This window comes from Lichenostomus cassidix, unplaced genomic scaffold, assembly GCF_008360975.1.
Source record: "Lichenostomus cassidix isolate B80296 unplaced genomic scaffold, HeHo_3.0 HiC_scaffold_533, whole genome shotgun sequence".
In the NCBI taxonomy this organism is placed as follows: domain Eukaryota; kingdom Metazoa; phylum Chordata; class Aves; order Passeriformes; family Meliphagidae; genus Lichenostomus; species Lichenostomus cassidix.
This window is the reverse complement of record NW_028148008.1, coordinates 1-70,826: the sequence shown is the minus strand read 5'-3', so window position 1 is coordinate 70,826 and position 70,826 is coordinate 1. Positions and strand designations below refer to the sequence as shown.

Here is a 70,826-nt window from a genome sequence, read left to right as displayed (position 1 = left end):
TTTCCTCTGGGGTAAATAGAATTCCTAAAATAGATTGCATTTCCTCCCAGGTATAAATATTTGGGCCTAGGAATTGATCCAGTTGTTCTGCTAGCCCCAAGGGGTCCTCTAATGTATTACTTATTTCCCTTTTAAATTCCCTTACTTCAATACAGTTCAAGGGTACATTTTCAAACCCTACCCCTGCTTGTGCTCCATGCATAGGTACCTCCTTCAGGGGAAACATGGACATATTTGTGTTAGCATCCAAGGTGGTACTTGAAAGGAGAAAGGGGAAATTTTGGATGTTCCTCTTTCATTGTGCTGGTTCTGTAGTTCTACTCCTCTGAGACAGCTGGCCTGTCCTGCTTGGAGATTTTATTGTGTCATTAAAACCGGCCCCACTACATGGGCCTGCCATCTGTGGGGATGAGCCCCACCACACAAATCTGCCATTTTATGGGAACCAGCCCTGCCATTGTCATACCCTTGCTGCTCTGCTGCTTCTGCCTCTGAATTTAAACCATTTAGTCCCCTGTCAGGCACGTAGGGAGGGGGTAGGTGGTTTATGGGATCCCATTTTCCCCCTCTTTCTCTTCCCTTTTAGCTCCCTTAAGCTCTTGGTCATGAATATGGATGAGTATTTTCCCCAGCATGCAGCATAATCCCCTTCTTCTATCTTAAGAGGTTCTTTCATATTCACATAAACATTTAGTGCCTGACATATCCATTTGTCCAATGACCCATACCTTGGCCAGTACGATGAGTCTGGCCCAATAGGTTCGTTTGTCCATTTGAACATACAACAATGGATCATTTTTCCCTGATCCTTCCCCTGGGCACAAGCCAACTCCTCTTGTCCGCAGTTCCTGAGCATCCTCCCTAAAGGACTGTTTGGAGGTATGCGCAGAATGGAGCTCTTCCCTCTCCACTCCTTTGGGCCTTCCTAGTGCAGCTGTTGCCCATTTCGTAACACTCCTCGCAGGACACCTTTCTCTCAAAAACCACTCACTTCATCCCTTTGCTGGCCACACCCCTCGTGGGATAACAGAACTGCAGTTAGAAGGACTCCACGCTCACTTCACAGGCAGTTCTGCGTCTTAAACACACTCACTCAGTGCTGCCTCTCCCAGCCACCCAGATAGTACTTAACAGCCAATTTTCGCACCTGGCTCCTGTGCACAGGTGTTACAGGCTGGCAGGCGTGAACTCTGTCCTTTCTCTGCCTTTTCTCTCCCCTCCTTTGCTTCGAGAGTCCCCTGTCCGGGTCTCACCTGCAGGCCTCATGGGGCAAGGCAGCAGGTCGGGGCTGCTGAAATCAGCAGGGCTCGTCTTCACCTCCTCCCATTGTCCTACCTCACAGGGTCAGAGGTCAAGTATCCAGGATGAGTCTTGGAGCTTGTCCTCATTAAAATTGTATCAAAAAAGTTAGTCCATTTCTAACAAAGTCATGGAAGCAAAAGCAAACTGTTTATTAGTTACGAGTCAGCTGAGTCTGGTGTGTGTCTCCCTCCCCAAGAGCCAAGCACACACACACACCCTTCGACCAAATGGCTATATTTTATACCCTGTCCTGGCCAGGGCAGTCCCTGTCCCCTTTCCCATTGGCTGGGTACTTGGGAACTTAACATTCTCTCCCAACCGCCTGCTTTTTGTCACCCCCCATCATCCCACCTCCCTCTCAGTCAAGTCTTCAACCCTGCCCCTCTCCCAGCTCACAGCAAGAGCCAACAAACCCACCAAGTCAAATCCAAACCAAGCCCAACAACAACTGGTACCTTTCATTATTTAGCTTAGTAACCTTTTGGCTTCAGCAAAATATCACCCATCTCTCATACTGCCCATGCAGGCAGTTGGAACAACATGACATTTAAGGTCCCTCCCAGCCCAAACCCTTCTGTGATTCTATGATCATAACTGAAACCATCTAATTTCATATTGTCCTGTTTTAAAGATGTTTATTGTAATTTTCATTGTGCTTTGTTTCTCTGAAAAATGCAAGTGTAAAGTACATAGTGTGAATTCTTTTTTCCTAGCCATTGCTCCTTCATACTCCTCTTACACATTACAGACTAGGAAGCAGAGAGATTTGCAGAATAAAGTTTCCCTGTTTGTTATTTTCAGACTAAAAGTACTAAATTCTCAATATAAAGAATGGATTCCTTAAAATGCACTTAGTATCTCTTGAAAACTTCAGGAAATGTGTTATCTTAAATGGGGTGATATACCTGCTGCTCCAGCGTTTCCCCAGTTCTGAAATAAGGAACTGGTGAAGAATTAGTGAGACACTAATTAAGGATATTAGTGAACCTTAGATTAGTATTGTGCATAGTACAAGTTGCTCAGCAATTTTCTGTTTTATTAAACTGTCTCTTTCAGTAAGCAGAAACTTCTGGAGGACTTTTTTTTACAAATTTTGGGAAAATCATCAGGCACGTGGAGGACAGAGTCTTAGTTCTTGATGTGAGCATCTCCTTTCTTGTCTGTACCTCATCTGTTTGCCATAAGAAATCAAAGTTTTCTGAAGCTAAATGTTACAATCTTTTACAATAAAGCACAGTGCATGCAGCATAAGGTCTTATTTTGCTAGGAAAGAAAAAAATATAATTAATGAGCTGGCAGCTTATGGCTTCAATAACAGTTGTTACTTGGTTACTTGTCTTGTGTGAGAACAGATCATGTAAGAATTGTACAAGAATACTTCTAAAGATGTAATACTTCTCTGAAGAGTTAATTTTCTAAAACAAGAAAATAGCAACTTAAATTTAGTTGTCTTTGTACATTTTAAATAACATTACATTCTTTTTTTTTTTTTTAATGTTTTCTTTTGGGGAATATTATTTAAAAATAACTAGTTTTAGTAAATGATTTTCCCTAAAGCATACTTCATTGCTTAGGTTATTCTGGTCAGAAATGCAGGAATCAAACACTTGTACACCGAGGCTCCTTGGCTTGTCCATGAAGCTATTCTCAATTGCAGACTGGATGCAGAAATACTCATCTACCACTCAGACTCAATCTTGTTCTGAGTTCTGGCCCAGGGTGGGAGCTCACACCCACTGAACTCATTCACTGATGGGAGCTGTTATCAGGTTCCAGGGAAACATCCGGTAACGGCAGTGTTGGACCAGAAATAATTCTGGTTTTAACTGATCCCTGATTTATCAGTCTAAAACTCTACAGTTCTGTCAAGGGCTTTATTTTGCTTGCTGTTATATTATCAGGCTGGTAGTTGCTTATCTGGGGTTATGGGCTGCCGCCTAGTGAAGAGAAGGGAGAACTTGCTGAAAAAGAGCTGCACTCTAAGAGCCGCATTTCGGTATGGGTTGTAATAGAAAGTAACACTAAAGCCCATGATAAACCTGTAGTAATAGTCATGGAACACACAGTCTTCACACGCAAAAAGAAACAGACAAGTAAGATAATTCCTCTCCTGAGAATTTTTGTGAACAAGAGCTTGGTAACAGCTTGATTTAATAATTTTAGGTTGACTGGTGTAACGTAAAAAGTGTTATTCTGCTTTACCAGGATCTGAAATCTATGGGTGAGTGACAATGGATCCAGTTCAGAATCTCTGTGACTCCCTCAGCTGCAATACTGAGATGCTGCTTTGCCCTGGGGCAGTGCCCAAGTATAGCCCAGACCACCAGGAATAGGGATGCATGTCTGGGATGGATGCCTGGCTGACTCACCCTCCCTCTTGGGCAGATTCAAGATCCTGGTATTTAAACAAAGCATGCATGGGATGGTAAAAGACATTTTTACATCCTGGCGGCTTTTTTACCTTTAGGAAAAACCATAAGGAGTTAGACTTAATTTTCTTGCAACTTAAAAAATAAAGTGATTGCTGTGTGTATGATATGAAATCAAAGGAGAGAATCATGCATCAAGTCAGATTAATTCTAATTTCCATAGTCTCTTTTGGGTCTCCTGAAGTTTTTGCCCAAATTAGACTAGTGTTTTGTTAGATAAATGCAATAGCCTTTCTGCATTCACACTCAGGAGAAACAAGCTCTCTAAGACCATGTTTTATCTGCTCTACTTCAGCAGTCTGCCTTAAGGAAAGATCAATCCTATCTTCAAGTGCCTCTTTAAGATGTAAAGAGGCACTTGATGTAAACTGCCATTTAAGATGTATTTCACGGTAGACCTGAGACCTTGGCATGGGTGAATCTGATACTTGGTGTTTTCCAGTTTATAGTAAATGAGCCTGATGGGGATTTCTGTTTTGTTGGGGCTTTCTGTGTGTTTGTGTGTGTTTTTTAAGGTGGCAGACAGTGTTGTATCAAATTTTAATGAGGACCCCAGCCATATGGAGAGGAAACTCACACAGGTAAGGCTGTAATTGCAGTTAACTGCAAGAAGATGGCATGTGGTCAGTGAGAATTACAGCACTAGTGTAAGGCCACACCAGAAGAACATGTTAATGCTTTAAGTGCTTTCAAATATCCTTAAACAGATTCTAGCGCTTCAGGACAGTAATTATGACTGCTTTCCCATATTGTACAATAATTGCAGACTGTTTGCTTGTTAATAGCATCAAAATACAGACAAATACTTATAAAAAGGCAGCTTATTTTTTCCAGATGACACTGGGGAAACACTTGAATAATCTACAAGCAAAATGTTTTACTTTTTTTACTTACTTGTTGAAAGAAAATTAATTTTTTTCTAAGTTGTAGGATGGCATTGGAAGATTAAGCTTTAGTTCCTTTCACTTACTGCATGTGGACACTTGACAGTCATTACTAATGAAGTGCTGCTTAGCTGCTTAATAAATCTTTCCCTTCAGCTTCCTGTAGAAGTTTTAATTCAACTAGTTTAAAACAAATGATCATCGTTTATTTTGGTTTAGAGTTTTTTATGACACTTGGTTGGGGGTTGTTTGTTGAAAATGAATGCTTTTCTCAAGGAAGGCTTCAACATTTAAGGTGTTTTCCTTTAGGTTATGCTAAATGTTAGTGGACAAACTGATTTCTTCTACGGCTGCCATGCCAGTTTAACTTGTAACATGCTGTGGACTGGCTGGTAACACTGCTAACACATATCATGGTGTTGGACTTTTTTAAGAGCTAAGTGCAGCTACTCAACCTGTTCTCAGCTGGTGTTTGCAAATCAGTCACTGGCAAATAGAAATTCATGTCCTGTGCCAGTAGGAACTGTGCTGGTGTACAGGAAATCCACATCTGAGACTCCCCAGCAGAGCTGACTTAACGAGATGCGGCAAGAGGGAAACTCACGGCACTCTCAATATGAGATATAAAGTAAGCTCCATTTTATTTCACCAAACGAGAGACTTATATACTGTTACAGATATTTCTAATTATAGATACACACACACACCTGCAGCTGTTCTCACACATTCAGGGATCCTCCTGCTAACTCCCTTATTCCTTTCTCATAACACTTCTGACTCCTAATCTTTCTCATGGCATTCTTCCCACAGAACATTCTCAGGCAAACAAACCACTGCAGCTTGTTGGAATTTTACTGAGGCCTGGGAATACTGAAGCCTTGCTCAGCCCTGCTCAGTTAGCATGAGTTTTGCTGGAAAACTGCGTTTTCCAACAATTCCCCCATTTCGCTTGTGAGAACAGATGTTGTCTGTTGTCAGATTAATTTGCTTTGCTATAAGTAATCGTTATTATTAGAATTGTTATAAAGTTATCTAAGGAAATTTCACTAGTTAGATATGTTGCCATGGTCTAGAAATTGTCATTACTGAAAACATTCACTTCACAGGTAAAACTTAGAGAACCTTTTCCGGACAAGGACCCTAAGTTTACTTGGAAGAAGGTTTAGCTTTTATAAACTCAATTTGGTAAATGAAAATTATTTGATCACATTTTGATGTAGAACACTTTGGGACTCATGGCATGTTTCCCAGCCAGTTAGAACCAAAGCTTGGCCAGAACTTAGGTGCTAAGTGGAAGGGTTTTCTTAGAACATCTTATAAACAAGCTTTGATTAATATCAATAAGGAGAGTATCATAACATGTTACCATTTTGTAGATAGCTATATAAGGTGAGATGAAATATTTGAAAATAGTAGATATTATTACTTGACTTTAACTAAAAAGATAAAACTGCAAAGCTTTTGTGAATAGTAATATAAACTAACAAATTTAAAACTCAAAATTAATATCACTAAAAATGAATAAAACTTAATCTTAATAAATCTTATTTTAAACTAACGAATAGGACTTAACTATAATGAAATTTAAAATTGATATCACTTTAACAACTTAACTCTAACAAGATTTAAAACTTAGAATTTAAAATTAACATCACTTAATATTACTTAACAGAATTTTAACTTTAACAGAACTTACAACTTAATAGAATTTAAATTCACTATTACTTAACTTTAATAGAATCTATGCTTAACTAAAGATACTTAACAAGTAATTTAAACTATTCAGCATAACTTCACTCACAGGTTTTCATTCACACATTAAAACTCCCAAGAAATCAAAATCACACTCTCATCAATCAGGCTTCATTTACACATTAAAGCATTCAACACACTCTCAGTAGGCCTACAACATTCACACATACACACAAATGCTTTAGCAAAATTCAACTTTTCGTTTAAAGCTTTAGTATTCAAGGTGTTATTATTTTTTATCAGGATAATATCTTGTTACAATGCTTCTTTATTAGTAAATTGCTGGAAATAGGTTTTGGCCTGTTGGTCAATACGTGGCAATGGATGTTTCACCCTGCAAAGCGAATAATTAGAGGTTTTGGAGAAAACAGCTGGAGAACGTGTTCAAAGATTTGTTTCTGAAGCTAGAGAGCGGGGCGGGATCGCTGCCACCATGGGGAACGACATGAATGTGATTCCCGAGCGGGAGATGAAGGATCTCTAGTTCAGAGCACTGAAGAAGATTTGCATCTTTGAAATTCTTAAAAGTTCTCCATGATTACAAAAGAAACAACTCCATCATGTATTAAACTGCTGTTTTGCTGGCTACGCTGTTGGTTAGTTCTGGTTCGTTGCTGAAGCTGTCAATCACTTCCTCATCCTTGGGGAGGAGTAGAGTTTAGGGTTTCACCACAGACGTCACAGTTGGGGCAGTGAAGGAGGCGTGGATGGCTCGCGGCTCCACCCACCGGGGTACCCTCTGGGACTTCCGCTCTGGTTGTCATTCGGCCAGAAGCCACGGTTGGAACAACTTCCACCACAAGTCTCCTTTGTGTGGCGTGCCGGCGGCGCGCAGTGAAGGGTAGGGGCCGCCGCTGGTTTTGGTCACTGGTCACTTTCCCTTTGTTCTTTTTGTTTCTGCAAGCTTCTGTACTGTGAGTATCTCTGTTACAGCGGGAACACCAACCTTTTCTGCTACAGTTTTTCTGCATGTGTCCCCCACTCCCGCATCGGTAACATTGGGATGATTTCTGGTTACTCTGTTTCTTTACCCGCGATATCGGAGCTCATTCTAACAAAATATTCAGTTGTTCTGGCAAAAGTCCAACAGTGACTCTCTCAAACAAAGCAGCTAAGATGTTTTTCGTTGTAACATTGCCATACTCTGTGATACATTGAGACAGGAACAGACTTTTCATCCAATCGAGCAACCCTGCATTCTCGGCTACCAGCAGCGGCACGGCGCGCTCCCCCTCCCCCCCCCCGGCGGGGGGGGCTTCCCTGGCAGCTGTGCCGCGGCTGCCGAAGTTTTACGCATATCAAAAGCGGCACAGTAATTCACAGGTTTTTCTCTGCTCAATGCAGGTGCTATGTCCTGCGCCGTGAGCCACGTAAGGTTTTGCTCCGTGGCGTGTATTTGTAAGCAGGCTACAACTTTACTCCATGATTTGCCAAGCTTTCTTACCATTTTATCACAGTTCAAAAGCAAAACAGGTCCGTAATTCAGCCATTCTGTTACACTGAATACTGTAATAGGATTTGTAAAAAATCCATAAGCTTGTCCTATTGCCATCAGGCCAGCCAAATATAACAGGCTACTGAGTCCGTGCTTTTCTAAAAAGCGTAACAATAAAATTTGGGCTACCTCTGATTCCATTTTTGGTCCAGCTGGTTTTCAGGGCCCTGGTCAACACCGTCTAAGCACTGTATTGAAGCTCGCAGTTGCCAGAGTTGTGCAGTTCACCGAAGTATAGCCCCTCACGGTAGGCAGGTCCTATTTGGCCTGTGTCTTCCGAACTTCCCCAATTCGGGCGAAGATTTGACACGCCGAAGCTCCACGCTCCGGCACCTCTCCGTTCCCGCCGCTCTCAGAAGCAGGGTCGTAAAACTCCGCTGTTAGGGTCCGTAGTCGTCGGTTCTAAATCCTGCTAGCTCCGTATCACGTCGGAGTCACCATTTAACGACATGCGGCGAGAGGGAAACTCACGGCACTCTCAATATGAGATATAAAGTAAGCTCCATTTTATTTCACCAAACGAGAGACTTATATACTGTTACAGATATTTCTAATTATAGATACACACACACACCTGCAGCTGTTCTCACACATTCAGGGATCCTCCTGCTAACTCCCTTATTTCTTTCTCATAACACTTCTGACTCCTAATCTTTCTCATGGCATTCTTCCCACAGAACATTCTCAGGCAAACAAACCACTGCAGCTTGTTGGAATTTTACTGAGGCCTGGGAATACTGAAGCCTTGCTCAGCCCTGCTCAGTTAGCATGAGTTTTGCTGGAAAACTGCGTTTTCCAACACTGACTTTTCATCATTTCTGTTTACACAGAACTGCTGCCTTTAGGTATTTGTTCTTAACAGGCAAAAACAGAGCAGAGATTATGAGCATTTGCTCCATTCTGGTTTGTTTGTTTGTTTTCCTAGTAAATCCCAAAAATATGCTGCATTAGATGATGGCATCTCAGTTAGTCCATGCCAGATACAGCACCAGTAAGGGACAATGGTGGGATCACTCATGCATGGTAATGTTTGATTAGCTCAAGGCAGAGTGAAGGTTGCTAATTACAGCTGTGCACAGCTGGAGTCACCACCAGTTCATTTCACTCCAGTCAAGACCATCTCTCTGCATTTACCACAGCTGAGTGTGTGAGACAAGGGGTTTTTTTCCCCTAATTGTCACATTTTCTGTTCTGACTTCATGGTTGTTTGCCAGCAGACTCAATTCTGCCATGCTTTGGGCATTTTATGAAGTACGGAACTCATGAGCAACCAACCTTTCTTCTGGCTGATTTCAAGCAGAAAGTGTTACTGTTTTGTTCCAATCATTATTCTTGAGGTAAATAACTAGCCTTTTCACAAATTTCAAAAAACTGAACATATTTGTACAGTAAAATTAAGTTCCGTAAAGTCAGAGCCACAAAATTTCCAGAAATGGAGTTTGAGTAGTGGCTTGTACCAAGAAAACACCACTAAACAGTACTATTGATCATGATGTTCACAACACCCTAAGAGGAAACAAACTGAGGGATGACTAAATAAATATGTATTCAAGTGGAAAAATTATTGAAAAAAAAAGTCACGAGAAGCCTTATTAATAAATGAAGACAATTTATTACTTCAAGTGTTAATGATAAAAAAATTCAGCACAGCAGTTGCATTTTAAAAAGTGAAACTACAATTAAGTACTATGTTCTAGTTCGCTAAACAGATGAAACCAATGCTCTTTAAAACAGTTAAGCATCATACAGTACATCTTACGAAGACCTGTAAATTAAAGAACTACTTCTTAAATTTAGAGATTAAAAAAAATCTGCATTCACAGTTTAAACTTCTTTTTTCTCCCAATCTATTTTGCAATTCTGTGCCTGCAAGGTAAGATTTGATTATGAGATATTGTGATACAAAAAAGTTGTAATCAGGCAATATGTTTCAAGACAAAGCAGATGACAAAGCAAGAAAAAACATTTACACTCTGGCAGCTTTAAAGTGTGATAAATTGCAAATGTAGAATATGGTAAATATGCACATTTTTTCTGTTGTTTTCTGTTCTCCAAGTCTGGAAGAGCATGATCTCACAGAGGTAAAATGGGTATAAAAGCAAGTAAGGATGTTATAAAGCTTCCTATTTGTGAAAATATACTTCTAATTTAAATGTTCCATGAACAGATCTAAGAAACTTAATAATCCACCACTATTAATTTGACTGATTTGTGCACATCTGCCAAGTAAGTTGTGCATCTAAGTTTTCGATACAACAGCTCTAGGCAACAACAACCTGGAGAACAAATGGAGGTAAGAAAATGGGTAAAGGTGGTATTTAATTTATAAAACAGGCCCACATATTAGCAATACTTCAAATTTAGTCAGCAAAGGGAATTGTCAAGCGTTTGTGCTGTTTTCCCAAATACAGTTCTAGAGGCCCATCTGTAAACAGATCTGTGGATGATTTAAGAGATTGTATAAATCAAAAGGCCAGACACATCTCTGGTGTATCTACTAGGGTAAACCTGTGCAGTGTACCAATCCAGTGATCTAAAATATAACAACTTCATCGGCTCCAAAGCATGTGAGCTACACTTAAGAACCTTTTTTCCCTTTATTTGACATCCTTAACTGTACTAGCTGAACACCTGTGTGAACTTTAGGCAGCTTTTAACATTGCTCTCTAAGTTGTTGTTGATTTCAAATAACTTTATATCTCACTTGTCCGAGACACTTGGGAAAAACACTGTTTTCAAGTGGGCTTTTTCACAGAAATGCCTTTTAAATCTTACCATAGATGGTTTTGGTGCATCTTTCTTCTTTTCTTCCTTTTCCTTTGCTTCCAGTTCCATGTTTTCGCTTTCAATGAGAGTGATTAGAGTATTACACCTCCTTTGCAGCTCCTCCTGCATTACACAAATATTCAAATCAGTATCTTAGGTAGCCACTTGATGTAAAACTCCCATTAGAATATTAAAAATGCTGATGTGAAGGTAAGTATTTCACTGGATCTTGTCAGAGTAATAAAGAACAAAATGTTTCATGATACTGGCTGGCTGGTTTCACAGGAATGGACTCAATCACAGATGTTTGCTTTTTAAAACATATTTGAATTTAACTCAAATTGGAAAACAGTACGTTAGAATTTTGAATTTCTCCTCCCATTTTAGTTTAACTGCATTTGCCACCTGCTACAGTTGTTGCAAAGTTATTAATAGGTAATGTATTGTTCCCATGTACCTACCTCAGTATTTCAGCAGCTATTTAATTAGCCTGGGTATAACCATATTGTCATAGGCATTCATGAACAAAAAAAAGCAATGTGTATATGCCATTGCAGTTCTGCACTTGAGAAAACAGTAAAATCTGAATTCGGATACATTGTCTTAATTCATCATAGATTTTTCTCTATCAAATCCTAGTTTGTGAAGCATACAGATTAGGAAGCAATCCTCCTCTTCAGTGCAATTCTTCCCTTTGTTAGTACCATAGGATATTCTTCGTTGGTGGAAAGGGGCTTTATATCTCCCAATCTGAACAAAACCAATAAGACGTAAAGCTAAGAAATAGGTCAGAATTAGCATGAACGTCTTTTGTATGAAAGCAGTACATCACATGAAGACAGAAGACAGGATCTTTTGTGATCTCCCATGTTAAGTCACCATAAGAAAAGGACTGTAGGTTCAGGACAGTGCATTTATCAAAGCTATATAAACTGGCAAATTCTGGTTTAGACAGCAGCTTTCTAATATTTTGATTAATGGCAGACTTTCACTACATTTGAAAATAGGCAAGATTGGTCAGGATTCAAATGGCAACGATCCTTTTGAACACACAAATTCTCAGGAACCGGTAAAATCAGAGTATTAGTAAAAAGGAACATGAGAGTGCAGCACATGGTTCAGTTGTGTTCTGGTTTATTGAGCCTGACACTTTTCTTCCCTAGAAGAGAACTAACTCAGCAAACCTGATGTCAAGAACAATAAAGAGGAATTGACTTTCATATATTGTTGAAGGGTTAAAAGAGTTAATAATTGTTTGAGTTAATTAAAAGGGGAGGGAGTTAAGAGGTGTGTTAAATGTTCAAGTAAGGGTTGATTGATGGGTTGTTTGGGTTGCTGTTAACAAATTTGGAAAAGGTTTAACTGAGTTATAACTGTTCCTGCTGGTAATTGTTATTCCTGTAACTGGTTTGGTTATTCTGAATACCAATTTTTGTCATAATATTAAATAATATTTGTGGAAATACAGGGGCAAGATGGCGAACAAGGACCGCTGAGAACTTTTCTAGAAAGATCTCTCTGAGAGGTCAATCAAGGTGCTAGTCTAAATGCAACCACACCCTGGGGGAGGACCCAGGTGAGACCACCTTAAACAGGTGGGCAAGGGGGCGGGCCAGGGACTGCAGAGCCCAGGATTGGGTAAATATGTCCAGGACCCTTGATTGGCGTTGAGAGGGTGTAAAAACAGCTGCGCATGCCCTGGGAGGTGTGCCTCTGGCCAGACCAGCCACCCACCCGATGTTGCAGCTTTGTGTTGTAGGCATCCTCTATTATTTTTTTTCTTTTAATAAATTTTCTAAAATTTTTCAATGTGAAACCTTGTTCTTCACACCTGAAGAAGGGAGAAAATTCTGATAAAATGTCTTAATTTACAACAGATCTGTTCACTGTCAAATGTTGGATGGTGAAACACAGACAAGAACTTTGTTAGGTAAGTCTGTCTTTTTAAGTGCTCAAAACAGGTGTGTCTTTCTCCTCTCTGTTTCTAGCTCCCTCCGTCTCCTGCTATCTCTACCTATCTCTGTCTCTTTGCTTATCTCTCTACCTGTCTCCTGCTATCTCCACTGGTCTCCACCTCTTTCCATCTCTCTCTGTCTCTGTGTTTTTGTCTCTGTCCCCCCATCTCTCCATTTCTCTTGCTCGCTCTCTCTCTCTTCAGCTCTCTCTCCTGTTTTTAGTTACATGTGTCCAGAAGGAGCTGTGCTCCTTCCCAAAGCTTGTACTACCAGGAGTTGTTTACACTGCACTCTGGACTGTGTGCTGTAATACAGATGATTGCTACAAACACCAGGGTAGGAGCGACGAGGGGAAAGACGAGATCACAGACCCAATATGAGTGATGATCAGGCTTTTTCCGTTTATTTTACTGCGAGCATGGTTTATATATTGTTAGAATTGCTTAGGCACTACTTCATTGGCTAAATACAAAAGATACCATTCGCATTCCACTGTTGCTATTTTAGGATACTCTGCATTCCTTTCAACTCCAAGTTCTCACTGGTACTTTCCACGGTTTACCCCCGCCAAAAGCCCCAAGCTCTGTCCTTGGGCTCTTGTCCTGCCTGCATAACTTGCTCTTATCCTGTCTGCACGACTTACATTTGTCTTGCTACTGTGGCCTAGTTGGCCTGAAAGGCCTACTTAGGCTGCTCCTGGTTCTGCTCGCACAATATTCAGGACTTCCAGAGAGTCATGGCCGAGATTCTGTAACCATTCTGTGACAGGTAGGCCATAGCTAAGGTTGTCACCAAAGCACTTCTGTAGGATGGAAAAGCCGTAGGAAGCAATCCTGAGCATGATGCAAAGAGGCCAATGTCATACCCAGCATGTCTTCATAAATCAGCAGCGCTGGCCAGACATAGGTCCTGCATCTTCCCTCACTAGCATCACGAAACAAAGCAGGGAACAGAGCAAACAACAGACATGACTTTAGCTGATAAGGAAGCTTCCCTTCCTAGTATCATGTGCTGCAGTATTGCAAATGCTATTTTGGAGGGGGTAGATACAGGAATCTTCAGTTTAAAAAGGGTGCAATACAGGCCAGAAATATTTTTGTGTGTCAGTCTCCTCCTCATAGGAAAAAAGTCTCTTCAGATAGAAACTGATGTAAGAGCAATACAGTTTTACTGGGAGAAGCAAGAGGCCAACTGAGTGGCCAAAGACAAGCAAGTGCCTAAAAGACAATTAGGTATTTAAATAAGATTTTTTCACACTTACAAGCTGCTCTATACCTTTAAAAATGTGGTGCCAAGACCTTGTAGCTATGCTACAGTGGAAACAGTTCTGAGACATGAGAGGAAAGTAGCCAAGTGGACTCAGGTAAAAAAACCCAGTGGTTACTATAGGTTTTGTCACGTTTACTGTGTCCTGCTCTTGAGGAGGAGGTGGTAAAGGTTAACTACTGTGTAGCAAATACAAGGAAAAGGCAAATCTCTCCCACTAAGCATTGTTTGTCAGCATTTCCTTTTTCTCAGCATTTCCTTCTGCAAAACTTAACAAGAACTGAAGACAGTGCTACCCGGTTAGATTTAAGATGTAGTGAAGTGAGTCAGCAACAGTTTACATATGCATTTTAGTAAAAAGCCCACCGCCAGAGGGCTGAATAGAGTCTTCTAGGTTTTAGGAAAAAACTAGCGGAATTGATCAAAAGCACCAATTCGGAGGAGAAATGGTGATGTGATTTCCCCCGGCTCAAGCCCCTTCTCTTCTCTGGAGCCCCCCACCCCTGTTACTAGTTGGACTTGTTGATGACAGTGTCTCGTGAAGATTTTGTTCTCAGATTTGGTTCCCAAGAAGAAGCAAGATAGGAGAGGGGCCTCGTAGCTCCCGGGCCTCGGAGCTCTGCAATGACTTTGGTCTTTCTATCTGGGGGAAAGGGGAGGCAAAAGTAGTGGCAAGGTTACAAATATAGAAAAGGAAAAAGGCAAAAATAACTCCGGCATCATTCCCCACATTGTTTTTAGAGACTAGCAAGACTCAACCTTGACTAGTCTCTACTCCATAGTTAACCACAGCGTCGTGTCATCTAGCCAGCTATGAGAAAAAGACTCACTAGAGGGAGAAGTAGTATGAAAAAGGTTGGATTGTGCTGGCTTTTTTTTTTTGCATTTTGTTGGCTTGTGGAGGTTTTTTTTTTTGTTGAAAGATTTTTTGTTTGTTTTTTTGGTCTATTAAAATATATTTATTTAATATTTATTATTTATTATTTGTTTCTCTTGTTTCTTTGATTATCTAGGCCTCGTTCAATAACTATGAAGTAACCATACTGAAGGCATATTGAAGGGGCAGTGAGCTTTTGGAAAGCTCCTTCATGTAGAATTGGAGTTTGCTTCCAAATTTGAATGAAAGCCGTCGTTATTTTTTACCTTGGATTTCCAAAAGAAGAACACCTCATGTCAAGAAGAATAAGGCGAGCAGGCAATGAAGAACTATTTTGTTTTGTAAAACTCCGATACACAAACCAAGGACTGGTTGTAAGGCTGCGATTGTGTCTGAAATGCGTTTTTCAGGATGCTAAGACATCCTTCACAGGACCAAATGTTCTCTTTGGAATGAAAGCCTCGAGGGCAGCGCTGGACCTTGATTTAAGGGGCCAAACTTACCAGACATTATGGTTGCATATTGAATACCATTTGTGCAAGTGGTTCTTGTGGAGAGCTTTTGGATAGATTTTGGATGAAAGTTAGATGCAGATTTGGGGGCTCAGTCTGAATGGTGGTGCCGAAGTGCGCAGATAAGAGGCACGAAAAGAGCAAGGGAAGTGGCGTGATCTCATTTTGGATGGGTTTTTGTGTTCTAGTTGTTCCAAGAGCAGAGGTTTTCTTCCCTGTGGAGCAGTGAACGGCGGCTTCTCTGTCCGTACCTTTGTCTTTGGCGAGTCTGACGGGGACCTGGAATGGTCCCTTTGACTTTGTTTCTAAAGTCCCCGTTTTTGTGTTTGGCAGAGATTCAGTCTCGGGCCTGGAGCAGAGGAGCAGGTGCGTCTGGAAAACGGGGCGAATATCTCCGCTGCTTCTGCAAAGCGGAACTTCAAAGCTGTTTGATACCTTGGCAAGGTAATCTATTTTGTCAGCTGGGCACTTTTCTTGTCATAGGCACCATTTGACCTGCACGGCCCGCCGTGCAGTAAATGTTTCATGAGGACTTGTGTTGTCTCTCCACCTCGGTTGTATGCGGATTTTCTGGAAGGCTAGATGCAAGGCCTGAGCATAGGCCTTGGATGGTATTCACCGGTTGCACTTGTCAGCGTTCCACTAGCTTCCGTAGCTTGCCAGTGGTTCCAGTGACGCTGCTTGCGTCAGCTTCCCTAGCTGAAGTCAGCACCCGGTCGCCAGGCTTCCTTCCCTGAGGTGCCGTGGTGTCACAGGGGGAGCCTAGCTTCCAATGGAGTTCCACAGCGTCAACACACCAGGGTCTCCAGGGTGCCCGCCACTGGGTGCCAAGACACAGTGGCCCCGCTGCCGTGTCACAATGGCCCACGGCTTGCACGGGCCCCAGGCTGCCAGTTGGCCCTTGGCTGCAGGAGCGGCTGGCTGGGTGGCCGGGAGCTGCAGGCCCAAGGGGGGCCCTGGGGCGGGAAAGCGGCAGGGGTGATCCGGTGGCCTGCACGCCGTGCTGCAGCTGCGCGTGCCGGGTGACGCTGAGCCGCTGTGCGAGCCAAGGCAGGCAGCCCTCTCCGGCGAAGAGCCCGGGTCATGCCGCCGCGCTCCAGCAGCTCCCTGCAAAGTCCGGCTTGGGCAGCTTGGAGACCCAAAAGCCAGTGGCAGGCAGTCTGCTGCTCCGATTTCTGTCGAGAGGTGAGCCAGAAATGTCCCCTTTGACGGAAAGTGGGGGAACAGGACGGGAAAACTGCAGCAAAGTGCCTCTTTGCTACAGTTACTGCCATCCCGGGAAGACAGCCAGATTTGGGAGGGGCAAGGTGGAGCAGAGGGGAAGCTGGGAGGAGCAGGCTGTGCAGCAAAGGCCCCATTTGTGCAAGTGGTTCTTGTGGAGAGTTTTTACACAGATTTTGGATGAAAGTTAGATGCAGATTTGGGGGCTCAATCTGAATGCTGGTGCCGAAGTGCGCGGATAAGAGGCACGAAAAGAGCGAGGGAAGTGGCGTGATCTCGTTTTGGATGGGTTTTTGTCTTCTAATTGTTCCAGGAGCAGAGGTTTTCTTCCCTGTGGAGCAGTGAACAGCGGCTCCTCTGTCCGTACCTTTGCCTTCAGCGAGGCAGACAGGGACCTGGAATGGTCCCTTCGACTTTGTTTCTAAAGTCCCCGTTTTTCCATTTGGCAGAGACTCAGTCTCGGGCCTGGAGCAGACAGGCAGGTGCGTCTGGAAAACGGGACGAAAATCTCCGCAGCTTCTGCAACGCGGAACTTCAAAGCTGTTTGATACCTTGGCACGGTAAGGGGGAGGGCGCTTCCCTATGTCAGCCGGGAGCCCGAGCAGTCGCAAACTCGTTTTACATAGAGCTCGGCGCCCCTCCGCCAAGTGACGGTGACCCCCGTACCTGCCGGGCCCCGTGGCCAGCCCGAGCCCTCAGAGCCCCGCCGGCCACGAGCGTCCCTCGGCTTCTGCATGTCTAAATGCTGCATTTCCTGGTGCTCAGAGCTGCCGGCAGGCCGCTTGGCTGACTGCGGTAAAGACACTTCGCATGGCTGTCGCGAGCCGAGCCGAGCCGAGCCCGCCCTACCCCGCTGCCGGGCCCCGCCCCGGCCCGCCTCCGTTCGGGCCCCGTTTGCCTTTAGGAATCGGCCCTTGCCGGCCGCCATAGCCGGCTGCTTCCGGCCACGACGGCGGCGCCGTCCCGGAGTCATGGGAATTGTCCCCCTCCGCTGCGGGCCGAGCTGAGCCGAGCCGGCCTGTGCTTCCTGGTCCCCTCCCTGCCTCGGCCTCCTCCACTTGGCGGCTGACAGGTGGTGGGGACGAGGGCACGGGGCGGGGGTGTGGGGGCTTCGGGGGAGGGGGTGCTTTCCACGAACGCGGGACGGCAGCGTCTCTCGGGAGTTGCCTCCCCCACGCGCAGGGGGGGGAATGTTTGGGCGGCACGTGAGAGAGCGGCGGGGGAGGACAGGGCACGGGGGGGCAGGGAGAAGCAGCAAAGTGGCCCTGAGGCTTGTCCACGGCTGTGGGGAAGCGGGGGGCGGGCAGGGGAGGTGGAATCGGGACAGTGCCGTGTGCCGGCAGCTAGGGGGGTTCCCAGGCAGGACGGAGGAGCAGGGCCGGGGCTGCTGCGGGCGAGTGACATGGGGGCTCCTCCCACACTTGCCCCGTGCCCGTGGCGCAAGAAGCCCGGGCAGGTGCTGGGGGCGGGGCTGGCTCTGGTTCTGCCTCGCTCTCTCACCTGCATGCCACGGGAGAGCACAAAATGCACCTGCAATCCCGTGCAGGGCAGGGGCATCCCAGAGCAGACCCGATCTCCCGGCAAGCCGTGAGCCCCTGGCCGGCTGGTTCCTGGGCAGGATCCTCCTGGCAGGAGCTGTGCAAGCTGGGAGAGTGAAGCCCCACCTGCAGCAGGCTGCTGCTAGCATGAATGATGGCCTGGGCTCCCAGCAGGCTCTCCCGGCTCCCCCCAGTGTCCCTCTGTTGCCTTTTTCAGCCTAGAGATGAAACTCGAGATCATTTGAGTCGAGGAGCTCATAGAAAAGTGGATCTTTCTTGCAGCTCCAATGGCACTCCTGGAAGAATATTGTCGGGCTTTGACTTTGACTAGATGCTAGGCACTTTTGCTCTTTTTTTGCTGCAGACGTGCAAAAGAGGGGAAAGAAAAAAAAAAAACGCAAAACCATACACCAGTTTTATGAGTTAAGTGAGATAGGATGCTGGCAGGTGGAGGCACGGAAGAAAGAGCTGACAGTTGTGGTAAAAATTGATGGGGTAGCCAGACAAGCCGGGACTCTGCCCGTGTCCCATGGGGTCACCCCTCGTCCCACTTGGGGTTCATCACTACAGCCCCATCCCACCGTGGACAAACTCTCACACCCCCAGGGGTCACAACAGGGGAAATCCCCTCAAGCTGTGCACCCCCTCCCCGTATCCCTGTGTCTCTGCGATGTCTCCTCCTGTGCCCCCCACCCCCCACCCCGCGGTGACCCTGCTTTTTTTTTTTTCTTTTAGTTTACAGAGCAGGTTTATCAATTTATTCATCACCACAATTTTTCTACTACCAATACCCTTTACTTATTTCTCTCTCTTTTTAGACAGTTTTTCTGTTCTCACTCTTTCTCTGTTAAGAAGCAGTTTCTCTGCTCACGTTCTCTTTTTTCTTCCCTCTAAACTTACAACACAGGCACGGGCCAGGGTAAGGGGTTTCTTCTCAGGTCAGTCTGTCAGGGAGAGGGGTCTTGTACGTAGCCACGGGGTCTTTCCCACAAGGGACGGTCCTCTGGGAACCTTTTTGGCGTGGGTTTCATCTCACGAGCAACGTTTCCCTCGAAGTTTGCTGCAACATGAGTTCCTTGGTTTATTAGATGCAGACTCTCCTGAGCCGAGGCTAGGCTGCTTCTGTCTTAGGAGCAAGGAAAAGGCTTTTCTCTTCCTCGCAAGGCTTTTGCAGCTTTAACTCTTTAGATGAGTGTCGGGGGTTGAGAATTTCTTCCCATTCCTGTTGCTACGCAACAAATGGCCCGATGTTCGGAGCAATCAAGCCTTTTGTAAAAAGACAAAGGCTAGGTTTGGGCAGGGCAAGGTGGGGGAGAGCCGGTCCTGGGAACTGACGCTGGTGGTTCGGACGCTGAGGGTAGAGGCTGCTGGCTCTTGGCTTTCCAGCTGCTACCAGAGGAAATCCAACGGTGCCCTGCTTCCCTCCTGGCTGGGTGAGCTTTGATTCAACTTTTCTCCTCACGGGGAAGGGCACGTTTTCCCCCCCCCCCCCGGGCTGCGTTCTCTTGTGGCTGCTGCCGGGAGAGTCCGGCTGCCTCTGCTGCCTGCCCCTGCCCTCTGCCGCACGAGATCGCGGCGTCTGCTGTGACTGTAGAAATTCTCGCTGGCCGGAGAGAGAGAGCGCCCGCTCCTGTTGCCCTGTTCCCTCGCTGCCCTGAGCTGTTCCTGCTGCACTGCGTGTCTCTCAGCCCATCCGCCATTGCAGCTGCCGGACGGTGACCTGACCCTGCGCCACCTACAGCCGCTCGGGAGTCATCGCACCTGCCCTGCCCGGCCGGGAGCTCAACAGCGCCCCTGCTGCTTTCAACCGTGATTATACCACACGGGAGAAAGTTCAGCAGTTCACGTTATCTGCTGTTTTGGTTTTCTGGTTCTAGTTGTGGTTTGCTATTATTGTTATTGTTTGTTTATAGATACTAGTAAAGAACTGATACTCCTTTTTCCCATACCTTTGCCTGAAAGCCCTTGATTTACAAAATTAAATAATTCGGAGGGAGGAGGGGAAGAAAATCACATCCTCTGCTCTAGGGGAAGGTTCAACCTCTCTTGGCAGACACCCGTCTTTCAAACCAAGACAATGAGACTCTAACTGGCTTACAGCTTCCTCTAGGCATTTACTTGCTTTTCTGACGTGGGCTGTGGGTGGATTTTTGCATTCTTGTGGGCTCCATGGGCTGCAGGGGGACTTTCTGCTTTCTTCATGGTCTTTACTACAGCTAGCAGAGGGTTTCCAGCTCTGGCGCTTGGAGCACTTCCTCTTTCACCTTCTTTACTGACCTTGGTGTTTTCATGTTGTTTTTTCTTGACGTATTTTTACCTCTACCTATCTGGCGGTCACCCGAACTATTACAACACGTCCTCTCAGAGTTAATGGATGTAATGTCGTCTATTTTCACCAAGTAAGCTTTATTATAGATAAAAGCACTGTTTACGCGACACACTGGTACATATAATTGGATAAAAGCCTGAGTTCACTCCCTAATCTGACGTGGGGCAAGAGGAAGCAAGCAACACAGTTCAATATGAGTCATAAGCAAGCTCCATTTATTCACAGTATGCGTGGCTTATATACATTTACAAGTGCTTATGCTTACTACTAAAAGTTACAATCTGCATTCTATGCATTCCATTGTCACACTTTCAGGGTTCCCCCCTCATTCTTATTAATCGCAAGTTCCCCCCCGGGTACATCTCTTGTGGCCCTTTCCCAGAGCTCAAGGGCACTGCTGCGCCTCCCCAGTACCTTTCCCACGGCGCATTCCCAGGCCTCAAGGGCACTGCTGCAGCCTGTATGGCCTACTTCAACTAACAATGGCCTTGCTCGCACAAACCTCTTAAGGATTTATGACCACGATCTCGAAGCTATTCTGTAACACTAATCTACCTTGCTAATTGGTTATAAACTTTAATCACGTTCTCTAAGCATTAGCTAAGTTCTGTCTATGTAACTGCTTTATCTTTAACATTTTTTTATGATGCTCACATTTTTGGCCCTTTACATTTCGTTATTTCCTGGGAAAGGCACCTTAGAGTCAGTCACATAAACTGGCTTGTGTATAAAACTCCATTTATGCTGTTTCTCAGGCTTCCGTGGCTTTGCTTTGCAAGTTATTTTTCAACAACTCCCCTTTTTTCTTTTTTGCACAAGCCAGGTTTGGTTGACTGTCTTTACTAGTATGCGCTGTAAGCATTGCACAATGCATGGCCAAATTGTTAGAAATAGCAAAACTACAATTAAAATGAGCACTGCTGCTTGAATTAGATCTTTGAACCATCCAATAATTCTCAAACTTTTCAACCACCTGGCAAGTCCAAGGCCATTGACTACTCGTAGCTGCTTTGACAGGTGCTGCAGTTCAATAAGTTGTCGGTGAAATGGACTTTGAGTGGTTAGAAAGGTTCATGCAGCACATGCTTTCAAGCTCTTCACAGCCATGTCCTTGGCCTAATAAGAGAAAATCTATTGCAGCTCTATTAACAACATATCTAAAATTGTCAATACAGCAACAATAACTGTTCTAAAAAGCGAAATTACATTTTTTCACACAAAAAAAATTTTGCGCAAATATTACATTATCTAGTTGCAAGGGGTTATACCCCCCCTTCTTTGTTTTTGGCAAGATGTGTTTCTTATTATAAGAAGTTGAAAATGACACAAAGGTATAACAATACATGGAATGAAACAATAAGCTTACTTAAGAAAATACACTAATAATTGCTTAACTACTTTGCCATCACGCAGGGACTGCAATTGCTGGGGAACTTCATTCCATAGGCAGGGCTTGGAGAACTTTTCCCAGGCAAGGATTACAAGTTTACCTGGAAGAGAGTCTAGCTTTATAAGCTTAATTTAGCAAGTCAAAGTGACTCGATGACATTTTTAGTGCAGAAACAACTGGGACTGATGGCATATTTCCCAACTAGTTAGGACTAGGGCTTGGCCAGAGCCCAGGCCTTAACTGGGAGGGTTTCCCTAGAATATTTTACAAACAAGCTTTTATTAATATCAATTAGGAAAGTGTCTTAAAATGATACAGTTTTTGCAGATAACTACACAGACTAACGTGAAATATTTGAAAGCAGCTGGCATTATTATTTAACTTTAACTAAACAAACAATGGTACCACAGACAAATTTTAAATAACTGAATTGTGCACGTGCAGCATTGTTTGAAACTCTCACTCATTCTTCTGTTTTACCTGTGGAAGATAAAATTGCAAAGGTTTCTGTGAATAGTAATATTAACAAGCAAATTTAGAACAATTGGATATGCAGCATTCTTGACTACAGCAAGTATTTTACAGACTGTGTGTTTACACTGTTAAATCTTTATCAGGAAAGTTTTTGTTGAAAATCTTCATCTTATTTCTACAGCTGCAGAAATGTGTTTTTTAAAATAAATGAGCATAACATAATAAAATGTAAACAATAAAATTTAAACAATAAATAAAATGTAAACAATAAAATTTAAAGTTAACATCACTGAAAATGAACAGAATTCAATCATAGTAGAATTTAACAGAAGATAAAATTAACAGAAACTAAAAAATAATGAACATTAAACTGAGAAACACTTAAATTGGACAGATTCAACCTTAATTGAATTTAAACTCAATGGAATTTAAAATAACAATTGCTTAAACTTAACTTGATTTAAACTTAACATAATATACTTGTAATAAAACTTAAACTCACTTAAATTAAAAGAACTTTAACAGAACTTAACTTTAATAGAATTTAAACATAACAGAATTTTAAATTAACATCATTTGTGATGCTTTGGGACTTTAGCGTCTATGTTTTTTGTGTACTTGTGATTTTTGTGTATAACTTTGGACACTGTATAGGATGCTAGAGCTCTTGTTCTTAGCATTTTTAGATAAAACAATTCTTCTAAACTCGAACTTCAAGGACAGCTTACTGACTCAGGCCACAAGATATGTAAACAACAGTCAATTGTAGGGAGCAAACTTGTAGTAATTGACATCATTGCTTGAAGCTGTAATTGGAGGATTAAAGCTCAATATTTAAATGAATGGAACTTATAAAACATGAAAAAATCGGGAGCCATTATCTATTTTGGGTGTAGCTTTTCACTTAGGCTTTGTCTGCTTTAAATGCACTTTAAAGGCCCTTCAATAAATTTAAATGCTTTTAATTCTCTTCACTTTGTCTAGCTTCTGTTTTAGGTAATGTTGGGGGTTGAGAATTTCTTCCCATTCCTGTTACTAAGCAACAAATAGTTAAATGTTTAGAGTGATCAAGTCTTTTGTAAAAGACAAAAGCTGGGCTTTGGGCAGGGCAGGGTAAGGGTAGAGCCAGCCCTTGGAACTCTCTCTCGTGGTTCGGACGCTGAGGAGAGAGGCTGCTCTTTTTTGCTCTTCGCCTGTGACCAGAGGGAATCCAACTGTGCCCTGTTTTTTTTCTCTTCTCCTGGCTGGGTGAGCTTTGATTCAACCCTTCTCCCCACGGGGAAGGGCACGTTTTCCCCCGGGCTGCGTTTTCCCACAGCTACTGCCGGGAGAGCCCCGCGGCCCCTGCTGCCTCTCCCCGCCCTCTGCCGCACGAGACAGCGGTGTCTGCTGTGACAGCAGAAATCTTCGCTGGCCGGGGAGAGAGAGAGAGAGAGAGAGAGCGCCGGCGCTCGCCGCTGCTGCCCTGCTTTCTCGCTGCTCTGAGCTGCTTTCGCTGCCCTGCGTGCTTCTCAGCCTGTCTGCCATCATCCAGCTGCCTGAGGCTGACCTGATCCTGCGCCACAGCGCCACAGCGCCACCTGCAGCCACTCGGCAGTCATCGCACCTGCCCTGCCCGGCCGGGAGCTCAACAGCGCCCCTGCTGCTTGCAACCGTGATTACACCACACGGGAAGAGGCTCAGCAGCTCGCAAGTCATCTGCTATTGGTTTTCTGGTTCTAGTTGTTGCTATTATTGTTATTGTTTGTTTATAGATGCTAGTAAAGAACTGATATTCCTTTTTTCCCATACCTTTGCCTGAAAGCCCTTGATTTACAAAATTAAATAATTCGGAGGGAGGGAAAAAATCACATTCTCTGTCCTAAGGGAGGGTTCAACCTCTCTTGGCAGACACCTGTCTTTCAAACCAAGACAGATCTTGGCGCCCAACGTGGGGCTCGAGGGCATTGGAAGAAAAAGGAATAACAGTTTCTATGAGACCTATCTTAGTGTGGTGAACATGAAAACCTAATTAAGTGGTACTATGTTGAGTATACCCTGGTTTGGTTGGCACATAATTGTGACCACATTTTTCCCATTTGCAGCTCCCTACCTAAACATGGGTCCTATAACTAAGATTATTGTGGCTGTCATCCAGTTTGCACAATGGGCCAATAGGGTGAAGAATTTCTGGATCTTTCAGTTCATTTTAAAGGCAGGCACATGGCTACAGTTTTTTGACACCATCAGTACATGTTTTTGTAGTTTGTTTGGTAATAGTACCTTTTGTGAGGAGATAACACCAGGAGAAGGTTTTTCTCAACCTTTTATTCATTACTTTGGGCCTACCCAACTAATGCTCGAAAGGTTTGGAAACTCTCTAAATGCTTATGATACCATAGAGTGCCTGGTGTTGCTGTGGCTGATAGGTCTATCCTACTTTGCATTCCGGGATAAGGTGAAACTTCCCTGGGTAACCATTCCAACACCTGTGCCAGGGAATAGGGATGCAGCCACAGAGCCCAAGGCTGTCCCAGAGCCTGGGGATACCCCACAGCCTGACCTTGTCCAACAGCCTGCCTCAGAAACAAACTGTCCGGAATGGGTGGGGGTGCTAGTGGAAGAAATGCACAAAATACAACAGCTGCTGAGGGAATACATCTCCCTAGCAGGTGTAAAACCCTCTCCTTGCCCCAAAGGGAAAGAGTCTGATGATGCAGCAATGGAACCCACAGATGTTACGACCATCCAGGTTCCAGCTGAACCCCAAGAGCAGCCACAGCCAGCAGCAGTTGCCCCTGTGGTGCGTACGAAGTATAAAACCAAATCAGTACGCCCAGTTAATGATGATGGGGAACCATTGCCCTCACAACCAGCAGTGGAATCTGAGCCCATAATCATCACTGAGTCCTTCCACTTCGATAGTCTCCGTAATCTGCAAGATGATGTTAAGCAACGGGCGCACAAAGCTTTCCCAACCTGGTTACTTCAGGTTTGGGGCCTTATGGGCCCAGGTGTGCAGTTGGATAATAACGAAGCAAGGAATTTGGGACCCTTGGCCCAAGACCTGGGTGTTGACAAAGTGTTCGCGAGGGAGCCAGGGCCACTTTCTCTCTGGGGAAAGCTTTTAATGGGTGTAAGAGAGAAGTTTGTCCACAAACACAGAATGCAGGATCACTACCGTAGAATGTCCTGGAAGACCGTTGAGGAAGGGATCAAATGGCTGAGAGAAGCAGCCATAATTGAGGTGCTCTTTGGGAGGTATGGACAGCACAAAAATGATCCTGACAGGGTCAGGTGCACCGGGCAAATGTTGTGGAACCTTGCAAATCTAGGGCCATCCCAATATGACACCTTCATTGCAACAATTAATGCTGATGACAATCAAGAGACAGTGGGTTCCATAGCTGACAGGCTCAGGTATTATGCAAGTGTGATAAGTGGTCCGATGCAGGCTCAGGTCTCTGCTGTGGTTCAAGACCTCAGAGAGGAGATGAAAGAGATAAAGGAGACGAGAGAGGAGATGAAGGACCTGAGGGAGGAGATTAGGGAAGAGATGAGGAGGATCAATGTGGCACCAGTGAGAGTCACAGGCCCCAACACCAGAGCCCAACGTCCCCCAGCTAGGGAGAGAGGGTACGCCCCACGAGCTGAGTTGTGGTTCTTTCTGCATGACCATGGAGAAGACATGAGGAGGTGGGATGGGAAGCCCACTACTGCTCTGGCAGCATGGGTGCGTCAGCTTAAGGAGGGAAACACTGGCCGAGGGGGTTCTGCTAAAGCGAAGGTAGCCTCAGCTTCCCGTGGCCGACCTGCTAGGTACAATAGAAGGGAAGATGATGGGTCAGATCCCCTTGAAGGAACCTCTAGAACGTATGACCAGGAAGGGAATGATAACCAGTGCTAGAGGGGTCCTGCCTCTAGCCAGGTAGAGGTACGGGAAAACCATGTTTTTTGGACTGTGTGGATTCAGTGGCCTGGCACATCAGAGCCACAAAAATACAAAGCACTAGTTGATACAGGTGCGCAGTGTACCCTAATGCCATCGGGACTTGCGGGAGCAGAATCCATTTCTATTGCTGGGGTGACTGGGGAATCACAGCAGTTGACCCTGGTTGAAGCCGAGGTGAGCCTGACTGGGAAGGAGTGGCAAAAACATCCCATTGTGACTGGTCCAGATGCCCCATGTATTCTGGGCATAGACTTCCTCCATAATGGCTATTTCAAAGACCCGAAAGGACTCAAATGGGCTTTGGGAATAGCTGCTGTCGAGGCAGAGGTCGTGAGGCAATTGAACACCTTGCCTGGACTATCAGAGAACCCTTCCACAGTTGGACTTTTGAAGGTGGAGGACCAACAAGTACCAATTGCCACATTGAAAGTGCACTGCCGGCAATACAGAACGAATCGAGATGCTGTGGTTCCCATCCACGAGATGATCCGTGAGCTGGAGAGCCAATGGGTGGTCAGCAAGGCCCACTCATCCTTTAATAGCCCCATCTGGCCTGTGCGCAAATCTGACGGAGAATGGAGATTGACTGTGGACTATCGTGCCTTGAATGAGGTGACTCCACCTCTGAGTGCCGCTGTACCGGACATGCTGGAGCTCCAGTATGAGCTAGAGTCCAAGGAAGCAAAGTGGTATGCCACTATTGACATTGCAAATGCATTCTTCTCCATTCCTCTGGCAGCGATTAGATCATTGAGGAAGTGTTCCCGAGGAGAGAAAAATCATCCAAATTCTCCTGGAAGCCGGTTTTGCCATCAAAAACAGCAAAGTCAAGGGGCCTGCCAAAGATAACCAGTTCCTGAGAGTGAAGTGGCAAGAAGGATGGCGTAAGATTCCTACCGAAGTCATGAAGAAGATCACAGCAATGTTCCAACCAACCAACAAGAAAGAGACACAAGCCTTCCTAGGCACCATAGGTTTCTGGAGGATGCATATCACCAAGTACAGCCAGATTGTGAGTCCTCTTTACCTGGTGACCTGCAAGAAGAATGATTTCCACTGGGGCCCTGAACAGCAACAAGCCTTTGCTCAGATCAAGCAGATCGCTCATGCAGTAGCCCTTGGCCCAGTCAGGACAGGACCAGAAGTGAAGAATGTGCTCTACTCTGCAGCTGGGGGGAATGGTCTGTCCTGGAGCCTGTGGCAGAAGGTGCCTGGCGAGACTCGAGGACGACCACTGGGATTCTGGAGCCGAAGTTACAGAGGGTCCGAAGCCAACTATACTCTCACCGAGAAGGAAATCTTAGCAGCCTATGAAGGTGTCCAAACCGCCTCAGAGGTAATGGGTACAGAAGCACAATTTCTCCTTGCACCCCGACTGCCAGTGCTGGGGTGGATGTTCAAGGGAAAGGTTCCCTCAACCCACCACACCACCGATGCCACGTGGAGCAAATGGATTGCTTTCATCACACAGCGCGCCCGTATTGGAAACCCAAATCACCCTGGGATCTTAGAAATAATTACAAATTGGCCCGAAGGTGAAGACTTTGGCCTCACGGATGAAGAGGAGCAGGAACAAGTGACTCGTGCAGAGGAAGCTCCACCTTACAACCAACTGCCACAAGATGAAACACGCTACGCTCTGTTCACTGATGGTTCCTGTCGTATTGTGGGGGCAAATAGGAAGTGGAAAGCAGCTGTATGGAGCCCCACATGACAGGTCGGAGAGGCTAAAGAAGGAGAGGGGGGATTGAGTCAACTTGCTGAACTCAAAGCTGTCCAGCTGGCCCTGGACATTGCTGAAAGAGAGAAGTGGCCAAAGCTTTACCTCTACACTGATTCATGGATGGTAGCCAATGCTCTATGGGGTTGGTTGGAAAGGTGGAAAAAAGCCAGCTGGCAGTGTAGAGGAAGACAAATCTGGGCTGCTGATGAGTGGCAGGACATTGCCACTAGGGTGGAGAAACTATCTGTGAAGGTCTGTCGTGTAGATGCCCATGTCCCCAAGAGTCAAGCTAATGAGGAACACCAAAACAATGAACAAGTGGATAAAGCTGCAAAGATAAAGGTGTCACAAATACATTTGGATTGGCAACACAAGGGGGAGCTGTTCCTAGCTCGATGGGCCCATGATGCCTCTGGCCATCAAGGCAGAGATGCCACCTACAAGTGGGCACGAGACCAAGGAGTGGATCTAACCATGGACTGCATCTCCCAGGTAATCCATAATTGTGAGATGTGTGCTGCCATCAAGCAAGCCAAGCGGGTGAAACCCCTGTGGTATGGTGGAAGGTGGTCTAAATATAAGTATGGAGAGGCCTGGCAGATTGATTACGTCACACTGCCTCAAACCTGCTATGGCAAGCGCTACGTGCTCACAATGGTAGAAGCCACCACGGGGTGGTTGGAAACCTACCCTTGCCTCATGCCACTGTTCGTAACACCATCCTGGGCCTTGAAAACCAAGTCCTGTGGAGGCATGGTACCCCTGAGAGAATTGAGTCAGACAATGGGACTCATTTTAAAAATAACCTCATAAACAACTGGGCTAGGGAACATGGCATTGAGTGGGTGTACCACATTCCTTATCATGCACCTGCTGCTGGCAAAGTGGAGCGATGCAATGGTCTGCTAAAAACCACCTTGAAAGCTTTAGGTGGGGGGACTTTTAAAGGTTGGGAACAGCATTTAGCCAAGGCCACATGCTTGTTAACTGGCTAGTTAACACCCGAGGTTCCACCAACTGACCTGGCCCTGCCCAAACTGAACCCCTGCAAACAGCAGACGGGGATAAAGTTCCAGTGGTACACATGAGAGGCATGCTAGGGAAAACTGTTTGGATTAATTCTGCCTCAGGCAAAGACAAACCCACCCGTGGGGATGTCTTCGCTCAGGAATCAGGGTGCACCTGGTGGGTGATGCAAAAGGATGGAGAAGCACGATGCATACCTCAGGGAGACCTTAGTTGGGGTTGAATTGCCCATAACACTGTGCCTGTATCCATATCTGTATGTATATATGTATATAATTAGAGTAATGCATGTACTTATGTAATTTAAATGTTTAAGCTCAATGTAACATGTTGGAATGAAAAAAATTCAGGGTGGATAATGTCAGAGTTTGGGGAAGGCCTTGAAATTTTTCTCCATCCCTGTTACTAAGCAAGAAATAGTTGGGTGTTTAGAGCCATCTCTTTTGTAAAAGACAAAAGGTGTGCTTGGGCAGGGCAGGGTAAGGGAAGAGCCTGCGGGTGGAATGCTCTCGTGGTTCGGACACTGAGAGGAGAGGCTGCTCCTTGCTTTTCAGCTGCGACCAGAGGAAATCCAACTGTGCCCTGTTTTTTCTTCTCCTGGCTTGGTGAGCTTTGATTCAACCTGTTTTCCCACTGGGAAGTGCACGTTTCCATGGGCTGCTGCGTTTTCTCGCAGCTGCCGCCGGGAGAGTCCAGCTGCCTCTGCCGCCTGCCCCTGCCCTCTGCCACACGAGACCGCGGCGTCTGCTGTGACTGCAGAAATCCTTGCTACCTCACTAGCTAGGCGGGGAGAGCCAGCTCCTACCCCTGTCGCGCTGCTTTTTTGCCGCTCCGAGCTGCCCTGCATGCTTTTCAGCCTGCCCACCATTACCAGCTGCCTGAGGCTGACCTGACCCTGCGCCACAGCGCCACCTGCAGCCACTTGGGAGTCATCGCACCTGCCCTGCCTGGCCGGGAGCTCAACAGCACCCCTGCTGCTTGCAACCGTGATTACACCACACAGGAAAGAGGCTCAGCAGCTCACAAGTCATCTGCTATTGGTTTCTGGTTCTATTTGTGGTTGCTATTATTGTTATTGCTTGTTTATAGATACTAGTAAAGAACTGATATTCCTTTTCCCATACCTTTGCCTGAAAGCCCTTGATTTACAAAATTAAATAATTTGGAGGGAGGGGAAAATCACATTCTCTGTCCTAAGGGAGGGTTCAACCTCTCTTGGCAGACACCTGTCTTTCAAACCAAGACACTGTCACACCAATAAATCCAGGGAACTGGTAAAAATTATGCTTAATCAATCATACCAAGATTTGGGGGCAACCTGGTTTGTCTTCAGAGAAAAATCTCCATTTTATAGCAGATGTGGTGCAACAGCTGAGCAAAACCCTGGGTATAAAGTGGGACTGACATAGCTCTTGGTGACCACAGTTGAGTGGGAAAGTGGAAGGGACGAATCAGAATTTGAAAAAATGCTGCAGTGGATTAGTCCTATATAACACCCCGCCTTTATTAAATTTATAATTTCTGTTTCAGAATATTCCCCCAGCTAAAACATCCCATTGGTTAAAAATTATGTACCTTCCCCTGCAATACTGTTATTGGTTTGTAACCCTGCCCTTCTCCCTCAGACCCTTCCTGGTTGGTCCTCAGGGGCTGGATACGCCCCATTTCCCCCCACACACACCTTTTAACATTGTGCAAGACTGGGTTCGAGGCTTCTGAGCTTTGGATTCTGGGCACCCCGGTCCTTTACCTCGTTCTCCGCCCTGCAAGCTCCGTCAGCGTCCCTACAATAAACCTGCTGGAATCCCAAACGTAGAAGTCTACGCCTCTTTCATCTTTACCGCTTTCCTAACGGGCTACCATCCCCCTGGAAGCCGCACTCGCTCATGTGTGTCACAGCCACTGCGTGCCTGGTCAGTGTTCAGCACGACCGGCTGCCTTTCCGTTGCTGCTCTCAGCGGTCGGCTGCTTTTAGGGGAGTGAAGCAGCAAAAAACCAAATTAGTAAAATGTGCCAAGAAACCTCTTTAAAATGGCCACTAGACCCTTCCTTTGGCTTTTCTGTGAGTCAGAATTCAGCCAGGGACAAAACCAGTGAGCTGCTGTAGGGGCAGCTGTACCAAACACTATCAGTTCCTGGAGAAATCCATTCAAAGGGAGAAACAGATTTAAATCTATACCTGATTTCTTTAGGAAAAATCTCCTTCTGGACTCTGGTGGTTTATAACCCTGTTGGCACCAGTTGCTGTGGATGTCCCTGTTCATCCATTCCAGCCTGGGGATTTTGTGTATGTAAAGAGTTGGAACTCTGAACCCTTGAAGGAAAAGTGCAAAGGAGCTTTCCAGGTCCTCCTGGTAACCTACACTGCCCTCAGGGTGGAAGGAATTGAGCCCTGGGTTCATCACACGCAGGTAAAACCAGCAGCCACACATTAAATACAGCAGGAAGAAAACTGACTGATACCCTGGACCCTGGAGGTTTTATTAATATATGCATATATATACATATACATATCTCTCTCTCTCTCTCTCTCTCTCTCTCTCTCTCTCTCTATATATATATATATCTCCTACTGTTTTAGGTATCAAATATGGTTTTCTAAGGGGATATTGTTTATTCGATCTTGATGATGATGATAACTAATTGCATATTTACAATAATAGAAACTATGTCGTTAACCTCTGGGGAGAGGAATGTTCTCTTACAGTTAGTGCAAGATTTTTGCATATGGCAGAATGTAACCCCTATAACAGCTTGTTTGCCAACACATTTTCTCTGTAGAAAATCCAATTCCACGGGGAACTTTAGTTAGCACTTGGACAAAAATCTGGGAACACGTGTGGGAAGGAATAGCACCCAGGGCAAATGGAAAGGGATGGAAGGAGAATATTCCTTACAAAGGAATTCTTACACATCAGAACAATACTGTTGAGAATTGTAACATCTCAAAACTGGATCTGGAAATCACCTAAGAAAATATCTATTGGCTGACAGATTGCACTGATACCCCTTGGGGATGTTAAATTCCAGATGTATGGAATAGCCCTCAGACAGGACAATGGGAATATATCCAGCCAGTTCAGTGTCTGGACTGGGAAGGGAGCCCAGGCCTCACAGAGGACCCCTTGCAGGTGGGTATAAAATACCCTGATTTAATAAGGCCAAGGCCAAAGGATCCCATGACAAGGAAAAGTGGAATTGCATTTGGATAGACACTTGAACTGTTTGGAATCCTGAGGTACAGTGGCTCGTGGCTGTGGCCCAGGCTCTAAGGCTGGGATGTGTCTGTAAAAATTATTCTGCCTTTCTTAATAACACCTGTTAGGTCTCACCTAACAAACAGTGAGGCTTGGAGAGACTCAGACTGTCAGCAGGACATGGTAAAATCATTAGTTCACTCAGGATGGGTGGGAAGTGATGGAATTTGGAGCACACATTTGCCCTTGGGTGAATCAAGAGCACAATGGACACTTCGGGTATTAAGGTTACGTCCCTTGTGGAAGGAGTCACCCCTGGGAACCCAACAGTGGGGAAAGATTAAAGGGGATGAAACTTGGAAACATCCCAGCATGGGAACTACAGTGGGATGGGTTTTAGAATCCGTCTTTACTCCTCAAAGATCTGCCTTTAGGAACAGACCAAACACACACCATTGGACTGCAAATGGGAACTTTAGTGAATGCAACTCAGTTGGGGTTTACTGAAATAAATGAACAATTGCAAGCCACAACTAAAATGACCTTACAGAACAGACTGGCATTAGATCTTTTGCTGTTACATGGATTATGTGGATACTTGAATTGAAACAACACTTGTGTGCACACTCCAAATGTGATGCTGAATTGGATGATCAGGCAGAGAGGATAAAATTAGTTGATACATCTGATGCCTAAAATGCTGGTAAAAATTGAGATGCAGACACCACAGTACAGGAAAAAGGGTATTACCTTGGTTTAATAGGATCCCAGGTGCACCACGACGAAAAGAGAGCGACGGTATCACGCGTATACAATTTATGGACTTCATGGATTAGCATACCTATCTAAAATTCCCCAATAAGAAACCTAACAAATGAAGTAACTGCCTCCTTATTCAAATTACCTCCCCCCAAAAAGGTTACAACTTAGTTTACAAAAACATGTCCCAGTGATGGGGCTCTTTCAAGGTTGGTGCCTCATGTTCTTGAGATTGTGGAGATTGTTTTGTCTTCTCCAAAGAATTCTGAACAAGGCTAGAGTACAAGGAAAAACATGTGGGGCTAAAATACAGGGAGTAAAAAGTACAGGAATGGGAAAGGGTAAAAAGTGTATAAAAAGGGTATAAAAGTATAATGAAAAAGGACAAAAAACCCATCAGGCATCACATCCAGCAGGGGATTAAGGGGAGGATTAGAAAGTAACTGGTTAAATAAAATATTTAAAGGACTTGGATTTTCTCTGACTGCTTGGTTTGCCTTACTTTTGTAAAGTATGATTGGGATCATAGTAATAACTGTGGTTATGATACTTGTTTTATGCTGTATGAAGAACACAACTGTCAATGCAACTGAGGAACTCACAGGATGTGAGTAAAAGAGCAGAGTGAGGCTTATGAAGGCTTGAAGGGGAGAGAAGCTTCCCATGCCTCAAAGGGGGGAATATTGCCAGATGAAGAATCATTTGCATCTGGTGTGTTCATACAGTGTTTGTTCTCCAAAACTTCCTGGCCCCTGGCACCACACAATGCTTATTGTGTAGGAAGCAATCAGCCCAGGTGTGCCAACTTCTACCAGGTGGTCAGGTATGACTTTGGGGTCACCAACCACCAGGGACCACCATAGAGAGCCCCAGGACAGAAGTACAGATGTGCAAAGGGTGGGGGAAAATACGTTAATGATTTTGGGGAAAGATTATCATATGTAAGTTTATTCTGGGACAATCACTGAATAGGTATGTAAAATACAGAATTTAAACAGGAACTTTCCTGTGCTCAGCATGCACGGCTTTGGGAGGAGCTCTTCTCTGTGCATCTGGCTGAATAAAGAATGCTGCTGCTTAATGCTGCATTGGGGTTAAGGAGGTTTCTATTTTATTCAAATTTTGGTAACACCTCTGTGACTGTGTCATAGAACCACAGAGCAGCTGTGATGCCAGGAGGGGGCTGTGTGACATCACAGAACGGGTTCGGTGAGGTCATGGAGCAGCTATGACATCATAGAGGAACCTGTGTGACATCACAGAGATGGGTGTGACATCACAGGATGTTGATGGGACATGACAGAGTGGGCTGTGATTCACAGAGCTGCCTGTGAGACATCACGGAGTGGGCTCTGACACCACAGGGTGGTGGTGTGGCATCACAGAGTAGGGTTGTGACATTGCAGATAGGGCTGTGACACCACAAAATGGCTGTGTGCATTCACAGAATGGGTAGTGACAACACAGAGTGGGTTGTGACATCAAAGTGGGGGCTGTGTGACATCACAGGGCAGCTGTGACCACACAGACTTGCTGTGTGATATCACAGAGGAGGCAGTGACATCACAGAGTGGGCTGTGACATTACAGGGTGGCTGTGTGACATCAGAGGGGGCTGGGTGGGGTCAATGAGAAGTCACTCTACCCTGCCCACCCTCACAGGTCCCCCAGCAAAGTCCAACACTGCTCATCTGACCCCCAGCACTGTCCCATCTGCAGGATCTGCTTCCCATCGGCCTCTTCCTCCTGCAGCCCCAAGCCCAGGTTGGTGCTAAACAAAGGGCGCTGGCTCAGAGTCATCCCCCGGCAGGGGCTGTGCACCCCCTCTGCCCCCTCCCCAAATTCCCTCCTGGGGGGAGCAGGAGCTGGGTCAGGAGCCCTGTGAGGAGGGAAAAGGGGGTGACACTGGGATGGGGGGGACACACATTCTCTGGGGGACACACATGACCCCTGGGGATTCCCCCCTCACCTTCTGCAGTGCTAGGAGGATGAACCCCAACATGGAGCCCTAAACCCTGGCAGCATCATAGGGGGAGGGTCTGGTGGCAGCTTTGGGAGTCTGGGTTAGTCACGACCACTCAAAAACTCCCTCCCAGCTCCACAGTCAATCTTGGACCCCTCAAAACATCCATAGCTCCCCATAGGATCCTCCCAAACTGCTCCCTACAATATAAATGGCCCCAAGTGCCACCATAACCCCTTTCCCATCTTCCCCAAGACCCACCAAGTATCACTCCAAGCCACACAGCCCAGCCAGGACCAAAAAACTCCCTCCCAGCTCCCACCAAGCTCCACAAGTGCCCCCAAGAGCCAAAAAAGCCCCTCCCAATCCCCTCAGAAGCCCCTAAAAAATCCCCTCAGAGCCACAAAAGCCCCTCCCAATCCCCTCCCAGCCCTCCGTGGCACTGACCAGGAGAGGTTAATACAGGAATATCCACAGCTGAGAGCAGCTCAGGCACTTCAGCAGCAATTTGGGCTCTCTGGGGACACAGCCCAAATGGGGAGACCCAGGCCAGGGACTGGGACAGACAACTGGAATTCCTGAACAGATGAGCTCAGGTAGACACGTTCTGCTGGCACAACTACAAGATTGTGGCCCCTTCTGCCTAGTTCAGTGGCCCCAGAACACCCAAATCCTCCTGAATATCCCCCTGAACCCCAAATTCACCCTCAAATCCTGGGAAAGTGGTGCCGTTTTAGATCTGTGTAATTTTTTTTATTTTTACCTCAATTTTGGTTGTTTCCAGAGGATGAAGAAGGCACTTACTTAGATCAGAAAACACCTCCAAGAACTGCCATAATTTCTTGATGTAACCTGAAAAAACAACTGGACAGAGCAGGTGACATTTTTTAGGGTGTAAAGTTAATAAATCAGCTTTCCTAATGAGTGTCCAATGTCAATCTAAGTCCCAAAGGATTAGACAAATGCCACTGCATTTGTCCAGGTGGCTACAGGGAATCAGGAGGACGTGGAAGCCACCAGCCAGGTGTCTTTCCAAAGTGGGTTACCAGGAGCATGGCTCACCAGGGCTCTTCCCAAAGTGGGTCCTCCAATGGGTGATAAAGTTGGAGCAGCACATGAAGCTCTTCCTGCACTCAGGGCACTCGTAGGGCTTCCCTTATTGGTGGTTCCGTTGGTGTTGGGTCAAGTGAGAGCTCTGAGTGAAGCTCTTCCCACACTCAGGACACTCATAGGGTCTTTCCCTAGTGTGGGTCCTCTGGTGGCGGATCAGGGTGGAGCTTTCGCTGAACCTCTTCCCACACTCGGGACACTTGTAAAGCCTCTGCCCAGTGTGGAGGCACCGGTGTGTGATGAGGTGGGAATTGTGCTTGAAGCCCCTCCTGCACTCAGGGCAGCAGAACGGCCTCTCATCTGTGTGAATATGCTGATGCTTGAGGAGATCTGAGCTGGTTGGAAACCTCTTCCCACACTTGAAACACTCATAGGGTCTCTCCCCTGTGTGGATTTTCTGGTGTTGTGTCAAGTGAGATCTGTGGTTGAAGCTCTTCCCACATGTGGGACACTCGTAGGGTCTCTCCCCAGTGTGGATCCTCTGGTGGCAGATCAGGCTGGAGCTTTCGCTGAAGCTCTTCCCACAGTCAGGATACTCATCGGGTGTCTCCCCAGTGTGAATGCGCCGGTGGGTGATGAGGGTGGAGATGCGGTTAAAGCCCTTCCTGCACTCAGGGCAGCGGAAGGGCCTCTCCTCTGTGTGAATCCGCTGATGCTTGAGGAGATGGGAGCTGGTTGGAAACTTCTTCCCACACTCGTGACACTCATAGGGCCTCTCCCCAGTGTGGCTCCTCTTCTGGCGGATCAGGCGGCAGCTCCAGCTGAAGCTCTTCCCACATTCCAAGCATTTGTGGGGCTTCTCCCCATTAAGCTGTTCATGGACAACCAGGTCCGAACTCTGAAGCTCTGGTTGCCTTCCTGGCACAGAGTGTGTCTTCCCTCCTCAGAGTGCCCTGTGCTGGGTTTGCAGTCCCTCCTTATGCAGCATCTCTGGGGCTTTTCCTCCCTGTTGAATTCCTGTCTCATGGAGCTGCTCAAAATGGCATCTTCCATGAGGTTCTGCTGCAAGGATTTCTTCTCCCTGGTCTCCACCCTTAGCTCACTGCCTGAATGAGGAAGGACAAGGAGAGGATTTGGGATTTGCCTCCATGCCAGAGGGAAGTAGAAGGAGATCCCCCCAATCCATCCCCACCAGGACAGCGTCAGCAGCAGGGTTGTCCTGCAGCCAGGGGTGATGCTGGGCTGGGCGATGGAGGAGAAGAGAGGAGGAAAGAGGTAGTGACTTTCTCCTCACCTGCCTGGGGGTCCTGGGGCATCTTCCTCTTCCTCACAGCCTCCTTCTCCATCTCACCAAGTTTTGAGAACGGGAAATCCTGGTTTGGAGGAAAATAGGTATGAGTGCCTTTGGTTGTGGGTTCCTCCTGCCCAAGTCCATCTCTAGAAGTCAACGGGTGTTTTGTGTCTAGAAAATGCTCCTAAAATCAAAAGTGAGTCCAGAAAAAGCCTCTCAGGAGTTCCCCCTTTCCAGTCTCCTGTCTTTGGGGTTCTGGGGTTCCGCCTTCTCAAAGCTGCTGGGGCTCCAGTGAGTCCTGGGGATGCCCCTTCTCCTGGGTCCAGCTTAGGGATGCTGTGGGGTTTCAGTGCTCCCAGGGATCCCTTCTTCCCTGATTGTGCTTTGGCTCCCAGAGCTTCCAGGATCTCCCTCTTCAGGCTCCCCCCACTCCAGGCACTCGGGGCTTCCCCCTTTCCCCATCACCCATTTCAGTGCCACAGTGTCCCACCCCTGCCTCATCTCCAGCCTCCCCCACCCCTCCAGGCTGCCAGGGGTCTCCCAGCTTGGTATTGCCCCTCTCTGCTCTCTCCACTCTGGGAGTCCTGCGTTCAACCCCCCTGGCTCTCTCAGAGATCCCCAAAACCAATGGCCTGTCCTGGCAATACCAGGAAATTCCCACATGGACTGTTGCGGTTTAGAGGATGTTGCAGCAGACTTTACCCTAGAGCTTCTCTACCCAGCCCAGTTCAGCGCCTCAGTGCTCCAAACCCTCTGTCCCAGGGCTGGACACTGCGCTCTCACCGGCCGGGGAGCCATAAGGCTAACTCTGGTTCGTCTGCTTCCACAACCGGCGATGATAAAGGAGGCGAGGAGGGTCTATGCGTTGTGTCCATGGAAGATGTTTATTCACATGGTGCAGCAGAGGCCAATGACCTCCCCGAGGCAGAGATGCCTCGAGGGCGAAGGCCTCACATGCTCAGAACATGTGGAGCATAGACATGTGCTGTATAGACACACGTGGAGCATAGACAGCAAGATGGCGGAGGGTAAGGGGTTTTATAGGGAAACAGAGAGGGGCAGGGACAGCACACAGGCCCAGTGACCTCTGGGTACAGGGGAGGTACAGGGGCGGAGTTAGGGTACAGGAACCAATAGGAGAAACCCGAGGGAGTGGCCAGGGCCACGTGGGGTTAGAGTACAGGAACCAATAGGGAAAACTGGGGGTGTGGCTAGGACTATGTGGAGTAGGGAAGGCAGGACAATAGGTGACAAGTACAGTCGTTAAGAAAGGGGTATGGGGAACTTGCAGCCGTTATCACAATAATGAACCACCCCCAATATTCCCCACAAAAGGTGCATTTACAACTCAGCTTTGGAGTCCTACAAGATCCAAACATCCCCTTTGGCCCAAAAAATCCCTGCCAGGGACATGCAAAGATATCTGGGGCTCAGTTTCTAAATCTGTGAGTTCCAAACACACCTCCAAAAAAACAGATCCCTCCTGAAGACCCCCCCGATAGCTGTGGGGTGAGCGCCCCTTCCCTGGTCACCTGCGGAATGCAGGGGGGGCAATGATCCCAGAGCCAGGGGTGCTGCAGACACAGTGGGTGGGGAAAACTCATGGTTCTCCTGATCCTCCTTTTCTTGCTCCTCCTCCTCTCTCCCTCCTCTTCCTCCCACTCCTCCTCTGCTCCCACTCCAAAACCCCCTTCCCCACTCTCCTCTGCCCCATGGCTGCTGCAGCACAAGCTGCTGGGTGGGGGGAGCCCCCCAATCAGCTCCAGGGATGGACAGGGGGCTTAGGGACCCCCAGTGCAGATCCACCTCCCCCAGAGCCCCAGGGAATTGCTCCGGGGATCGAGTGCTGGGGGACAGGGTTGGACCCCCATGGAACTGCCCTGCTTCCATCCCAACCCCACCCTTCCCTCCCCTCTCCTACCCGTTCCCATCTTTCTCCCAATCCACAGACCCCTCCCGACTCCATTTGGGTGTCCCATCCCCCTCCCGCTCTCTTTGGGGGTCCCAGCCCCCTCTTTTCCCTTGCTCTTCTGCCCCTTCTCCATTGTCCCCTCGATCCCCAACCCCCCTTCCATGTGCTTGGTTTTGCGGGTTCCAGGCCCTCCTGCCCAGTCCGGGGGTCCCAATCCCCATTTTGCTCCATTTGGGCTCCCAGCCCCGCTTCTCACCGCGCCCCCCGCTCACCCCGCGGCCGGGGGGACTCCCAGCGCCACCAGCGCCACCAGTAGGGCCCCAGCTGCCCCCACATGCTCTTCCTATGCCCCGTGCTGGTTTTGCAGGTGCCCAGAGCCCCCAAGCAGCCCAAAGCGCTCTGCCCTGGGGGGTCCCCAAAGCAGCCCCGCCCCACGCGGCACTGGCAGCACCAGTCTGGAGCAGTGCGCAGTGCGGGCGGGCGGCATCAGCCGTGCCGGGTAGGGCCGGGCAATGCCCGCAGGGCTCCCCCCGCACTCGGCCCCCAGTTGCTGGGACAGCTTCATCACCCCCAACCTTCAGCTGCCTCATCCCGGCCCCATCATACCCATCCCCCTCCCCCAGACTTCATCCCACACCCCAATCCACATCCCACCCTTCCCTTCCCTTCCCTTCCCATCCCATTTCATTTCTCTTGGCAGCTGCCACCAGGATCTCCCCAAAACCAGCGTGCCGGAAACTCCCCAATGTTCCCCCTAGGGGCATTTGCGACTCACATTTGGAGTCCTGCAAGATCCAAACATCCTCCCCCTCCCCTTCCCCCACAAAAAAAAAAAACCCAAAACAAAAAACCCTCCCTGGTGTGGCAGGACAACCCCCCTCCCCCTCTTGTTCTTCCCTGATCGGCAGCCGGAGATGGATGGCTCAGATTAAGTTGATAGCTTAATCTGGGCTATCTAGTACTAGCGCCTAGAAGTCAAGGTGAGACACTGAGAGAATGTGAAAAATTTTTAAGTGACCATAAATCCACACTCTTTTCCCTATAAAAACACCACGAAATCTCAGAAAGGTAGAAGCTTTCTACATGGACATTGGAGCGTGAAGTAAAGTCTTCTCCCCTGAGCTTGGACACAAGCTCTGTGGTTACTTCTCGCAGCATTGGGTGAGGAAGTCTAATGCATCCCTATTGGAAAATGGTTAGCAGAACGAGGCCATATTGGCGAGGTGTGCATGCAGAAGAAGATGTAGCATGCACAAACTAGCTATTGTTTTAAGCTCTGAAGATGCTATTGTTTCTAACTCTAAGATGCTATCGTACATAACTTTGAGATATTCTTCTCAAGAGATAGAAAGGAAAAGAGAACTAGAATTGTATCTAATATAGACGAAATAAGCAAAATAGAGAAAGAATCACACAGTAATTCAGCTTATGCTGGCAAAACTTCAGCTGATTCAAGTGAAACACGCCTAAAGACAACAGCAAATTAAAAAGCTAAGATAGATGTGCACATAGACCAAACAGCCAATTATAAGTGCCAGTTTGTCATGTGAATCTGTACCTGTTTTCTATAATAATGCCTGTCTTAGAAGAAATAAATGGAATAACACCATTATCTCTGTGAGAGTGTGTGTTATGTCCCGGCAACTTCTCTGACATTTTGGCGTCCAAGAACAGGGACAGACCGGTACTTCGAGTTCAAGAGCTGAAGCTGCGAGAAGATCGAATCAGTCAAGCAGTGGAAGCTGGGAGGAGGTCGCAGACGTGAAGAAACGGCTGAAGACTGAATTGAAGTCCGAGCCACAAAACGGCTGAAGACTGAATTAAAGTCCAAGCCAGGTGAGGAGGGTCGCTACCTCTTCCTCTGCGCGGGGGTCGCAGGCAATGGATTTAGAACTTGCCGCAGCACAGAATTCACTCCTTAATATCCTTGATAATAGAGGTAAAGGAGTGAAAGAGAAAAATTTAGATAAACTTATTTCCTACATTAGGAAGAAAAACTATTTTGGCTCACCCCCTCTACTTTTCGCTGTGCCAGAATGCCAAGAGGTGGGAGATTTTTTATGCAACCAAACGATACAGAACAAGAGGAGAAAAGATCTAACAGCTAGGAGAGCGACTTGGCACTCTCTAATCAACACTTTAAAAGCTATGAAGACAGAGACCCGTGTAGCTACCGTGGCAGTGCAAGCTTTCTCCGTTCCCGCTGGCCGCACTCCAACAGATAACACCCCCTTTGCTCCTCTGCCGCTGAAAGAGTCCAGAGAAGAAACAAAAGCTTTTTTATTTGAAAAGTTTCAAGTGATGAAAAAGCAAAAAGCAGAGTCCAGCTTGACTGTCTCTGAATTACACAGAAAGTATGAAAAATCTAACCTGAGAGGTCCGCTCAAAAGGGAGTCTGCTACAGGACAGAATCCAGAGATAAGTGCAGAAATTTCTCCAATCGTGAGCTCCAGTCAAATCATACAAAACACGGAAGTCACAGAAGGCACCCAATGTCCATGCCTCCTTTCGTCACCTTAATCACCCACATGGGCAGCAATCCCAGAAACACAGCCCTTGCCCAGTGAGGAAAAAAAGCAGCTCTGATGAAAAAGAAACAGAGCTGGCAAACAATATTACTCTGCAAAAGACAGCCACCAAAAGCCAGAAAAAACTCAAGAATCCTATAGAAGAACTGAGAACTCAATTGCAACAAGTGATGAAACACTTGAAACAGCAAAGAAACAACACAATTGCCCAGTACAACCAACGACTAGCCCCTCAGAGTCACAACAAATATCGCAGCATGTAAGAACAGCCATAAATGCAGCCCAACTACAGCAGTGCGTTTTCCAGCCCCCTGCCCCCCAGAAGCTGCCAGGAGACGAGACAGCAATGAGTCCGGAGCAAATCCTGCTTGGGTGTGTTAAGTGCCTTCCCCCCCAGACACTTTGGGCTGCTCAGCTTGGCGTGGGGCCAAAGAGAAGAGTGGGGCTAGCTCTGCCGCTTTTTCCTCTTCGCTTTCCCCCGCCCAGCCCTCCCCACCGTCTGGTGACGGGAGAGCAGGCGAGCACTAGCTGCGCCCCGGAAAACCCTGTCAAAACTTCACAAGTCAATTTGTGAATGTATTTTCAAAGTGCTTTTTTTAATTAGTATAACTGAGTTGTCTTTTAAACTTGTTTTCAGCTTTTCAGAATAAGAAAGCCTTGTAGCAAAATAATTGTCCTAATGAGTGATAACACCTTAATTGATAAAACCGTGAACAAGAGCTAAATTCCCTGCAAAAGCAGTTTTAAAAGTGTTTATTTTAAGTATACCTCTAATGTTCATAGAGTCTTAGCCAGATATAAACTGTTCAAGTCAGTTTAACTTTTCCCAATGCATTTTATCTCAACTCTACAAAATTAGTATATAAATCACAACAAAATGCCTTATTTGTAGCCTTATTGTAGACAAACCTCAGTTTCTCTCTTTTTAAAACCTTTACAAAATTTAAAAACTTTTCTTCTGCCTGTGAAATAGCTCGCAAAGCTGCTTTGGCATATGCCCAGCTAAGTGTTTAGAAGATATCTGAAGCTACAGCTCTGACCTTGGCATGCCTAAAACTACTCAGTATAAAGCAAATAGTACAAATATAATTGCAGGCAGCCTTTATTTTGGTTTACAGACAAGCTCTATGTTGTATCCTTACTCAACATAGATTCAAATAGCCCTAATACATTCAGTAAAGTGAATATTAACTGAACAAAATATAGAGCTGTAGCAATTAACTTTACAGCCTGATGTAAAACATCAAATGAATTACCATGTGTTTACCACACTTTTCTGACCCTTCCAGTTAATCCTACAGAAATTTAACCCTCTGAAATTCTCTGTTGCTGCTATCTTGTCTATAGCTCAGTTACTTCTTTGTATATTGTTCATTTATGTTTAATTGCTAGATGATAAATCTTCAGTAGTTTTCTTGTAATGATAGAGTCAAAATGAGTTAAACTCTACTTTATGTAAAACTTCAATACTCTCAAGCTTGAATCTAGCCTTCATAAATTTAAAGCTCAAAAGATGCAGAGGCGTTCAAAGTAACTACCTCACTAAATTTAAGGAAATGTTTGGTTTGTTGCTTTTTTTATTATTCACAAGTATAACTAAAAACAATGTCTGTGTGCATATGAGTGTGACAGTACTGCAGCAAACATACTAAGAGTGCTGTTTTAACTTTTTAAGCATTTTAAATTTGTAAGTTAAGTCTTTAGATAACGTTCTACCCAATACTTCCAGAGGAACAGAAGTTTTATTCTGTATTGAAAGCAAAGCTCCAAAAGTTTTGAAACATAAATACCTACACCTGAAACCAACAAAAAGAAGTTTTACTATCTTCTCCCCTGTGTCCTGTGTTTATGTCTGTGGACTCACAATTACTTAAAAACAAACATTTACTATAAATAGCAAAAAATAACCTAAAGCACAGAAAAATTCTGTTCTGCCTAAAGACGTTTTGTGCTGTGTTATAGTGAATATTTTAAACTACCTCTCAAGTGCCATTAAAGGTAAGTTTTGTTAAGTTAAATAAGTTTAAGTTTTATTAAACATACGTTATGTTATGTTTCAGTCAAGTTTAAGCAGTGTTAATTTTAAATTCCATTACGTTTGAGTTCAATTATAGTCAAGTCTATTAAGTGTTGCCCAATTTACTATTTATTAATTTTTAAGTTCCAATAATTTTATCTTCTGTTAAGTTCTATTAAGATTGAATTCTGTTCACTTTCAGTAATGTTAACTTTAAGTTTTGACAAATTTGTTTTTGTTATAATGCCTGATGGGTTTTTTGTCCTCTTTCCATTATACTTTTACACTCTTTTTATATATCCTTTTACCCTTCCCCATTCCTGTACTTTGTACTCCCTGTATCTCAACCCTATAACCCTTGTACCCTTGCCCTGCTCAGAATTCTTTGGGGAAGACGAAACATCCCCACAATCTCAAAAGCATGAAGCACCAACCTTGAACAGGGCCCCCATCACTGAGACATGTTTTGTAAACTAAGTGTAACCTTTTTGGGGGGAGGTAATTTCAATAAGGGGGCAATTACTTCATTTGTTAGACTTCTCATTGGAGACTTTTAAATAAGTATGCTTATCTAGGGGGTCCATAAATTGTATACGGGGGATATCGTCAGGGCTCGAGTCATCGTGGTACACCTGGAATCCTATTAAACCAAGGTAATACCTTTTACCTATACTGCGTAACTGTGTCTCAAATTTTTATCAGCATTTAAGGCATCAGTTATGTTATGCTCATTTAAAGAACACAGGTTTTCTACTGTGAAGATAAATTGAAGACTTAAGACAGAAACCTTCCTGATAAAAATTTAACCATGTGAACACACAATCTGTAAAATCCTTGCTGTCGTCAAAAATTCTGTAGATCCAATTATTCTACATTTGTTAGTTTATCCGACTATTCATAACAATCTTTGCAGTTTTATCTTCCATAAGCAGCACAAAAAAAAGAGTGAAAATTTCAAATGATGTTGCACGTGCAAAATTTCAGTTATTTATAATTTGTTTATAGTACCATTGATTATTTAGTTGAAGTTAAATAATAATGCCATCTACTTTGAAATGTTTCACATTATCTTCTGTTGTTGTCTACAAATACTGTATAATTTTAAAAATTTTTCCTAATTGTTATTAATAGAAGCCTGTTTGAAGAATGTTCATGGGAAACCCTCCCAGTTAAGGCCTAGGCTCTGGCCAAGCCTTAGTCCTAACTGGTTGAGAAGTATGCCACCAAACCCAGGTGTTTCTGCACCAAAAATGTAATCGAGTCACCTTGACTCGCTAATTTAGACTTGTAAAAGCTAGACCCTCTTCCAGGTAAACTTGAAATCCTTGCCCGGGAAAGGTTCTCCAAGCCCTGCCTGTGGAATGAAGTTCCCCAGCAATTGCAGTCCCTGGGTGATAGCAGAGTAGTTAAACAATTGATGATGTGTTTTCTTAATTAAGCTTATTGTTTCATTCCATGTATTGTTACACCTTTGTGTCATTTTCATCTTCTTATAGAAAGAAACACATCTTGCCAAAAACAAAAAGGGGGGAGTATAACCCCTCAAGCAATTAGACAATGCAATATTTACGCTAAAATTTTATGTATAGGAAAATGTAATTTCACTTTTTAGAACAGTTATTGTTACTGTATTGACGATTCTAGATGTTCTTGTTAAGGTCATTATGTGAATTCACTAACCTTAGCTTGCCTAATTTCTGTTGTTGTAGCATAGATTCCAGTGCAGCCCAAACCAAATTTGTGGGTCACTCTAGCCAACTTGACAGGGCAAAACGCAATTTGTCTCTCTCTTTCGTCACCATACAATCCCTTTTCTACCTGTTTAATTGGTGTGCCTTTAGACAATTGGCATGTCCTTCTCATGTTCCTACTTGCAATCAAAAGAATCTTAGTAGCACAGTAGGCAATTGGGACAAATGGATTCCTTTTCTTCCTATAGCCCCAAACGAGTCTCAAAAATTAGAGTTATTAAGAGCTGTACGAATAGATGCTTGTGTGACCTTTAACTGGAAAAGCAAGCAAGCCAAGCTAAAAGATACAGTGAGAAGTATAAACTCTAGCCTGACAATATACAGAAACGCCAGTTTGTGGTGCCAATATGCTTCTACTAAATTATCTGTGTCCACAAACTATCCTATATCGTTCCCAACAAGAATGTTCCTAATTTGCAGAGACCGCGCATGGCCTGGCATTCCTTCCAAATTACGAGGTGGACCTTGTTCCCTAGGGAGATTGACATTGCTGACCGCCAACACTTCAATGATACTAAATAAGACCCAACAACATTGTCGCACAAAACGAATGGCTCATGCTTTTTCCCCTGACTGTAAATCAAATGTCAAATTCTGGTCCCCTAGAGCCATCATAACTGCTTCCATTTTAGCGCCAGGAGTGGCTTCTGCTAAAGCCTTAGCTCAGCTAAACAAATTAGGATGCTAGTTAGCTAAACAAACTAATGCTACTTCTCAAGCCATTTCAGAATTGTTGCTTGACGTTGACTCAGTTAGACATGCTACCCTTCAAAATAGAGCTGCGATAGATTTTCTCTTATTAGCCCAAGGCCATGGCTGTGAAGAATTTGATAGAATGTGCTGCATAAATCTTTCTGATCACTCGAAGTCCATTCACCGGCAACTTGCCAAACGGCAACACCTTTCAAAGCAACTGCAAGTGGCCGATGACCTAGGACTTGCTGGGTGGCTGAAAGGTTGGGGAATTACTAGATGGTTCAAAGATTTATTTCAAGCAGCTGTACTCATTTTAATTGTAATTTTGCTATTTTTGACAATTTTACCACGCATAGTGCAATGTTTGCAGCAGATGTTAATGAGAACAATCAATCAAACCTGGCTTGTGCAAAAAAAAAAAGGGGGGAATTGTTGGAAAATGGTTAGCAGAACGAGGCCATATTGGCGAGGTGTGTGTGCAGAAGAAGATGCAGCATGCACAAACCAGCTATTGTTCTAAACTCTGAAGATGCTATTGTTCCTAACTCTAAGATGCTATCGTACATAACTTTGAGATGTTCTTCCCAAGAGATAGAGAGGAAAAGAGAACTAGAATTGTATCCCATGTAGAGGAAATAAGCAAAATAGAGAAAGAATCACACAGTCAGTAATTCAGCTTATGCTGGCAAAACTTTAGCTGATTCAAGTGAAACGTGCCTTAAGACCGCAGCAAATCAAAAAGCTAAGATAGATGTGCGCATAGACCAAACAGCTAATCATAAGTGCCAGTTTGTCGCGTGAATCTGTACCTGTTTTCTATAATAATGCCTGTCTTAGAAGAAATAAATGGAATAACACCATTATCTCTGTGAGAGTGTGTGTTATGTCCCGGCGACCTCTCCGACACATCCCAGCTCCAAAATTGGATTTGGTAAAATCATTGGTTTCCTAAATTGTATTATTCTGGCTAACTTACAGGTACCTCTCTTAACTTGCATTATAGTTCAAGCAAGCATTTCTTAACTTGCATTTTTGAGCTACTTTTATAGTTCAAGCAAGCATTTACCCCATAATTGCATTTTAGCTATTATAGTGCTGCAATTATGCATTCGTTGTGTGTCTATGTGTGTCAATCTGTTCTATGTTTGTATGTTTGTTATTTTCTGTATCTAATAAATGGTATTTTTAGACTAATCGGCCAAATATCAAAGATCCTTGCGAACAGCACTGAGTCTTGGGGAGTTAGCTACTCTAAAGCCTGGCAAACTGCAGAAACCCATAAAGCTTCTGTCTCCTATGCAAGACACCTGGATCAACCAGAGATATTTGGGGCTCAGTGCTGGAGTCCTACAAGGTCCAAAAATCCACCCAACCTCCCAAAACTAACCCCACGCGCAGCCCAAAATATTTGGCGCACCTCCCTTTGCCCGCTCACCCGCGGGATGCCCCGGCAGGGGCGATGGTCCCAGGGCTGAGGGTTGCAGACACAAAGAGCGATGGATGCACATGGGGATTCCTTCTGCTTCTCATGCTGCTCCTCCTCTATCCCTCCTCTTCCATCCGCTTCTCCCCCTTTATCTCTCCTCTTCCTCCCGCTCCCCCTTTTCCATCCCTCCTTGCCACCCACTCTTCATCCTACTCTGTCCCTCCTCCTCCTCCTCTCCTGCCAGTTTGTCCTCCTGCTGTTCTTCCTCCTGTTCTTTGGGACTCCCATCCTGGCTTTGTCTGCCATCAGCCCTGGGTCCATCCCGTGCTCAGCAGAGCATCCTGTGCTCTGCTGCACTCTCCGCTCTGCCAGCACTCTCTGATCCTTCAGGAAGGATTTGGGATTTATGCCAGGCACAGACACTGAACCTCACCCCAAACTGCCCCGGTTCCATTGCTGTCCCTTCAGTGCTGTCCCAGGGGAAGCAGGGACACAAACGAAGCCAAGTGCAGCCCAGCTGCCCGTGCTGATCCAGACTCTTATAAATTAGGTCTCAAAAAGCCAATCAGAGACGTGGATCTAATTTAAAAAATTTATTAATTAAAAAGCAAGCAGGTATCAGCCAAACAGCGCTGGGCAGCCGGGTGAGTCTCCTGCTGCACCCACGGCACCGCACCCCCAAGGATACATACAGCTGCTTTTATACAGTTTATATTTCTTGGTTGTTTGTGATTGGCCGTTGAGATGTCCGGGTCTGCGCAGTCTGCGTTGTGCTGTTGCTAGGTGACTCCTTATTGCCAGGGCCGAAAGCTCTTCGCCTTCCCTGTAGGGGGCTGTACAAACTTGTTGCTTGATATATGCTTGCAGGCATAACAGTTATGAAAAGGCTAAATGTGCTCTTAGCTTCATGCAAAGAGAACTATCCCAACAAACCAAAAAAGAACTTCCTCAGGGAGAACCATCCCAAGTTAAAAAGCCCCCTGCTCTCTTCAACGATTCATGAACTATACTTCATGTAATTCATCACACAGACGAGCCCCAGGGACAAGGTCCTGCAGAGCCACATGGAGCCCTCGGCTCCTGGCTGGGAACGGCTTGTGTTGTGGCTGCCCCAGCGGCCAGAGCGAGTCCTGAAGCTCCCCCAGCTCCTGCAGCAGGACCCAGGTTCCACCTTCTCTGCCAGGCCCTGGCCAGGGGCCAGCACATCCACTGGCTCCATGCAAAGGGGGAAGACAAGAAGAATGGATTGGATGCAGCCACCAAGTTCCTTGAGCAAATTTTTCAGGAACATCCAGACCTGACCTGACGTTTGTAAAGCTGCAGCTGGCAGAGTTCTGTGGTGCAAGAGACCCAGCATAGGAAGAGAAGACTTAGAAGGCGCTGCAGGAGAAACACCCTGAGCCTCAAAGGCCTGGAATTTCTGCTGGAGAAAGTTCTTCCAGAAGCTGTGGCAGGAAGGAGTGACCCTGAGCAGGGCAGGTGCTGCTGCTGAGAGGTGCTCTGTGGGTCACGGCTGCTGCCAGCTCCAGGTCAGCCTGGGGACAGCTCTGGAGGACAATTCCCAAAGAAGGTGAGCCAGGGATTACTGTGAAGATAAGGAGCTTTCCTGAGACTGCTTCAATTTCCTACTCAGAGTAGGATGGGGAGGTTGGGGAATGAGAGAAGTAGAAAAGGAGTAATGTTTGAGCATTTACTGCAAGTCCTGATGTGTACCTTTGGGTGCTCAGTGTGTCTGCTGGGAGCCTCCTGACGGGCCTTCAGCCACTGCTCAGCCCATGGACAGCAGCAGCAGCACCTTTGCAGGGCCCAGCAGGGCTCTTGCGAGCTGCCCTTGCCCACCTGCACACAGAGCCTCCCCCAGGCAGGGCCCTGCAGACAGGCAGGTTTCTGTAGGGCCGGGCAAGTGCACAGAGGGTGGGATGGGCTCTGTGAGCATTGACAGGGACAAGGCTCCTCTCAGGAGGAAAATGTGCAAGCACAGGGAGATGATGAGGGAAGGTGAGGGAGCTGAACAGAGCAATGCTGTGGGCAGGAGGGCACTGTTGGTGTGTGGGAGGTGCCGTGCACAGCTGGGAACAGGGAACACTGTCCTGAGTGCCAGGCTGTCCCTGCCCTGCCCTCTCAGGCACAGCACCACAACACCTTCCCTTGTTTCTGCACTCCTCTGATTCTGTCACTGTTATCTGGTGCTCTCAGGGAGGCTCTGGGGTTTACAGCAGCTGAGGCGGGCACTGCCCTTGGGATTTCTCCCAGGTAGGTATGTCCATGGGAACGGGGTGTCCAAACCAAACTTCCCTGTGACCTGTGGGGCTGTGGGCAAAGCAGTCCATGGGAAAGGGGAAGGAGCTGAGCCTCCCTCCCTGAGATGCCATCATGAGTACACATGGGGATTTCCTTGCTGTGTCCTTCCAAGCTCTGAGCTTCCCTCCTGGGTGAAAATCTGTGCCAGAGCCTCTTGGAGTTCCCTGAATGTCCCACGGGGAAGTGCAGAGATGCCACAAGTGTGGAAATGCTGTTTGTTAAAAACAGTCTGTTGAAGTTGGCTGTCACAGGTGATAATTAATTGCTGGGAGGGGTTATGATCAAAGCGTGGTTCTAATGGTTGTTGTTGATATTGTCCATTTGTTGAAGGATAATTAGTTTGTTGCACATGGTTGTATTTTTGGGCAGTTGACATTGTATCTGTTGTAAGTTAATGATTGTTACAGTTTAGGTTCATAGTATATTTCATTGATAGGGAGGATTAGAATGTTCTAGAATACTGGAAATGTAATCGAAGCAGGTGTTTGAGTGGGATTTTTGCATAAAGGGATAAATGCAAGAAGATCATGGGGTGAAGAGTGAGCCTATGGCAAGACCCCAGACAACTCGAAGCAAGTGACAAGCCAATGGAACGGACTGACACAACCTCCAGCCAATCACCTCGGACCTTGGGGGCAGCCTTAAGGGCTGTGATAGGACGGGGTTTGTGGGGAATGAAGAGTGGCTGCACGGCTCTCGGGGCTGTTTGGGTGCAGGTTGTGTGAGCAGCAGTGTGCGGTTAGCTTTGCTTGGTGTAAAGGTAGACAGCCATTCTAAGCCTCCTATCGTTGTTTGTACTAAATAAATGAGCAAATAAATTCTTTCAAAATTTAAATAGTGAGAGGACCTTTCTCACACTTGGGGCAAGGATGTCAGATCTTTCAGCAGGCTCTTCCCAGGCAGGCTCTAAAAGCAGAATAGAACAGCACCGTTAGGCACAGCACAAAGGAAGCACTGGGCTGATCATTTCAAAAACTGCCCATGCAGTGAAAATTCACAAGTGATCCTCAGTACCCCGGGGTGCAAACAAAGCCCGCTCGGGCCGAGCACAAGATCCCCACAGAGCCCTGAGCAACATCTGGAGCCCAGCAGGGCCTTGGAGGAGGCAGGGCGAGCCCCGGGCCAGGTTCCAAAGGGGCTGCGGGGCTGGGGGCGATGGCGCCGAGTGCCCTGCCCGTGTGTGCCCTGGGCTCTGCGGCGCCACCGGGACACAGCCCGGGGCCGGGGCTCGGTCCTGCTGCCCCCAGGGCGCTGCCGAGGGCTCCCCGCCCGCCGGGGCCGGGGCGGCGCTGAGGGAGCGGCGCCGCCATTGCTGCCGCCATTGCTCAGAGGCGCTGAGGGGAGCGCGGCTCCCGCCAGCCCTGCTCGGCTGTGAAAGGGAGAGAGAGAGAATAAAGACAGAGAGAATAAAGACAGAGAGAATAAAGACAGACTGTTTTGCTAAAGAAAGTCTGTGCAGTTCCGAATGCCTTCGGACACCGGCCCGAATGGCTGTGCTCGGGTGTATGAACATCGCCACTCGGCTGCCCCAGAGCAGAAATCCCCTGGGGAGATACCGGGACCGATCGTGTGAGATGGGACGCCAAACACTCGGGGTTTGGTGTCTTTGGGATAAAGAAACTATTTTTTTAGTCTGTTTGGGGTAGAAAGTTTGTTCTGATTGCATTAGTCTGTTGTACATGGGGTTCAAAATGCATAACAAAAAGAAATTATTATAAATAGGTGTGTTTCAAAAGGCGTTAAGACTTAGGAGTAATATGTCGACTGACAAAACATTCAATAACAAAAATGCTATACTATAAAAATCTTTCTTCTGCAGTTTTATCAGTGGTTGTTGCATTTTAAACTGCTAAATTTTTTTGTTTCCTCTGATTTGCTTTATTTTGCAAACATTGAATTAAAATGAGCAACATCTAGAATAAATCAGCAATTGGATACAAAGCTTCAGAATAAATGTGGAAGTATCAGAGGATTCACGTGCTTTAGACGTGTGTGTACATGTCTGTGCATAAAAGCATCGCTCCTTTTCAAGACTGCATTACAGCACAGAAGTAGTAAAATCACATTTACTCCTGTTTTCACAAGCTTCCCATGAATCTACATGAAAGTCCAGTGAGTGGTAGAACACAGATCAAGTGTGGTTCTAGGTAATCTATTTTTACTCAGATTTCCCAAGTCCTTACACTGCTTTAAAGTGCCAACCTGCAGGTGGGACACACCTGATGTCCCTGGAGTCTCTGCTCTGGGCTGGAGCCCTGCAGGGCATCTCCACCAACAACAAATCCTTTTCCCACTGCCTGAGTCTCCTTTGGTATAGTAAAGAAGGAGATGAGAATTCCTGCCTTCTCTCAGGATTGCATAAGCCATCAAATTTCCCTCCTGGTGTTGCCATCAAATTTCCCTCCTGGTGTTCCCAAAGAGAGGAATGTTGGCCCATGGACCCTCTGCTGTTGGATATTGGGCAAGGGAGGAGGGAGACACTTGGTTGTCCCTGCAGACAGAAGAAATGGATGATCATCCAGTCCCAAATCCTGATTTGGCATTTCTTTGTCATCCTTCAGTGATTCTTGTTTGCTTTTGGAAAGCAAAGAGGAGGAGAGAGTCTAAGAAAGGAAAAACCCTGCTGTACTCCCTGACAGGAGGTTGTAGCCAGGTGGGGGTCAGGCTCTGCTCCCAGACATGAAGTGACAGGACAAGAGGAAAGGGCCTCAAGCTGTGCCAGAGGACGTCCAGGTTGGCCAGGAAAGGGTGGTCAGGTCTTGGAAGTGTCAGGAAAATTAATCCACAAACACCAAAGGTTTATGTCCAAAAAGGAGACAGAGGAGTCTTGTAACTTTATTCATTAATAAAGGGAGAGGTCATGGGCATTTCCCACGTGGCCTCTCAAATTGCTAGAGGACGCAGCCTCTTTTTATCCTAATTTCCCAATCGCATTTCCCTCTGTCTCTCCCCGTTGGCTGAGGTACTCGAGAGGTACAGACTTCCCTAATTGCCTAATACACATCCCCTTCTAAGATACATTCCCCCTGCCTTCTTCTTTTCCTTGTGTCTCTGTTCTTTTAGTTAAATCCAGGGATTTAACACAGTCTTGGGTAAGTCAACCAGAGGAATTCCTATGGAATTCTTTCCCATTCTTCTCTCTCTCAGTATCTGGCTTTATCTATCAGCAGGCCCAGTTTGTTTATAAAGACACTCCCTTCTCATTCCTTTCAGTAAGACATATATATAATTAATACATTGAAATATTAATTGAATACTAATAATAAAGCATAAATTACATTATTTTTTAAATATATATTGGGATGTCAGTCCTGGGTGGGCAATGTCAGACATGGTGAGTTTGGGGATGAGGAGCAGGTTGTCCAAACAGGGTCAGCCCACAAGAGACTCATTCTACATGCCCAGACCTCCTAAGGAGACATTCAGCATCAAGATCACTTGGGGAATGCTTCTATCACCGCTTCATTGAACTGAAAGGTAAAAAAATACTCATTTGATTAAAAGTAAAATTCATGAGATGCACTTTGAAATCTCCCTCCATAACAGCACTCCAAACAGACTCCAATGAGCTGCACAAGCCCCAGCCCTGCTTTCAGGGAGGTCACCCAGCGCAAAGCCAGCCACGGCACCCTGAAGGTGCCCACTGCACTCTCTTGTATCCATGCCTCAGGAATGCCAGGAATGCCCTTGGCCCAGAGGGCGTTGCTCATGGCCCCTCTGGGGCTCAAAGCTGCTGCTCTTCTTGCTCACTCTTGCCTAAAGCCACAGAGCTCAGCCTCCCCCCACCAACAGGACAAAGGTTCAATAGCCAGGCAGTGGAGCGCACGGCCTAAGGCTGAGGGGCTGGGGCCCAGTCTCGAGGACAGGGAGGGCACACGCCCAGCCCCACAACTCCTGGGCCCACAGCTCTGAAAGGCCAGGACCAGGGATACATACCTGATTTTGGGGGTCCCTCCAGCCATCTGCTGAGGGAGATGCCTTGAGGAAGCACCAGAGCAGCCAGGTGGCAGGAGCAAAGTGGCTGCCCGGGGGCTGCTTCTGGCCTCTGACCCCCAGTTCCTCAGGGCTTCCCAGCACCCCAGCCCTGCATGGGCCTCCTGTCCCCAACCCCTCACACATCCCCCTCCTGCCTTCCCACTGCCTTGTCCCATCAGGGTCTCCACAGCACCTCATCCCTTCAAAGGCTCCCACTGCCCTGTCCCCTCAGGGTCTGCCCCAGCCCGGCCATCCTGCCCGGCAGCGGCACAGCCCCGCTGGAGCTCCAGAGGAGCTGCAGCAAGAGGCACCTTGGAGCCCTCGGCAATCCAGCTGGCAGCACACAGGCACGACACAGATGGTGCTTCCTGGCTGGCAGAAGGCTTGTGGCCATCTCCAGGCACAGTCTCGCAGGGATCTCTGCAGCTCCAGCCTCTGCCCACTCGCTCTGTCAGAAGCTTAAGGGTTCAGCAGGACCACCAAAGGCCAAGGGGCTTCTGGCTACTTTCCCTTCCACACTGCACACCCGGGCAACCTGCTGAGCACAAGCACCCTTTTTCCCCCTCTTCCCCTCTGCCCTGCAGACACTGGGCACCGAAAGGAAGATCCTGGGAGTCTGTGTATTAGAACACATTCTATATTTACATACTTAAAAAACAAAGGAAATGCTTAAAAACCAGTTCCCCGCAGGCTCAGGTGGCCCCAGAAGACGGAGCAGACAGATCAGCTCTCCACAAAGTGTGGAGTGGATCGCACAGCTTCAAGAAGATGGAGAAGGGAGATCCCTCTAGTGCTCTCTTGATGTATAGTGTCTGCAGAGCCAGGTTTGAAATAGCAGGGCTGATGTCATTTGTCATGTGTTCAAGGGCTGAAAGAGAGAGGAAGAGAGCCACGGTCAGAGCCTGGATCTGCAGGGACCCAAGGAGACCCTCCTGCCCGGGCAATCCCAGCCAGGTCTTGCCATGGCCAGAAGGGAGCAGGGACCAAGGGGATCAGCTGGAAGGTGCTGGCCACCAATCCCCCACGTGCCCCTGAAATCTCCCTGTGCTCTGCCCAGGACGCCCCTCGTCCACACAGGGAGCACAGCCCTCCGCAGCCGGGGCAGGGATTGCAGCTGCCTGCCCAGCGATTGCATCTCCCCCTAAAAAGCCCTGCTGACGCCTCGCTGCCCTCACTCACCTAGGCAGACGAACCGGAACTGTCCTGACTGCCCCCTCAAGCGTCGCCCGGCCATCCCTGGCAACACAGAGCCTGTCACAGCCCCAGCGGCACAGCTCCCCCACAGCGGCGCCGCCAGCCCTGTGGCCGCATGGCCTCCTGCACCGGCAGGGCTCAGCCCGAGCCCCAGCCAAATCCTGCCGCCCGAAGAAGGGCAGGCTGCGAGAGGAGGGCGGCAGCAGCCCCGAGGGCAGGCGGGGCTCCACAGCCCCGGGCCGGATGGCGCTGGCGGGGCAGCAGGCGGGGCTGGGGCCGAGCTGCGGCGCGGCGGGGAGGGAGCCCGCGCTCATGGCTCACCGATGAACCTGATGGCTGCCTCTCGCAGGGGCTCCTGTGGACTGTCCAGGTACGGCACGGCCTGGTGCAGGTGCTTGACCCTTTGGCTCAAGTCCTCTGCCAACTGGAGAGAGAGGGCGCCAGGAGGGAATGTTTGGCGTGGGCTCTGCCCCTTGGCCGGGCTCTCCCTGCAGCCAGCCCTGCCCTCCCCTGCTCGCACAGCCCAGAGGTGCGGCCAGCAGCCGCTGGCACTGGGCTTTGGAGGGGGCAGAGGGCCGGGTGCTGCCCGGGGAGCCTCTGTGCCGCCCCTCTCCACAGCCCAGCTGGGCTGGAGCTCCATCGGCACCTGGCTCAGGGCCAGAGCAGCCTGGAGAGGAGCCCACATGGCCCCGGGTGCAGCAGTGGGCAGGGGCACAGCTGCCAGCCCCACGCACTGAGCACCGTGATCAGGGGCGTTCTCCAGGCTGAGGCTTCCAGGCCATCCTTTGGGGCTTCCAGGCTCTTCTTACCAGGCACTCGCAGAACTGCCACAGCTCCTTCTTCTTCACCAGCTTCTTCAGATCGTTCCTGTTCAGGAGCTCAGTTGCACGAAGCAATGTTGACCAAGAGACGTGGAGAGCAGCAGAGACACAGAGATGGCACCACAGCCCAGGGCACAGGACCATTGTCTGTGTGCCCAGGCCAGGAGGCTGCAGCCTGCGAGGCACCAGGGCAGGAGGCAGCTGAGCCCCTTCGCAGGACACCAGCAGCCCCTCAGTCCTTACGTCTGCCACTTCCTGGTTCTCATCGTGGCAGTGGAAGAAGAGTGGCAGCAGGCTCTGATGCACAGGTAACTTGAAAGGCTTTTTTCCCTCTTCCACTAAATAATTCATGATTTCTTGAAAGAGGATCATGGAGAGAAGCTGCACATGGCTATGTTCCTGTACGAAAGGAAGGAAAAAGAATTCAACATTGGAAGCTCCAGGCACACCTGGGCACAGGCCTGAAAATCCACAGGGCACAAAGTGTCCGGGCAGTACCCAGTGCCCGTGGGGGCACAGAGCCTTACACTGTCAAAGAGTGGCCGGAGCGCCTCAGCCAGCTGCAAGGCAGTGGGGCTTGATATCAGCCTGTCCTTGTCCAAGACTGTAAGGCTGAGTACAGTGAGTGTCATTGCAACCATGTCTCCATCTGTGTCCCACAGGAGCTTCATGAGGTTTTCAGTCAGGCTCCACATTCTTCTGGTCTATGCAGAACACAAGTCTGTGAAACCCCAGCCTGCTGCCGTAGGGCCCAGAGGCCAAAGGCCTGTCCCGAAGCACTCGAGCAGCTGAAGCAGGAGGCAGGAGAGCTGGGAGCAGCTGCCTCAGCTCCCAAAGCCCAGCCAAGCCCAAGCGGCTGCGTTCCCCAGCCCCATGCTGCCAGCATGGCTTGTGCCACTGTCCCCTTCTCACCATCGAGGGATCGTAAGTGAGCTGGAGTAGGGCCCTGAGAACCTGGCGACGCCTCTCCCTGCAATCACCCTGCAGGTTCTTTGCCATGATCTCCAGGATGCTGTCACTGCATTCACCCAAGTCCAGGCACTCCAGGATCTGAAAGGTACAAGGCAGTGACGGGGTGCCAGCTGGCAGGAGCCATACAGGGCTGGGCCCAGGCAGCAGCAGAGGCCATGGCTCAGTCCCAGGCAGCCAAGAGGGTAGGGAGCTGGGAGGCAGCTGAATGAGGCAGCACTGGCCTTCAGGCTCACCTCCACAAGGAACACCAGGGCGGGAAGATCCCAGGGTGACTCCTCCCTGCTGAGCAGCCTGAGGAGGTGCAGTGCAATACCGGAACACAAGCGTGTGGATGCACAGCACATCTTGCTGGAGGTGGGAAAAGGAACCAAGACCCTGAGGATGGAGGGTAAACCTCTGCCAGGCCTGACTCACACAGGTCTGGCCTTTCCCTACCACCCTGCGAGCAGACATGGGAGGCGGCTGCTCCTGGGCCTTTTCCAGTCTGCTTGGCCATCTCTCACTGACAAGGCCCTCTGGCCCATGACCAGGGGGCTGTGAGGGGCACACCAGGCACAGGGCAGGAATGCCAGGGGCAGTGGGGAGAAGGGGTTTTCACCTGGCCAGCACATCCACGGCATAGTGCTGGGTGTCAACACAGAGCAGTGTGTCCCAGCCACACTTACATTCCATTGCTACCACCACATGCTCACACTGGAGAAGGCAGAGCAGGGCCTTCAAGGTCTGCACTGCAAACCTGTGTGCAGAGCAAAGCCCAGGTCATGCTGGCAGCACTGGTTCCTGCCCTGGGAACATGGGAGGGACAGGAGGACTGGCATGGAGCACCTGTTGGGGTTGGTGGCAAGGCCATATTGCTGCTGGCATTCCTTCCAGAAGGTATCGACCTCCTCTGGCATATCCGATGTGCTGAAGAGCACTTGGAAGAGCAGATGCACAAAGAGGCAGAGGAAATACACAGTCACTGCATGTGGGCAGCAGGGCACCTGGAGAATCATCCAGATCACCACAGTTGCCTGCAAAGGACAAACCACCCTGAGACAGCGCTCAGTGCCGAGGTGTCCATGGGGCAGGGCCTGAGCGTGGGAGGGAGAGGCCAGGGGAGACGCAGGGGGAGCACCGGGCCTGGTGCCCCTGAACTGCCCTTAGCCCAGGTTTTAGCCCAGTGCCTGAGGCAGGGAGATGAAGTGGGGGAAGGAGGATGGAGAGCTGCTGGAGAGGCAGCCTGGGGACGAGCAAAGGCCAATTCCAGGAACTCACAGCCAGGGCAAAGACAGGCATGTTGTCCCCATCAGAGGTGCACGTGCTGTGCTCTGGCCAGCTCCCCAGCACATCGACAAGTGTCCGCAGCACTGGCTCTGCAGTCCTGCTCAAGGACATGATCATCCTCCACATGGTCATAGCAGCTCTGTGGAATCAAAGCTCTGTGTCAAATGAGTCTTCACCACCAACCCTGCCTCTGCCCACTGCCACTCACTGGCAGGACCCAGGCAGCCCACCCCTGTGGGGACAGGCCCCTGAGGGGCAGGGAGGGAGCATGGCAGCAGGCTTGGGGGCTGACATGCCAGGGCTGGGAAATGGAGCCAGAGGGCCCTGGAACTCTCCGTTTGTCAGACACCTGGGACAGGCTCCACAGGGTGATGGGCTGGGGATCTCTGCGCTCTCTGGGCAGGTGGGTCCCGTGCCTATCACACAATGGGGCCACGAGCAGGAGAGTTATCACCACATCAGCAGGGTGTGCTTTGGTCAGTTCCAGAAGGGTCCTGTCCAGATTGTGCTCCCCAGACTCATTGGACACAAGCCACTGGTGGATGTACCTCACCGTGGCTGGCACCTGGAGAAGGCCCGGGGAGAGTTGGAAAGCTGCCAGAGGGAGTAATGTCCCCAGCTTCCCCAGAGAAGTGCTTCCCTTCCCACCACACTGGGATGCCCTCAAAGGCTTCAAGGGACCAGTGGGCGTGGCTTGGGAGGCCAAGGAATTCCTGGGGGGCTCCAGCCCTGGCCAGAGGCTGCTTACTTGCTCTGGAATGGAGACACCCTTCTTCACAAGCAAACCCAGCATGGCAGCACTGGGGTCAGCAGAGTTTGCCATGGACCCAGTGCCCATGTCACTGGTCTCTTCCTGCCAAATGCACTTGATGAATTTGCAAGTTATGGGCAGGAGAATGAAGGGCAGGAAGAGAGGGAAGTTCCATGGAGTGCTCCAAGTGCAGTGCTTGGCTGAGCAGGGACAGCAGGCCCAGCCCAGGTGGGGATGGCTGCAGCTACCTGCGCTGTTCTGCAGAAGAGGACACGGGCAAGCTCCTGCTCTTGTGTCTGGTCCATGCCTGCATCTGGCAAAGAGTGAGTGCAGCCAGAGCTGAGGGGCTGCAGGAGAGGCCGGAGAGCACAGGCCAGCCCTGCACTGCCCAGGCAGGGACAGCCCCGGGATGCCCAGGGGATGGAGCACGGCTGTGGGGGGTGGCAGCCCTGGGCCCTCTTCCGTCTTGCCCGTGGACATGTCCCCAGCAGATGGGATGGGATGGGATGGGATGGGATGGGATGGGATGGGATGGGATGGGATGGGATGAGATGAAATGGGATTGTTGGAGAATGGTTAGCAGAACGAGGCCATATTGGCGAGGTGTACGTGCAGGATGCGGTGCAGCGTGCATAAACCAGCTATTGTTCCTAACTCTGAGATGTCCTTCCCAGGAGATAGAAAGGAAAAGAGAGCCAGAATTTTAACCAACATAGGGGAAACAGAGCAAGATTAAAAAAAATCACACAGTCAGTATTTCAGCTTATGCAGGCAGAACTTTAGCTGATTCAAGTGAAATCGTGCCTAGAAACTTGTAGCCAACCAGTAGGCTAGGATGGACGCATGAACAGTGCCAAGTAACCAATCATATGTGCCAGTCTGTCACGCAGACAGTACCTTTTGTCTATAATAATGCTTGCCTTAGAAGAAATAAATGGAATAACACCATTACCTCTGTGAGTATGTGTGTTATATCCTGGCAACTATCCGGGATGGGATGGGATGGGATGGGATGGGATGGGATGGGATGGGATGGGGCCAGGCTGGCTGCAGGCACCAGCTCTGTGGCCCAACTCTGCCACTCACCCTCCTGCATCAGCGACAACTGCTCCACCTCTCCAAGCTATTGTGCTGGGGCACCTCCAGGGCCTTCTTCCTCCTGCTTCACCCAGGCCAGCTTGGGCACACTTGGGGGTCTCTGCTCCATGTCACTGACTGGATTTAAGGCTACTTGCAGGAGGAATGCCTCAAGAAAGCTCGGGGTCAGCAAGTCCTGCAGTCATGCCTTGAAGGCACCTGCAAGGGAAAAGTCTTGGGAAGGCTACAGGAGAGCAAGTCCTGCACTCTGGTCTTGAGGGCTCGTGCCAAAAGGACAGGAGACTCCTCGTCAAGGATTGTGGTCAGCAAGTTCCACGGTCTGGCCTTGAGGGCACTGGCTGCGGGGATGGGAGATGCCTCGGAAGAGCTCCGGGCACCAAATCCCACAGTCTGCCCTCGAGGGCACCTGCAGAAGAGAAGCCTCGGGAAGGCCACTGGTCACCAAGTCCTGTGGTCTGGCCACGAGGTCACCTGCAGGAGAAATGCCTCAGAAAAGCTCTGGGTCAGAAAGGAACAAGTGTGCTGTGTGGGGGCTCCTCACGACACCACTCTGTCCCGTCCTGTCCCATCGCGTGCTCCAAGCACAGTGGCATGGCTGTGTCGTTGCCAGCACCTATGTCATGACGTGTCACAAAGGGCCCTTGGACACCCTGTCCCGGTTCCATCCCACGGTGATCATGCTGCACCGTGTCACAAAGGGCCCTTGCACACACTGCTGCCTGCCCTGGGGCTGCCCCCAGCCCACCCAAAGTGGCCCAGGTTGGAAGGAATCTGTTGCCCCAAGCATCTAAGGCAGCCAAACAGGAACCTTAGGAATGGCTCAGGCAAGAAGAAAATGCTGCCCTGCTCTGTGGGCTCAGGGCAGCAGAAGGAACCCCCACAACGGGAAGGACACAGGGCCTTGCACAGAAGCTGTCACAGCCTCCTTGGGACAAGTCCCGGCTGCTGGCCATCCTAAACACAGGGGTGTGACACACACAAGGAACATGTGGGCCAGGGCACCCATGCTGCTCTGACCCCTGGGGCCTGGGGAGCACTGCAGTCAGCAGGTGTGGCAGAGTCCCTGCCGAAGCAGACCTGTCAACCCCTGAGCCCTGGCAGTGCTGGTGCCCGTCTGCTGCCCCAGAGGCCTGTGCTCCCGGGGGGCTTCTCTGCCAGAGGGCAGACAAAGCCAACATGCACTGGTGTCTGTGCTCCTTCCTGCAGGTGGCTGTTGGCAGGAGCACCTGCAGCAACTGTTGGCAATGCTTGGTATCTGTCAGGTGATGTTGAGCCTTCCTGGAATGATTCTTTTTCATGGAAGGGATTAGCAGTAGCACAAGAACACCATCAGCTGCTGAGGTTCACAGGACAGAGAGATTCCACAGAGACATTGTGAAGTTTCCTTGGGCTTTCCCAACTGTTTCTTGCACTCGGGGAAAAAAAGACTTTGCCCAGCCTCTAGTATTGAGTGCTCCACTTGCTGCGTGTCTGGCTGTGGCAGCTCCTGTCCAAACACAACTGGGTGCCTGCTGAGCACAGCAAGGGACAGCCACACACAGGGAGGTTCCCCAGGGAATGTCAAGGGAGTCACCTGGGGAAGTGCAGGGGGTAGGAATAACTGTGGGAGGAAAAGCTGTTGTGTGTCTCTGATGATGGTGCCAGCACCCTGAAGGAGCAGCCCAGGGAAGCACTGGAAGCAGATGTGTCCTGCCCTTTTCTGCTGTCAGATGGACACGGGACAGACTTGTTGCCACAGGTCCACAAGACTAGATGCAGGAAAAATGCAGGGCCATGCAGTGCTGGTAGGGAATGGCCTCCAGCAAGAGCAAAGCAGGATCCTCTAGCAGCAAAGCCTGTGCCTGTGAAGCAGACCATCTCCTCAGCAGACACTGGCTCTGAGGTACCAGAGCTCTGTGTCAGGGGGGCCTCGGCCGCAGCACTGTGGCCTGGGCAGCTGCAGAGGCCCAGGCTGGCCGCCAGCCCTGCCTCTGCCCACTGCCCCTTGCTGGCAGCACCCAGTGGCCGTGCCCTGGCAGGGCCCCCTTGCCCTCCTTGTCCCCAGCCAGCCCAGTCTGGGCACCTCAGCAGTGTCTCCACCCTCCCTCCCACTGAGGCTCAGCCTCGAGGCCTTCTGCCACAGGCATGGCAGGTACCTCCGGGAAACACCAGAGCAGCTGGCTGGGCTGTCAGGAACAAGGCAGCTGCCTGGGGGCTGCTTAGGGCCTCTTGACACCCAATTCTTCAGGGCTTCCCAGCACCCCAGTTCTGCAGGGACATCCTGTCCCCTTGTAGCCTTCTGCCACCCACCCCTCACACATCCCCCTTGTGTCTTCCCACTGCTTTGTCCCATCAGGGTCTCCACAGCAGGACCACCAAAGGCCAAGGGGCTTCTGACCACTTTCCCTTACACATTGCATGCCTGGGAAACCTGCTGAGCACAAGCACCATTTTTTCCCCTCTTCCCTTCTGCCCTGCAGACACTGGGCACTGAAAGAAAGATCCTGGGAGTCTGTGTATTAGAACACATTCTATATTTACATCCTAAAACCCAAAGAAAATGCTTAAAGAAAAAAGGAGTTCCCTGCAGGCACAGGTGGCCCCAGCAGACAGAGCAGACAGATCAGCTCTGTTCCTCCTGCAGCCCCAAGCCCAGGTTGGTGCTAAACAAAGGGCACTGGCTCAAAGTCATCCCCCGGAAGGGGCTGTGCACCCCCTTTGCCCCCTCCCCAAATTCCCTCCCAGGGAAGCAGGAGCTGGGTCAGGAGGCCTGTGGGGAGGGAAAAGGGATGGGATGGGGGGTCACACACCCTCTGGGGAACACACATGACCCCTGGGGATTCCCCCTCACCTTCTCCCACAGTGCCAGGAGGATGAACCCTAACATGGAGCCCCTGAACCTTGGCAGCATCTTGTGGAGTAGTGTGTGGTGGCAGCTTTCAGGGTCTGGGAGGATCACAACTGCCTCAAACCCCCTCCCAGTCCCCTAGCCACTCCCAGACCTCTCAAACCACCCCACAGCTCCTCCTAGGATCCCCCCAAACCACTCCCTGCAATATAAATGGCCCTAAGAGCTACCAAAACCCTTTCCATCTTCCCCAAGACCCACCCAAATTCACTCCAAACCACATAGCCTGGCCAGGACCCCAAAACTCCCTCAAGGACTCTGCCAATCCCCCTCACAGTACCACAAGAGCCCCGAAGAGCCACAAAAGCCTCTCCCAATCCCCTCAGGAGCCCCTAAACCCCCTCCCAGCCCGCCATGACACTGACCAGGAGATGTTGGTGGACAGGAACATCCACAGCTGGGAGCAGCATGGGCACTTCAGCAGCAATTTGGGCACTTTGGGGGCCACACCCCAAATGGGGAGACCCAGGCCAGGGACTGGGACACATAAGCGGAATTCCTGGAGAACAGATGGGCTCAGGTGGACACGTTCTGCTGGCACAACTATGAGATCATGGCCCTATCCTCCAGACTGGGCAGCCCCAGAACATCCAAATCCTCCTGAATATCCCCCTGAACCCCAAAGTCACCCACAAATCCCAGGAAAATGGTGCAGCTTTAGATCTTTTTGTTTCATTTCTTTCATTTTACCCCAATTTTGGTTGTTTTAACAGGATGAAGAAGGAAATTATTTCAGTTAGAAAATACATCCAGGATCATCCAGTGTTGCTTGATGCCACTGGAAGAAACAATTGGACACAGCATGTGACATTTTTTAAGGGATGTAACATTAATAAATCAGCTCTTCCCAATGAATTTCCGATGTTGATCTGAGTCCTGATGGATGTTCCTGCCCCTGTGTTTGTCCAGGTGGCTACAGGAATCAGGAGGACATGGAAGCCACCAGCCAGGTGTCTTCCTAGTGTGGGTCACTGGGAGTGAGGGTCACAAGGGCTCTTCCCAACGTGTGTCATCCAGTCGGGGGATGAAGTTGAAGCAGTGCATGAAGCTCTTCCTGCACTCCAGGCACTCGCAGGGCTTCCCTTTGAGGTGCAGAATTGACTCCACAACTCAGATAGTTATGAAGTGGGTATGCATTTATTCCAGCTGGGGTGCATGGAGGTTAGCCCCTCCAAAGGCATGCACACCCGTCAGCAGCACTTCACTTGGTTTATATTAGGTTATAGGTTACATATGCATAAAGTTACACAAATCCCCTATACAAATTCATTACCTATCCCCACTTCATATTATAATGAGTTCAAAGTTCATTTAAATATGCTCACGCAAGAGCAGTGTCACAGATTAATTGAGGCTGAGGGTCCCAAATGATTAATGAGGGTGAAATCGGTAGTCTTCCTCATGATGAACTGTTCACCCTGTTCCCTTGCGCATGCTCCCTTGGTTCTTGGTCCAAGTCCAAGCCTGAGAACCAACTTGTACCAGTTCTGGGGTCTGAGGGAAGGATGTTCAGTCACACTCAGTAGTTTTTCTCAATTATTTGGCTCTCTTCTCTCTATCCTCTCTGATACAAGGTAGGCACAAAATCATTAAGCGAATAATAAATTGTCTTCACCATGCAAATCTTAGTAAATCATTTATCCAATCTCTGGCCATCTAAATCAGTTCAAAAATTATTTTTATTATTATCCAGCTTCTAGTTCTCCTAAATTAATAATTTATAGCTCACCCTAAATCACCTTACCGGTGGCTACGCTAGTGTTGGAACAAGTGAGAGCTCCTGGTGAAGCTCCTCCTTCCTCAGGACACTCGTAGGGCTTCTCCCAGGTGTGGATCCTCTGGTGATGGATCAGGTTAGACCTGTGGCTGAAGGTCATCCTACATTCCCCACACTCATAAGGTCTCTCTCCAGTGTGAATGTGCCGGTGGGTGATGAGGGTGGAGTTGAGCTTGAAGCCCTTCCTGCACTCAGGGCAGCGGAAGGGCTCCTCCTCTGTGTGAATACGCTCATGGATGAGGAGTTCTAAGTTGATCAGAAAGCTCTTCCCAGACTCAGGAAACTCGTAGGGCCTCTCCCCAGTGTGGATGCGCTGGTGGGTAATGAGGTAGGAGTTGAGCTTGAAGCTCTTCTCGCAGTCAGGGCACCGAAAAGGCCTCTCCTTTGTGTGAATCTGCTGGTGCTGGAAGAGATGATCTGAAACCTCTTCCTGCACTCAGGACACTGGTAGGGCCTCTCCCCAGTGTGGATCCTCTTGTGACAGCGCAGGTTAGAGCTGTGGCTGAAGCTCTTCCCACATTCCCCACACTCAGAGGGCTTCTCCCCATCATGAAGATGCTCATGGAACTCCAGCTCCAAACTCTGCCTGAAGCTCTGAAACTCTTCCTGGCACAGGGTGTGTCTTTCCTCGTCAGAGCACGCTGGGCTGGGTTTGCAGCCCCTCTTTGTGCAGCATCCCTAGGGTTTTTCCTCCCGGTTGGATTCTTGTGACATGGAGCTGCTAAAAATGGCCTCTTCTACGAGGATCTGCCATAGAGACTTGTCCTCCCTGGTCTCTGTCCTCAGCTCACTGTTTGGGGGAGGAAGGACAAGGAGACAATTTGGGATTTGCGTCCATGCCAGAGGGAAGGGGGAGGGAGATCCCCCAATCCATCCCTATCAGGACAGAGTCAGCAGCAGCGTTGTCCTGCAGCCGTGGGCGATGCTGGGCTGGGAGATGGAGGAGAAGAGAGGAGGAAAGGTGCAGTGACTTCCTCCTCACCTGCCTGGGGGTCCTGGGGCATCTTCCTGTTCCTCACAGCCTTCTCCTCCATCCAGACAAATTTTGGGAATCGGAAATCCTGGTTTGGGTAAAAAAAAAAAGTGTGAGTGCCTTGGGTTGGGGGTTTCTTCTGCCCAAGTCCATCTCTAGAAGTCAACGGGTGTTTTGTGTCTATAAAATCCTCCAAAAATCAAGAGTGAGTCCAGAAAAAGCCTCCCAGGAGTTCCCCCTTTCCAGTCTCCTGTCTTTGGGGTTCTGGGGTTCCGCCTTTTCAAAGCTGCTGGGGTGCCCGTGGGTCCTGGGGATCCCCCTTCTCCTGGGTCCAGCTTAGGAATGCTGTGGGGTTTCAGTGCTCCCAGGGATCCCTTCTTCCCTGATTGTGCTTTGGCTCCCAGAGCTTCCAGGGTCCCCCTCTTCAGGCTCCCCCCACTCCAGGCACTTGGGGCTTCCCCCTTTCCCCATCGCCCCTTTCAGTGTCACAGTGTCCCAGCCCTGCCTCATCTCCAGCCTCCCCCACCCCTCCGGGCTGCCAGGGGTCCCACAGCTCCGGTATTGCCCCTCTCTGCTCTCTCCACTCCGGGAGTCCTGTGTTCCACCCTCCCAGCTCTCTCAAGGATCCCCAAAACTGATGTCCTGTCCTGCTGATACCAGGAAATTCCCACATGGACCCTCCCCAATATTGCCCCAATGTGCAATTATGGCTCAGCTTTGGAGTCCTGCAAGATGAAACATCCCCTCTGGCCCACAGCATCCCCGCCAGAGACATGCAAAGATGTCTGGTATTCCAGTATCTGCAAGTTCCAAAAACATCTCTAAAAAGCAAACCCCTCCCAAAGACGCCCGAATAGATTTTGGGTGAGCTCCCCCTCCCTGGTCACCTGTGGAATGCAGGGGGAGCCGTGATCCCAGAGCCAGGGGTGCTGCAGACACAGTGGGTGGTGAAAACTCATAGTTCTCCTGCTCCTCCTTTTCTTGCTCCTCCTCCTCTCTCCCTCCTCTTCCTCCCACTCCTCCTCTGCTCCCACTCCAAAACCCCCTTCCCCACTCTCCTCTGCCCCATGGCTGCTGCAGCACAAGCTGCTGGGTGGGGGGAGCCCCCCGATCAGCTCCAGGGATTGACAGGGGGCTTAGGGACCCCCAGTGCAGATCCACCTCCCCCAGAGCCCCAGGGAATTGCTCCGGGGATCGAGTGCTGGGGGACAGGGCTGGACCCCCATGGAACTGCCCTGCTTCCATCCCAACCCCACCCTTCCCTCCCCTCTCCTACTCGTTCCCATCTTTCTCCCAATCCACAGAACCCTCCCGACTCCATTTGGGTGCCCCATCCCCCTCCCGCTCTCTTTGGGGGTCCCAGCCCCCTCTTTTCCCTTGCCCTTCTGCCCCTTCTCCATTGTCCTCTCAATCCCCAACCCCGCTCACCCATGATTGGATTTGGGGGTTCCAATGCCCTCCATCCCAGTCTTGGGGGTCCCAATCCCCATTTCACTCCCTTTGGGCTCCCAGCCCCCGCCCCCCTTCTTACCGTGCCCCCCGCTCACCCCGCGGCCGGGGGGACTCCCAGCGCCACCAGTAGGGCCCCAGCTGCCCCCACACGCTCTTCCTATGCCCCGTGCCGGTTTTGCAGGTCCCCAGAGCCCCCAAGCAGCCCAAAGCGCTCTGCCCTGGGGGGTCCCCAAAGCGGCCCCGCCCCGCGCGGCACTGGCAGCACCAGTCCGGAGCAGTGCGCAGGGAGGGAAGGCAGCATCAGCCGTGCCCTGGCAGGGCCGGGCAATGCCCGCGGGGCTCCCCCCGCACTCAGCCCCCAGTTGCCAGGACAGCAAGAAGGGGCCCGGCCTGGGCGCCCCCCACCTCCCCCCTCCCCAAATTCTGCTCCCGGGGGGCGTTGGGGGCGAGGGGGGGTGCAGGTGGGGTCAAGAGGTGCCGGAGCCATGTGTCCCCCCGCTGCCAGTACCACCCCCGAAGGATCAGGGGTACCCCAAAACTCCCTCACAGCTGCCGGATACCCCGCAAGCCCCTAAGGAGTGGGGTCCCCCTGGCTTCATCACCCCCAACCTTTGGCTGTCTCATCCCAGGCCCCATCCCGGCCCCATCCCACTCCCCCAGACTTCATCCCACACTCCAAACCACATCCAACCCTTCCCAGGCCTCATCTCATCCCATTGCATCCCATCCCATCCCATCCCATCCCATCCCATCCCATCCCATCATATTTTGCCCAGCAGTTGCCACCAGGCCCACCCAAAAAATTTGCCTCTAGGAGACACCCCAGTTTCCTCCCACGTGGAATTGCAACTCACGTGTGGAGTCATGCATGATCCAAACATCTGCCTCCTTCCCCCCTACTCTCTAAAACCAACACCCTCTGGGCAACAAACGGAAACATTTAGGGCTTGGTGCTGGAGTCCTACAAAGTCCGAAATCCCCCCTCCCAAAAAGAAGCTCAGGCATCGCCCAAGATATTTGGGCTGAGCTCCCCCTGCCCACTCACCTGTGGGGTGTCCCGGGGGGGGGTGATGCTCCCGGGGCTGAGGGTTGCAGACACAAAGAACAATAACTCCTGATGTGTACCTTTGGGTATTCAGTGTGTCTGCTGGGAGCCTCCTGACGGGCCTTCAGCCACTGCTCAGCCCATGGACAGCAGCAGCAGCACCTTTGCAGGGCCCAGCAGGGCTCTTGCGAGCTGCCCTTGCCCACCTGCACACAGAGCCTCCCCCAGGCAGGGCCCTGCAGACAGGCAGGTTTCTGTAGGGCCGGGCGAGTGCACAGAGGGTGGGATGGGCTCTGTGAGCACTGACAGGGACAAGGCTCCTCTCAGGAGGAAAATGTGCAAGCACAGGGAGATGATGAGGGAAGGTGAGGGAGCTGAACAGAGCAATGCTGTGGGCAGGAGGGCACTGTTGGTGTGTGGGAGGTGCCGTGCACAGCTGGGAACAGGGAACACTGTCCTGAGTGCCAGGCTGTCCCTGCCCTGCCCTCTCAGGCACAGCACCACAACACCTTCCCTTGTTTCTGCACTCCTCTGATTCTGTCACTGTTATCTGGTGCTCTCAGGGAGGCTCTGGGGTTTACAGCAGCTGAGGCGGGCACTGCCCTTGGGATTTCTCCCAGGCAGGTATGTCCATGGGAACGGGGTGTCCAAACCAAACTTCCCTGTGACCTGTGGGGCTGTGGGCAAAGCAGTCCATGGGAAAGGGGAAGGAGCTGAGCCTCCCTCCCTGAGATGCCATCATGAGTACACATGGGGATTTCCTTGCTGTGTCCTTCCAAGCTCTGAGCTTCCCTCCTGGGTGAAAATCTGTGCCAGAGCCTCTCGGAGTTCCCTGAATGTCCCACAGGGGAGTGCAGAGATGCCACAAGTGCAGGGATGCCACAAGTGCAACCGTGAGTGTCCTTGGCAGAAGGGGATGCTGGGACCTTGCTGAGAGGCCTTTGGATAGGGTGAGACATTATGTGATCCCTCTACTCTCGGCAGAGTCTGCTTTCTTCCCAGGGTGACAGGGGAGTGTGATTGTGCTCTGATGGCAGCCAAAGGTGCAAACCCAGGGCAGTTGGGAACAAGCCAATCCAGCCCCTCACCTTGCCCTGAGCCACAGGGAATCCCTTTGCCTCTCACATCTCTCAGTGGCAACCTCTGAGTACAGCAGAAATGCAGGGGATTTCTTAGAGGTGGTGCCCGTGTGGTACCGCAGGCGCTGAGCATCCCTGCGGTTGTGACAGCCCATGCCACAGCGATGATTGCAGCTGGCACTCACTCCAGGTGCCGTGGCCAGGCAATGCCCCAACCCCGTCCCCCTGTCCCACTGTCCCCACGGCCGAGCAGGTGGGACACGTCGCCGCGTGCCAGGTGACCCTGTCCCTGTCCGCAGCCCCGGCAGAAGCAGCGGCTCTGACCTAGCAGGCGGCGGCGATGTCTGGCGAGCTGCACCAGCGGTGGGCAGGGTAGTCACAGCCGGGGGCCGCCCCGAGGCCATGCCGAGCCCAGAGGCCGCCAGGGCCACCAGCACCAGGACAGCGAGCAGCACCGTGGGGGCCATGAGGATGCCGCCGGGGTGACGCGGAAATGAGCTCGTCCCAGCGGGGACTTTTAAAGCTCGGCTGCGCCCGCCTCCATGCGCCCTTCCGGCTCTTCCTGCGCCCGGCCGGCCGCCTACTGTGACGCCTCCGACCCACGTGGGGCCTCCTGGCTCCGGCCACCGTGTCCCCGCTGTCCCCGCGGAGCGGCCACAGGTCGGAGCTTTGGGCTCGCAGCCACTGCTTCCCCGCAGGTTGAGACAAGTCCGGGAGCGAAAGCCAGTGCGGAGCAGCCACGCGTGGAGTTCCCCAAGCAGGGACACAGTTATGGCTGCCAGGGCAGTCCAAACCACCCCGAGCTCAGTTCTGGGGTGAGTGAGGAGGAACGTCGTAGTTCCCCCCGTTTGCAGCCGCTGTTTCCAGCCGGTTCTCAGCCCTGCTCCCCATGTGCCGCAGCCCTACAAACCCGGGGAGCACCGCACAAAAAAAAAAAATCCTCTTACAGTAACAAATACTGGGTTTACATTAGTAAACATCAACAGAAAGAGCAGAGAGCACTACTGCTGGTAACGGACAGCTTGGGGGGCAGGTTATTCTTTATTGCATATACTTAGAAACTAGAACCTCACGCAGCCACCACGTCCTGTCTCAGCTCAAAGCCTCCGCTTGCACCAGAGCCCTTGGAGGGGTTACATGGAGGAGCCTGGAGCCCCCTGAGCAGGGACACAGAGGGACAAGCCCCAGACTGTGCCCTGGGGAGCAGAACAGCCACATAGCACCCACGGGACGTGGCTGTGTGGCTCGGCTGAGGGACGTGGGGGTCACAAGCAGCAAAGCGCAGCCCAGCGTCTCAAAACACAGCTGGGTTCAGAATGATCCAAAGCAGCAAAGGACAAATCACAACGAGCTTATGCTGGGGGAGCTCCAGGCTGGGCTTCCACCCCGGGGAGAGCAGGGAAAAGCTGCTGCTCGGGGAGCCAAGTGAAGCACCATCAGGGAAAGACAGCCCTGTGGAAAGGCATCTTCCTCCTCGTCGTACACAGGACATACAAGCAGAGCCCTGTCAAGGACAGGCCACCAGCAGGTGGGGAAGGCAGTGCTGGAAGGTGCAGAGGGGTGACAGTGACCCCCCATCGGCTGTGGCTGGGCAGCAGGAAGGGACAGCATGGGGAGAACAACAGAAATTCAGCCAAAAGGATAAAAACACAGGATAAAGAGAAGCTGGAATTTCCCTGGGCAGCAGAGCCAGGTGAGCACCAAGCGAGTGGTGACAAGTGACAGCTTGAAGCTAAGACTCTTCCAGATGCTCAGCAGGTCCTGGCATGAGCCAGG

General features: G+C 49.1%; 1 protein-coding gene, 1 long non-coding RNA gene and 2 pseudogenes across 2 annotated transcripts; 2 read left to right on the top strand and 2 right to left on the bottom strand.

Moving 5' to 3' along the window:
* The first annotated feature begins 2,356 nt into the window (after window positions 1-2,356).
* On the top strand, window positions 2,357-4,790 carry LOC146420384 (uncharacterized). Its single transcript, XR_014849168.1, has 3 exons — window positions 2,357-2,442; window positions 3,508-3,700; window positions 4,247-4,790. It is a non-coding gene; the product is annotated as an uncharacterized LOC146420384 (long non-coding RNA).
* Window positions 4,791-35,849: 31,059 nt separating this feature from the next.
* On the bottom strand, window positions 35,850-69,517 carry LOC146420381 (uncharacterized; annotated as a pseudogene).
* Window positions 38,683-48,332, top strand: LOC146420383 (uncharacterized; annotated as a pseudogene).
* LOC146420382 (maestro heat-like repeat-containing protein family member 6) lies at window positions 54,428-58,125 on the bottom strand. Its single transcript, XM_085048327.1, has 11 exons — window positions 57,980-58,125; window positions 57,548-57,735; window positions 57,321-57,458; window positions 56,956-57,070; window positions 56,663-56,800; window positions 56,278-56,454; window positions 55,987-56,149; window positions 55,739-55,833; window positions 55,251-55,353; window positions 54,915-54,971; window positions 54,428-54,603 (listed from the first exon to the last, which is right to left on the bottom strand). The coding sequence occupies exons 1-11, from the start codon at window positions 58,118-58,120 to the stop codon at window positions 54,428-54,430; spliced, it is 1,491 nt and encodes a 496-aa protein (XP_084904453.1). The 5' UTR covers window positions 58,121-58,125.
* Window positions 69,518-70,826: the final 1,309 nt, after the last annotated feature.

Coding starts and splice junctions, on each gene's coding strand:
- LOC146420382 (XM_085048327.1), bottom strand. CDS start 58,120: ATGACCATGTGGAGGATGATCATGTCCTTGAGCAGGACTGCAGAGCCA. Junction 57,459..57,547: donor CTTGCCACCAACCCCAACAG/GTGCTCCATGCC, acceptor CTCTGCACACAG/GTTTGCAGTGCAGACCTTGA. Junction 55,354..55,738: donor GGCAGTTCTGCGAGTGCCTG/GTAAGAAGAGCC, acceptor CTCTCTCTCCAG/TTGGCAGAGGACTTGAGCCA.